Raw genomic sequence first — 60,948 nt, 5'->3', positions numbered from 1 at the left:
ACTATACATATACACTATACTATGCTATACATATATGTACTATGACGTGCTATGACTACATACAATGCAATTATACTGCTGTCTACATAACATGCTATAAGTCTGTATCAAATGCTACCTAAGTCTACAGAAACGTAACAGGTGACATACTGTAATCAAGGTGTTAAGCAATCTATCAGGCTATGCTTAATCAGTCACCCATTTAAACAGGAACTTTAATTAGTTTTACTTTACTAGGTTAGGGTTACGGTTGGGTTAGGTATAGTTTTACTGCGGTAAGGCTAGGTTTAGGCATAGTTTAACTGAGGTTAGCGTTAGCTTTAGGCACAGTTGCAAAAACAAAAACTGTCAATCACAGGGACTATGGTCAATAACAGCCGGTTTGCCTAGAACTGAGGTGGGAATAATGCATCATTCAGGTATTAAAAGGTATTAAAAGGAAAACCGGAGAGACTCGTTTAAGTTATCTTTTTTTATTAAGGTGCAAAGTATGATTGCAGACAAATGTCAATGTGGATTTCATCTTCATCATCAAAACAGGCCAGGGTAGCATTTAAAATGGCTTCCCAGTGCCCCCTGATGAGTAGCGTGGTCTGTGCTATCAATAATCAATTATGCCAATGTCTGACATCCACCATGTGAGGTGGATCAATCTGCACAAGGTGTCCTCACATTATTACACAAGTAGAGGTACAATCAGTGGTACAATGCAACAATCACCATAAAGATCCATGAAAACAAGCACAACACAGTGTAATAGTATATAGGATTTAGAACAGCAGTTGTAACAGACATTAGTTAGTAGCAGGACTTGCACGCTCTGCTTGCCCACAAGCTGGTCATGAATGGCCTACTTGTCAACCTACATTATGGTTACTATTATAATGCTGAGGAGTCGGACCCCTGGAGCCCCCTCAAGGAGCCCTGGGGGTCCACAGGCCCCACTTTGACAGCCCCTACAGTATGTTTCCAAACTTTCCAGACTGCTGACCAGACTGATGAGGCAAGCAGGATGCGACAGCCAGACTGTGGGCACTGCCCTCGATAGAAGACGATTCTTTAAACGCCGAACTTGAAGAGACGCTGCATCAGACCGCCACATCACACGATTACGTCAGATGTCGTCACATACAACCTTATGTAAAGTGTAACCGTGAGGCGAACCGCAGGATATCTTCTCATGCGGGTTTTCCCAGCTTTCATGCTCCAGTTGACTGCACCCAACCTGACCAGAGTTCCGCGGTCACCAGAACCATCGTCCTGACCAGACAGACACTGAAGTGTTTGCCGTCAGCCTATCGGTCTCGGGCGCATTCTCTCCCACAGCCCACATCACTCTTTATACTCCAAACCATGTCTGACACCAAGGAATCCAAGATAGACCTCGTGAAGAGGTTCCTGAGGTCGTACGACTGGCCGGCCAAGGGCATCGTCTTCAGAGACATCTGTCCCCTGCTGAAGGAGCCCGCCGCTCTGGCGGCGGTGATCGACCTGTTCGAGGAGTACGTGAACCGGCACCACCGGGAGGTGGAGCTGATCGCGGGCGTGGACGCGCGCGGCTTCGTGTTCGGCGCCGTGCTGGCCCAGCGGCTGGGCAAAGGCTTCCTGATGCTCCGGAAGAAGGGCAAGCTGCCCGGGCCCACCATGTCCGTGTCCTACACGCTGGAGTACGGCCAGGCCGAGCTGGAGGTCCAGGCGGATGCCGTGGACCACCCCGGGCAGAAGGTTCTGATCATCGACGACATCCTGGCCACCGGAGGGACCATGGCGGCCGCCTGCGAGCTGATGGCAAAGCAGCAGGCCGAGGTTCTGGCCTGCCTGTTCGTCGTGGAGCTCAAGGATCTGAACGGGGCGCAGAAGGTGCCGCACACCGTCTACTCGCTCATCCAGTACGATTAAGGGGGTGCCGTGTTTGCACTTTGTTTGGACACATCTTGGCCTTTAAATGCGTGAATGTCCGCTGTGAAAGTCCAGGAGGAGCGGTCTCTCTCTCTCGTTTTCGCATTAATGGCTCCCTCCCTCCCAATCATAGCCAATTGATTGAATTGAATGGAACATGAAGAATCTGAATCACACGTTTATCCCATGAGACGTGACCATAGTTATTGTAATATTAAGAAGTTCTGTTTTTGTTTTGAGAAATCAAAAGTCATGACAGAATGCATGACATTGTGATATTGGTGGTCAATGAAGATTCATTTGTTAGTTTTATATTGTTCAAGTTATTTTAAGTTTCACTATATAATAGTCACATGACTTGAAAAGAATTGGGATGGAGTGTCTTTGGCCTACTGGGAGTGGGGGCATGCAAAGCTGTGGACACATTTAACATCTTTATTTGCATTCACATTTTACAAGGAACTTCTTGAACACAAACAATAGTGGATGACTGGATGTGAAAGCTTGAAAGAAACTCTGCAACAAGTGCTTCAGGATACAGATCACGGGTACAGAAAGCATCGCCTTCTCCATATATGGCGACTGCCAATTATTGCAGACACTGAACAGAATTTTGCCGATGCCTTTATATATAGCTCTCGGCTTGGGCATGCCTGCAATCTGCAGGCCCCTCACGACTGATTTATGGACATTACCGAGGCTTCCAAATATGAACACAAGTAGTTTACATTTGTAGCCAAGCTGTACATATACACACACACACACACACACACACGCTCTCATAGTTAGTGCTCACTGCGTTCGCAAATATATAGGGGCCTTGAACGTTTTTCAGACCAAGGACCCCTTAGCCGTGAGATGAAGCTATAGGGACCCCCACTACATATGGGGTTCATGCTAAATGAGTGTTTTCAGACATTTAACAACTTCCTAAACCCTCAATACTTTGTAAACTTCACCTTTGGCTTGGTTCTGTCAATTGAATAAAGTCTAGTCTATTAAATTAGGCCCATATTAGCCAAGCTGTAAAGCAGGAGTCCTATAAGTTTCACTCTGTTTTTTAGGCATGCACCCGGCACCCGCCATTTAAAGCAATTAAGCATAAATCAACATCATTTTTGGTAACATACCTGTTCGCCACCATGGATTCCAGGTGTTTGAATCCATCGGCTTGGCCCAGTGACTGCATACCAACACGCTTGGCCATGTTTGGGAGAGATCTGTGTTGGTGCACTGATAACTGGGGGGTTGTCCGTCAGTGCAGGGGTGTTGAACGGGAAGAATAGGACAGAAGATCCATTTCCCCCTGCTGGGGGCTCCTCACTGGCAGGTGAGCTAGCACTGTAGCAGGGTACAATAGAGCAACACAGACATGTCTGGGGATGATTAGTGGCAATTTTGGCAAAATTACTAAAGTCTGAGAAAAGGATGAAATAAATATGCTACAAGATATAACCTACTTGTTTTCTCCTCTCCTCCTCCTACCTCTTTAGAAATGTTGGAACAGACGGGCGGATCTCTCCAGCCTTCCTGTTAACCTGCACGTCGTTAATGCGCTCGTGTTTATTGACGAAGGCCTTGCTGTTCACGTCCTTCTGAAAGCCGAGCTCTGGTCTTTCTTCTCCTTTGTTCACGTAACTATTCACAAGTGCCGTAGTGACTGTAGCGCACGCTGAGGCCACGCCGGAAACATGCTACACTTTCAACAGGAACACTGTTAAGGCTCATCCATAGTCTGGATTTTCGGTGGTTAGGTGACCACTGAACTACAATATGACGTCACAAGCCGCGGTGAAGAGCAAACCACCGCCACCGCTCCAGCCCTTCTCTCTGTTTTTACTCACCACCGCTCAGCGTTATTTCAGCTCCGGTGGTCAGCTTATCACCGGAGCGGTGGTCACCTCACCACCGAAAATCCAGACTATGAATAGGCCTTTAAGGCTCAAGGCTCGTTCATAGTCTGGATTTTCCGTGTTGAGGTGACCACTGCTCCGGCGGTGAGGTGACCACCGGAGCTGAAATAACGTTGAGCGGTGGTGAGTAAAAACAGAGAGAAGGGCTGGGGCGCGGCTCGTGACGTCATGTTGTAGTTCGGTGGTCACCTCACCACCGAAAATCCAGACTATGAATGAGCCTTTAGGATTAATTAGACGTTGGCGCTACAGGTCTTTTTAACAGCTACACTCTGCAGGGCAGACACATTCTTTTATATTATTGGGGAATTAATTTCGGACATCACGGTTGTAGAGATCTTATGAAAAAAAACATTCTCGAATTGACTAGCTGAGAGATGAAGCAGGGACCCCCTCACTACATATTGGACTAGCTGAGAGATGAAGCAGGGACCCCCTCACTACATATTGGACTAGCTGAGAGACGAAGCAGGGACCCCCTCACTACATATTGGACTAGCTGAGAGACGAAGCAGGGACCCCCTCACTACATATTGGACTAGCTGAGAGATGAAGCAGGGACCCCTCAGGGACCCCCTCACTACATATTGGACTAGCTGAGAGATGAAGCAGGGACCCCCTCACTACATATTGGACTAGCTGAGAGATGAAGCAGGGACCCCTCAGGGACCCCCTCACTACATATTGGATTAATGTTACAAAAAAAAAATCACACCTGTGATTTTGAGGGGGAAGAAATTGCTCTTTGCTGGAAAATGTTTAACTTTTTCACCGTCAGTTGATGCTTCATATCCATATGAGTAAAACTTCCGGATAACATAACAGTATTTCATCTTGTGGACAGGCTGAGTTTATTATGCGTTTGTAACAATAACCAGATTTGCTCATCATAAAACGTATTGCGGTTTTCTACATTTCCATGACACTGAAATGTCTGACTTGGCTTCTTAAATCATAAAGGTTTACAAAGTTAGCCTGTAAATGGGATCCAGCATACATACAGTACTGTATGTGTGCTTTACCGTAAACCATGTGTGCTTTACTGTAAACTTTACAGTAAAGTTTAGCCTGTAAATGGGATCCAGCATACATACAGTACTGTATGTGTGCTTTCCTTAAAGTAACATGAAAGCGCCACGCGCATACAGATTCAAAAGAAAACTAAACGAAAAAACATTTTAGTGCATAATAAGAAAGAATTAGCTCTGTACCTGAAATGACAAAATGAATCAACAAATGTAGAACTTATTAATGTTACCTACACATATTTCTATATTTATATCTATGTTCCGTTTAGCGCTATTCAATAAGTTATCTATATATTTCCGCATAACAGCGCCTTTTTAAACAATAGTGTTTAGTGCAATATGTACATGTCAAAACATTCATTCAGGACCAAATATGAAACAGTCACTGGGTCAGTGACCAATATGAAACAGAACATTCACTGGGTCAGGACCAATATGAAACAGCACATTGACTGGGTCAGTGACCAATATGAAACAGCACATTCACTGGGTCAGTGACCAATATGAAACGGCACATTGACTGGGTCAGTGACCAATATGAAACAGCACATTCACTGGGTCAGTGACCAATATGAAACATCACATTCACTGGGTCAGTGACCAATATGAAACAGTACATTCACTGGGTCAGTGACCAATATGAAACAGCACATTGACTGGGTCATTGACCAATATGAAACGGCACATTCACTGGGTCAGTTTGACAAGCTATAGATCTGCTATTTCCGCTATTTACAAATTACTTTTTTTATTTTGTAATTTCTTTGGGGGGGGGGGGGGGGGGGGGGCAAATAAACAGTTTGCCTAAAATATGGACACCAGGGTTACTCTTTTTAAAACGTAAACATAAGAGGTTATTCGGCTTCTTCCACAACGAGACTTCAACTGAAAAAGTATGGAACTATCTAAAGGTTTTAATTAGAATAAGAAAATAATCATGGATCCTCCTGGGAACATCATTTTAAATTAAATTTGTTTTATATTAGTCTATAGCTTAGTTAATCGGTAAATTACAGCCACCTGGGCTTCTCTGTTCTTTTAAATTCTAATGGGAAACAAAAGGAGAAAGCCTATACCTACTGACTATTCAAACTGTAGTGGAAATCGACAACATTGAAGGCTGTGGGTGAAACGTTCCTTTTTTAGAGCAACCTAAACGTTTTCCACGTATAAGGTGATAGTATGTTAATACAATACTACAAACTGTGGTGGTTGCCTTGTCTACATGCTCTACTCTTCTATCAAGACCTTGTTGTGGATGCGGTAGGACATCTACTGGCTGAAAAGAGGTATCGCATGAAGGTAAAATGCATAGGTTGACACTTGACAGTAGAAATGTTGGCAGTCACAAGAAAAAGGGGACCCAGGTTTTAAATCCTGGGTAGGATATTAAAGGAGAACATTAGCCACTTTTTCCAGCATGTATTCATATAATTGGCCCTGATACTAATGCTAATTACAAAGAAAAAAGTCTACTCACTCTTGTGTTCTCTTCCCAGGAGTTGGCATGCTGAAACAGAAGCGATTGTTCTTCAATTAATAAAACATATTTAGATAAAACTCTGACTACCGATGAGCTCACTGGTAGGCAGGTTTCAGAACTGCCCACAGGCCTCCTCTGAGACATAGCGCGAGTAGAAAGAAATGTTAGCCATTTTCATAATGACAAAATGGCTGAGGAACCAATTATGTGAACACAGGTTGAAAATTAGCTTTAAAGGGGAAACGGTTGAAGTGTCTTTGATGTTTTGTGGGACGGCCATTGTTAGATGCAGTTGAAAAGACTGAACATTACGACGTGAATAAATTATATTATACTAAGACTTTTCTTTCCGACATCTTCATCATCTCTCTCGCTCCCATCAACGACTTCACCAAACCTTTCTCAGAAAAAAAAACCCCTTCCCTCCGGTACGGTAGGATATGCGCTTGGTGTTTAGAAATGTACAGGCGAGGCACACGGAAGACCACCGAGAACCCAAAGAAGAATTGAAACGTCGCCAGAACTTGAAAAAAAAGGTTTAAGACAAACTGAGAAAACCCACACTTGAGAATGTGCGTAACAGGAAATAAGAGTAAAACTTGAGAGGTTCTCAATTTCTTTCAATTTCAAGGACCCCCATAACTCTGAGAGTGTGCAAATGGAAACCATTGGTTCCTTTTCAACACTCTCAGAGTTACTCACCAGACCAGTAAGGGTCCATTTGGTTACTAACTATCAATCATTTTGCTGGGGAAACCCCTGGCCCAGACCTGTAAGGGTCCATTCGGAACCCACTGAACAAACTGAAGATGCATTTTAAGACCAGCAAAATTCAAATAAAAAAAGGCAGGGATGTATGTAGAGATGGAAACAAGTAATGTGTGTTGTGTGTGTGTGTGTGTGGGGTCCACAATGTCAACAGTTCCATCACCCCTTCTCTCTCCCCCTTTAGCCAAATTCCAATACCCCCTAAATCTCGGCCACTCGCTCACTCACTCCAGCATGGCGGTGAAATTGGTGACCTCCTGAAATATGTGACCTTCTTGTGGACTTCACATAACTTACATGGACGTCTTTAAATACGTGGCCTAAATACCGCTAGGTTGAACTCCGCTAAACGATTTGCGTTGGCGTGATGTTACTCTACACTACAGTGAACGGTTGTGCACATATTATTTCAGCAGGTCACCAGCTTCACCACAAAACACCGCCATGCCCGGAGTGACCGGAGTGTGAGCGAGTGAGCGGCAGAGATTTTTCTTGGGGGATTGGTATTCATCTTCTGTCTTCCTCAAACCGCTTTCTTTCGCTGCGTTCCGTCCGTCTGTCCGTCAGCCACGTCCTCTCTCCTTCCTCCTCTTCCCTCCTCCTTCCTCCGTCGCCGCCACCCCAAACCTCCGCATCACTTCGTCCTCGAAGCCGTCCATCTCCTGCTCCAGGGCAGAATCCTCCTCCTCCTCCTCCCCTTCCTCCTCCTCTTCCTCCACCATGTCCTCCAGGATGTCTGAGACGTCCTCGGCGAAGTCCTTGAAGCTCATCAGGTGGTGAGCGAAGACGCCGTCGGGGAAGAATTCCGACGCCAGCTTCCGGAGCTCCTCCGTCACGGAGGCCTCCACCGCGCCCGCCGCCTCCGCCTTGGCCAGGTAGCCCTGCAGGTGGAGGAGGAGGAGGAGGTCACTACGAGGCCTGATACAATTATTACAGAATTAATCACCTAATGTTTGAGCTCCCTAACATCGTTGCGTTGTTCAATTCAGTGAAGTGAAGTGAGGGGCTCTCTTATCATCATACGTCATCTCATTCCGGGCCAATCACAATTTCCGTCCTCACTTTTGTCTTCAATGTTTGTGTTTACACAATGTTTGTGTTACGACAAACACTCAAAACTGGCCATTCATTGTCATTCAATGTTCGTGTTAGGACAAACACTCAAAGTCAAAGTCGTACGATTTGTCACACACGTTACCACAGTGAAAATAATTTGTTCTCCGCATTTGACCCATCTCTTGGAGCGGTGAGCCGCAGCCAAGGAGCGGTGAGCTGCAGCCGTGCCGCGCTCGGGAATCATTTGATTAGTAGATTTGACCCCCCCAAACCAACCCTTTGATGCTGAGTGCCAAGCAGGGAGGCATTGGGTCCCATATTTACAGTCTTTGGTATGACCCGGCCGGGGATCGAATCCCCACCTCCCAGTTTCAGGGCCGACACTCTAACCACAAGGCCACTGAGCTGGTAGGTAAAACTAGCCATTCATTGTCAATGGCATTCAATGTTCGTGTTAGGACAATGTTTCACAAACGCCCCAAAAACAGGTTATAAAACCCGTAAAACCCGTAAAACAGCTATACCTGCAGGACGGCCTGAAAGTGGTCGTGGTGGACGGGCTGCAGGCCCTGGGCCCGGGCGCACGTCTCCACAGAGTCACAGCGGGCCTGGACCTGGGCGTTCCTCTGGAGCTTGTGTTTCTGGTGGATCCAGTAGTCAGGGTGCTCCACGGAGGGTGGGGGGGAGCGGGCCGGCCCACCTGGGGGGAGGGAAGGGGAGCAGTTAGTTAATGCACTAGTTAAGAATGAGATTTAGATAGCATGTTGTTTAGACCGGTGAATTTCAACCTATTTCATATCAAGGCCCACTATTCTTTCAGCATCTGAGCCATGGAGACTTGCTGACCCAAAACCTTTTTTTTTTTTTTTATATATTTTTTATCCCACGATTTTGTAACCCATTTTTCACCCCTGTGTCAATCATCTACTGTGATCCTGGGCTCTACACACCCTCCGCCAACCTGGGGAGAGCAACGGACTTAACTCATGCTTCCTTCATGCTTGAGTGTCCAAGTTGCTCCTTTACACCTGACAGGGGGGAGTTTCCCTGGTTGGACGCCGTAGCGCGTGGAAGGAACACGTTATTCCAACCAGTTCCTTTCCCCTCCATCAGGCGCCCCGGCCGGCCAGGGGGAGGCAGTTTAGAGACCAGGATTACTGCATGTTTTTGTGAGGGTACCTACCCAAAACGAAATAATTTTGTTATCGTTGGATAGGATTTTGTCCACAATTCCTTTCTCTAATTATGTAGACTTATAAGTAATGCAGAAGATTAACAATGATTTAACTTTTGAGAGCGTAAAATGAAACCAAATGTATGTATGTATGGGTCCATTTGATTTAATTTTACTTACACTGGGGGGCAAAGGTAATTTCTTAGTAGCGAGTTTGGACATGTAAAGGTTTCTGTCCACCTGACAGAGACGATATCAAACTGGGAGTTACTGGAATATAATAACCTTTGCCAGCGTGCCACACTTTGTCATCGCGGTGACGGTGGTGGTGGTCATGGTGGTGGCGATGGTCATGTTGGCCGTCAACGTGATCGTGGCGATCGTCGCGGTGACGTTTGTCGTGTTTGTCAGAGCGTCCTTCGTCTTTCCTCCACTCCTCTTTCTTCCACTCTCTCTTTCCTCCTCCATGTTTCTTGTCGTTTTTCTCCTTCCACTCTCCCTCTTGGTCCCGGTCGTTTCTGTAGTGTTTCTTCTCCTCCTTTCCTTCCTTCCAACCCCTCTCTTCCTTGCCTTTCCACTCCTCCTTCCTCTCCTCCTTGCTCCATTTCTCCGGCTTGTCCTTCCAGACTTTCCTCTCGTCCTTCCGCTCTTTTCTCCTCTCGTCGGTCATTCTCTCCCCGTGCTCTTTCCTTCCCTCCCTGCCCTTCCACGGCTTCCCCTCGCCGTCTCCTTTCTTCCACTCCTCTTTCTCCTTCCACTCCTTGTTCTCCTTCTTGTGTTTCCAGTCTTTCCCTTCCTTTCCTCCCTCCTCCTCGTGCTCATATTTTCTCTTCTCCTTCTCCTTCCACTCCTTCTTCTCCGCCTTCTCTCGTTCCTTCCGTTCCCTCTTCTCTCTGTCCTTCCACTCTTTCTCCCCCGCGTCGTATTTGTCTTTTTGTTTCTTCTCTCTCTTCTCTGCTTTCTTGTCGTGTGCTTCCTGGCCGCCGTCTCCCGTGTGGCCAGTAGGGGTCTCTGCAGCACCACCAGTGTCGGGTAGAGGAGGCGCTCCATCGGCTACTGAAGGAGAGGAGAATCAGAAATACAGTGTGAATTAGCACGATAAAAAGACACTCCCCCCCTCTCCCTCAAAAGGAAAAGTAGAAACACAATGTGTAAAGTGAAGGGAAGGACAAGCACCACATGGGGCCAAATTCCAATACCCAAAATGTCAGTGGTTTACTGTAGGTTTACTGTACTGTGGTCTAGGTTTTTAATCTGACCAAAGAACTGTCATCGGCCAGGCTCCATAGTTCACACCTCGTCATGTATGTATTCATTCAAGTTTTATTTATTCTCGAAATTACACTGAGTAATTAAACTCATTTTCAGTGTCGTCGAGTAATTTGTTTATTGTAATTCTTTATTTTGATGTTTGTAGGATAGGCATTTATAAGCTTTCAGCTTCAGCCTACATCACCTCCAGTTCCTTTTTTTTATATGTAACCCGTGTGTTAACAAATAATCTGTTTTGTAACTGTGAAGATGATCAAATAAACTAAACTAAACTAAAAACAATATCATATAGAAAAGCATCACAGACAAAATGTAAACATGTGAAATTACATACAGTAGGTTTACAAATAAAAAGTGAAAACAGATTTTAAAACGATCTATAAAACAGTTACATATCGTGTGGGTCTGTATGTATGCTCACCGAGGTTTTAAAACTACTCAAGGGTACCAATGTGTTAAATGTTAATGTCGTTTTCAGGTCATTCCATGTATTATAGGGCCACAGAAGCTAAAAGCAGATCTACCAAGTTCAGAGTTAACTTTTGGTACCTTGAATTTGGGGAAATTACTTGATCTGGTGTGGTATAGGGTTCAGAGTCCCATTTCAGAACAGAGGAGATGTATTTAGGACAATCTCCAAGCATGGCTTTATACAAGAACAGGTGCCAAGTGTCAAGTGTGTACCTCCTCTATGGGGTCATATTAATGCCCTGTCCCTGTCTCTCCTCCTGTATACATGCAGAGTGTGTGTGTTGGGTCAGAACGGCTCAGAGTGTCTAGCTCTTTGTGGAGGCCGGGGGGGGGGGACAGACCCCAGCTCTGAGAGTGTCTAGCTCAGGGGTGCCCACACTTTGACTTGAGCGCTACTTTGAAAATGACCAGCACAACAAGATCTACCTACCGGAAAAAAATAGAATTCCATGGCTTTGGAATAGCGGCGGTGGCGTTACGTATACAGTGTAATGCACTTGGAATGGTATTGCATTATGGGTTTGAGCTGACAGGCCCTTTTCGATGTCAATCAATCAAGTCGACTTAATTCAAGTGGCAGATGCAATGCCTTTGCGATCTACTGGTAGATCGCGATCTGCCTTTTGGTTTTGGGCACTCCTGGTCTAGCTCTTTGTGGAGGCCGGGGACAGACTCCAGCTCTCTCCTCAGCCTCTCGTTCTCTCTCTTCAGCCTACCGTTTTCCTCCTCCTCCTCCTCCACCTCCACCTCCTCCACCTCCTCCACCTCCTCCGCTGCCCTCTGCAGACGCCCTCTGCTAAATGCCTCCTTCATGGCTCCCTCCATCGCCTGGCCCTGGGGTACCTTTAGCTCCTCCCGCTGCGCCTGAGGGGAGAGAGAGACACACACACAGACACACATATACATGCAGTGACGCACATAAATTCACACAGACAGAGAGAGAGAGCTCTATTAGAGAAAGGTTAACTCCATAGACACATACAAAACAGAAAAAGTACAAAAATCACGGCACTCCATCTTTAAGATTTTATGCAATAACGGAAAACAGCCCATATAGATACAGTAGGTAGATGTTTTCGCTGTGCAACATGCTTCCATATAGAAGACACGTGGCTTCTATGGAATCCAAATGACAAATCAGTTGTAGCGACTGAGATCTTGAATCCACGGGTCCTCATGTGAGACCGAGCAGAGCATACTGTTCATGCACCTGTACCTGAGCTTGGAGGTCAGCTATCTGCTCAGTTCCTTTGTCCAACTTATTGAGAAGATCTGCATCATCTGCAAGTGACGGAGGTCCCTCTGTGTTCGACCACTCCTACACACGCACATTGTGTCAAGTACAAATGTATAGAATATATTTGGCCACAGACCCGTATCTGAAAATGTTTTTCTTCGCTCTTGTATATGCGTCTGAAAACACTGCATTTTCACTGAAACGTTAATCTTTACAAAGTATAGCGACAATAATACCACGACTGGATACAAGACACTGGGATTATACTGTGAGAGTTGTGTGAGAGTTTAGGAACAGATGTTTTGGTTGTGCCGTTTGGTTGTGCCTTTGGTTCATCAAGCATTTTTGGTATTCTTCATTTGCCATGAAGGAATATGACAAACTAAATGTGTCCATGAATTCATGCCTTGAATCCATTAAAACCGGGAAAAGATCTGTGTATTTTTTATTTTAGCGTTGTCTATTAAAAAATAACAGAGATCTACTTCGTGGCGTGCTGCAAACTTGTACATTAGTTCTAGTATTTTTAACATTTTTGAAAAATCTTGAAAGTGTTTGAAAAACTTGAATTATTTAAGACTCTCTTCTCTTCTGGGGGTCTCTGGCACAAAACATATTTTCAGATGGGGGTCCGTGGCCAAATACATGTCATTTTGGAGGTCCTTGGCAAGAAAACGTTTGAGAGCTATTGATTTAGAAGAATCGGTCTCAGGTCTTAATGGGGTAACATCCCACCACCATGTTCAACAACTTCCCATTTAGACCCGAGAACTGATTCTACAAATGTTTCTATGTCAGACAGTGGCAGATGCCATCAATGCAATTTCACACGCAAAGCAAAGTCATTCAACCACCCACACACGGGGAAGAAGTATGACATCAAAAGGTATCATAACGTGCTCTACAGCCAATGTGATTTATATGCTGAAGTGTCCGTGTGGTCTTGCCTATATCGGTAAAACATCAAGACCTTTAAAAAACACGCATATCAGGAACACCGGAGCACCATCCGCAACAACGTTATCACTAGCCCTGTAGCTGTACATTTCTGCAAAGCGGGCCATAATGTCTCCACACTCAGATGTACAGGGATTAAATTGATCCAACCCCCACGTAGAGGGGTGGACGACGACGACATTAATAACATCCTGTTAAAACGTGAGCTCTTTTGGATACACACATTGCAAGACTCTGGCTCCAAAAGGTCTAAATTAATATTATGATATCGGACCATTTCTGTAATTGGCATCCTGTGTTTGGGGGTATACTGTATATATTTATATTTTTGTTTATTTATATGCATTTGAGTCTCTGTGCCTTACATGCCCATAGATGAACATGGACTTGTTCTCACTTCCACGGTCATGTGATTGACACTTTATCTTCTCCTCGATGGGTCTTTTCCTGGTCGTTTCTGGTCCATATTTGTAACTGACTCTCCTTTATAAAATAAGGTATTTTGTTGTCCCTATTTTTTACTTACATTTCGAGTAGACAAGAGGCGCCTCTTAGGTAGCAGTACGATGGCCTGATCAGCGTATGAATACAATGTCTGTAAATATTTAGGACAAATATGAATGTATTGTATTTTGTATATGGGTGTTTAACCCATTCTGACCGGGCACCCATTTTGGTGTTAGCATCATGTTATGCTTTACCTATTGAAAAATAGCAGATCTACAAGCTCATATCGCGCCACCGAGTGGCGCGATACGAGCTTGTAGGTCTGCTATTTTTGAAAAATTCGAAGAACGACTGACATTTTTAGAATCTGATCTCAGGTCAGAATGGGTTCATCAGACCAGTGTGTGTCCAGTGGAAACCTCGTATGAATCTGATCTCAGGTCAGAATGGGTTAATATATCTTATACAAAGGTATATATATATATACATGTATTGTCTACTCATTCCTTGGAGGTCTGAGGAAGGGCTGCGCCCCGAAACGTTACCGAATTAAAGTTAAGATACTTGGGAGCCTGAATTGGTGTGCCGATTTTTTCATTTTCTCTACGTCAGTGGTGCTCAACCCTTTTCATGTCAAGGACCCCCAGAATTGTCTGAATTTGACCGCGGACCCCCATCTAAAAAATATGTTGTTCCAGCGACCACAAGAAGCAAATATTTGAGTTAAAAACGTTCACTGTGAAAGAATATAGATTCAAAGAATGTGCACACATTTTCACGCTTTTTCAAAAATGGAAGATCTACATACAAGGTCGAGCTATGAGCTTGTAGATCTGCTATTCTTCAACAGGTGAAGTTTAAAATAATGGTAAAAAGCAATGAGGCGACGACACCGATGCGGCCTCAGGTCTAAATGGGTTTGGACCTTTCCCCTGAGACGTTGCTCTATCCACTCCTCCATTAGTCAAGTCTCCACAGAGATTGAAGTTCATCTTAGATTTGATTGTTGGATTAATTTCACTGTGACCTACAGTTAGCGGTCTAATGTTTTTTCTTAGCCGAGGAGTGATACAGAAGTGTACAGACATTAAAACTGACCTGTTTTACTGGGATCTCTGCATCTCTCAGGTCCATGTAAGCTTCATATTCACTGTCTGGAAACAAACATTCACATGATTAGTCAATCGATCAACCAAACTTTATATTAATAGTACATGTTGTACATTTAAAAAAAAGGACCATACCGTTTTGCAGTGTCAATAGTAATACATGCCATTGTCTATTCACAGAGTCATCCGTATCGTACGTAAACAGACAATTATTTTCCAGTAATGTCTTCATTTTTAGATGTTATGTTTGTTTTGATTTAAAGGTCATTGAAATATTACAGAAGTCATCTGAATAACTACTCCAGTGTTGGCTGAACATTACAGCACAGGTTAATAAGTGCTCTTTGAAATCGAAAAAAACAATGCAAATAATAACCACAATTAGTGTGTGTTGGATGAAGCTCTCACGAGAGTTTCAAGTAAGCAAGTCTAATGTTTGTTTAGGCTTTAGGGCACTATAGTTAAACAAACATTGACGATGTGAGTTATGTTATGTGGCCAACATAAATACATCTTGTGACTGATTTTGTTTTATTATTTATACAGTAACAAACTGCACAACTCACAAGTGAAGCAAATACAAGTAAAAACACGCACACGTGCATAGTTGCATAGACACGCACACCTGACTGTTGTTTTAACAAAGATATGTGAGGATTGGGAGCATGCATGCATCAACATCACCACATCACCATGTGCTTACAAATCTAATATCCACTAAATTATAGTGAATTTCTGTCGTGCAAAGCATTCAAGGAAATGTGTCAAATGTATCCACAATAAAAACAACATCTTTGTTATTTTCATGGATAGCCGCACAGCCGAACACACACACACAACCTACCGTCGTCTACGTCAATGAAGATACCTGTAGATAAAAACACACCTCAGTCTCAGAGTCCTTCAAGTAGTAATTTACGATGCCAACCAGAACCCATCCACAATCCAACATTAGCTCACAAATAGTTTTGTAATTTTGTTGATACACATGGTCTTTAGGCTATAGAGCAGGGGTCCTCAACTAGAAATGCTGAAGGTCCACAAATACTTTTTGAACAAGACCATGGTCCAGTCTCATGCGCATGCAAATAAAATTGCTGCCCCCCCCCCTCACCTAGAAACAACTATGCCTGTTTAGTACAGTCAAACCAAGCTAAACCGGGTTTGTATAGCTCTTTCACTTTGACAAAATATTTATTATTCACACCTCCAAAAATCCAATTTTGTTCATTCAACTGAATGTGTGAAGGTGTCACTGCTAGTGAGCCAGTCAGCGCAACATTGTCATCATGACATGCCGGCCCACAATACACACATTCAGAGTGTTGATTGAGTTTCTCAGCATTGATCGAATACAACAGAGAATTCAACTCTCGGTTGCGGTTACTTTTCTTCTTCTCTTTCTTCTTTTTTTTTAAATGTTTTTTTGTGGCTTTCGCCTTAATTTTATATGTTTTTTATGGAGGGACAGACAGTAGGCTGACAGGAAATGGGGAGAGAGTTGGGGGGAGTCGAACCCGCGGCACACTGCCAGACTGGATTACCAGCCAAGGTGCCTGGACCGCTGAGCCATGGCCCAGGCCTCTTCTCTTTATTCTATCATTTCTCCAGGGTCCGCAGAGAGGTGTGCCGCGGTCCGGTCGTGGACCGCGGTCCGCCTGTTGAGGACCACTGCTATAGAGGGTTTGTTAGCCCCCAGGCTATGGGATACACATGGTCTTTAGGCTATAGAGGGTTTGTTAGCCCCCAGGCTATGGGATACACATGGTCTTTAGGCTATAGACAGAGGGTATGCACATGCATAAAGTGACTGGCAAAGTGAGTTTAACATCGTTTAATGCAATCAGACAGGACTTCCCACAATCCCATGCTGTATTGATGATGTTGGTACCAACAAAAACGATCAAAAACGTTGATCAAAATAACTATTCTTCTGCTACATTCTCCATTTTGTGTAGACGTCTTGTAAAATAAATAATGCAGATGTTTAACAATAATGTTAACTCTTGAGAGTGTAAAATGAAACCAAATGGAGTTAAAGATCTATAAGGGTCCATTTTGGTTACCAACTCTCCTTCACTTAGCTGGGGACCACCTGGACTCCCTCCCTTCAAGGACCACTGGTGGTCCCGGGGGCCACTGGTGGTCCCCGGGCCACTGGTGGTCCCCGGGGCCACTGGTGGTCCCCGGGGCCACTGGTTGAAAACCACTGCCGTTTGGGACACAGAAGGTCACCGGTTTGAAGTGTCCCTGAGCAACCCATACTCACACCCACCCAGGTCGTACTATGGACAGGTTGGCCAACATGTGAACCAAGTGACAGATATTTGACGTGGCAGGCTCCCCCCTGACGTGTCACATTTTGCCAAGGATGGTGAAAATAGTGTTGCCCCAACTGGACACCAATAATGACGTGCGAGTGAGAATGTGTAGCCCCGAGCAGGACACTTGACCCCTCGCTGCTCCCCACACGTATTAATAGCTCTGTGCTTAGAAAGGAGTAGTTGAGGCCTGAGCCGTGACTCAGCAGGTCCAGGCACCCTGGCTGGTAATCCAGTCTGGCAGTGTGCCGCGGGTTCGACTCCAGATCCCGAAGGCCTTTACTGCACAGTAAAGGCCGTCGGCCTTCGGCTCTCTCCCCATTTCCTGTGAGCCTACTGTCTGTTCCTCCATAAAAAATATAAAATAAAAAGGTGAAAGCCAAGTTCACCAAAACAGTAGTTCACCCAAACAAAATGACTGATTTTCTATCAATTACACACCCCATGAAGACTTGAATTCATCAAGTTTTTTAAGAGACAAAGCCCGAAGAGAAAAATTAAGGTTTTATGAGCCAATGATTTGAAAGTTGCAGTTTTATGAAAAGTCTTCTTCTGCCCCTATATACATGCAGTCACACGTTTATGAAACTTTACGGGGTTTTTTTGGGTGAAAAGTCACGATGAAATATTAAAGAAGAGTACCTCAAGTTGCCATGTATTGCTGTACTTCAATTGAACATAAATTTTCTTATGGAATATTTTTCTCCATTGGCCAAAGACGCGGGTGGGTCATCTTGCCTTTATAGGTCTATGGTTTTAACACTCTAATCTTAGTAAAACTGACCTGTGTTGGCTCTGTTTTTTTGGGGGGGTTTTTTACGCCTACACCAAATCTCTTCCATCGAAAATAGTCGATCTACAAGCCCTGCTTTGACGCATTGTGAGCTTGTAGATCTGTGATGTTCCCACCAGACGCTAGGCTAGGGCACCAAGTGGTCAACGCCTACCTGAGAACAAGACGGTGCCGATGCCCAGCAGGATGACGGCTCCCAGAATGCACTTGTTCAGAGAGAAGCTGAACTCCTCCCCCCGGCTGGGCGGCTGGAACTCCTCTTCCTCCTCCTCTTCCTCATCCTCCCTCACGATCTGCTCCAGGGTGGACAGGAGAGTCCTCCTCCTCCTCAGCCCTGTGTCCCCTTCCTCCTTCTCCTCCTCGCCTACCTTCTCCTCCCAGCCCTCTGGTGAGTCTGGGGGGGAGAGCAGCCATTTTGCACAATTATACAAAACACAAGTAGGGCTGAATGTCCTGAAACTATCAAAAATATCATTGGCGATTATTAGGGCTGTCACGGTTACAAATATATAAGTTGACGATTAACGATTTAATTGTGTGTTTTATTTCATTGAACATTGGAAAGTTACAATTTGTGTTTGGCACAAATAACTTCAATATTCAAAGACGCATTTAATATTTTTTTCTTTCCAAAAAAATGTATGAAATAGTTGATCTAACAGCTTACAGCACGTCACAAAGTAAGCTGATAGATCTGCTATTCATGCTATTTTTGAAAAATACTTGAAAATGTATGTACAAATTACAACATGGAAATGATTAACTACTCAAAACTAACACAATATAATAATTTGATTTCATCAAAATTCGTTTGGATTGGACCCTGTCATACAGTACCTGTTTTGGTATCACATCAAACAAGGCGATCGCCAAAAAATCTCCACTTTGCGTCATTACATCACGACAAACTCCCCTATATACACTGCCAGGAAACATTAGCTTGAGCTTCAGCATTTTGAACACGCATACAGGCCAGGAGATTGACATTGCTACTGTATGACAGCCAGCTACAGTCACAGAGGAGATCCTCCTATAAACAGTGCTACTGTATGACAGCCAGCTACAGTCACAGAGGAGATCCTCCTATCCACAGTGCTACTGTATGACAGCCAGCTACAGTCACAGAGGAGATCCTCCTATAAACAGTGCTACTGTATGACAGCCAGCTACAGTCACAGAGGAGATCCTCCTATAAACAGTGCTACTGTATGACAGCCAGCTACAGTCACAGAGGAGATCCTCCTATCCACAGTGCTACTGTATGACAGCCAGCTACAGTCACAGAGGAGATCCTCCTATAAACAGTGCTACTGTATGACAGCCAGCTACAGTCACAGAGGAGATCCTCCTATCCGCAGTGGAAAACTAAGTAAAGCCAGTTGAGCTGAGCTGAGCCGGTACCATGCAGAAGAAAAGCACCGTACCAGGAGCCAGGAGCAGGAGGTTAAAGCTGGGGGTTCCCAAACATTTGCATGGCATGGACCCCCAAATAGCCGTAGCCTCTGGCTGTATCCCCCCCCCATAGACCATATTCACACGGCGGCCATTTTGGATTTTTGCATTGAAAAAGCAGGGTGGCAACGCTGTGTGAATCTGGTCTATTTCAAAATAAATGGCTTAAAAGAAAAAGCTTCATTTTGCATTTAAAAAAACTACACACCACCTACTAGGACAGGTGCGTCGGAGACGGCAACCAAATGCGAGTCATGAGAAGAAAATGGTCCCACACACTGTGGGACCAGATGAACATTGAAATATGTGCACAATAGTCTAATGAACTGAACCTGAATTAAATTTAAAAGTGGCACCTCCCACTTTGAAAACCACTTGCTTAGAGTTTCCAGCAGTGTTGATTTCATTGACTAAAACTAAGGCGATTTTATTTTCACTGACGAAAACTAAAAACTAAATAAAAGGTTATGCTGACTAAATAATATATTGACAATTTAGTCAACTACACCAAACCAAAAACTACACTAAATATGTTCGGGAGGGACTAGTCGAGACGAGATCCAGTAGAACTAAAACAGGTCTTCATGGGGCATTGCTGAAAATGAGCACTTGTGCTCAGCTACTTCTACCCTGGGTAAATAAGCGAGAGAGATGGGTGTAACGGACAGAAAACAGCTGATCTACAAGCTCACGATTGAAATCAGCTCACAATGCGTTACGCTGCGAGTGAGTTGAGTGAGTTTGTAGATCAGCTATTTCTGGCATGCAGCCAAGTGAAAAACCAGCCATTTCAATGGCATCACTGCCCGCCAAAAAATCTACATATTTTAGTCGGGCTAAATCAACTTCAGATTTAGTCGACTAAAATCTTTTAGACAAGTAAAACATTTCAGGTGACCAAGATAAACTAAATCAAAATGTGCTGTCAAGGTCAACATTGGGTTCCAGAGCTCATGCAGCTTTACAGTACTGTACCAGCATCATACCGACCCCAGTGTCCAGTCCCTGCTCCAGATAGGACTGTATAAGTCCAGAACCAGCTGGTCCAGTAAGTACACTTCACACATAAACACAATCGCCCACACAGAGTGCATCAGTGATATTACATAAAATGTTACTTTCTTTTTTTTTTATCCCACGATTTTGCAACCTATTTTTTCACCACAGTGTCAATTATGTGTCAATGGTTTACCTGATGCCTCACTTTTTAAATCCATTTCAGATTAGTTTTATAAATATTAATTTGAATCAACACACCAATTAGAATATAATAAACTTTACATTAAAATATCAACACCAATAAACAAAATCTACTCTTTCAGAAATAGTTTTATAGAATATAATAGAATTTTCCAAAGAATCCATTCAAATATATAAACTCACCTGCTTGTTTCCCTGAGTCAGTCACCCTCTGAGACAGCTCTGACTCCTCCGCTTCCTGCCCTAGCCCCTCCCCCTCTGTGGCTCCTCCTCCTGCCTGCATAAGCCCCTCCCCTCCCAGAGTCTCGGGTGTCAGCATGGAGGCGGGGGGCTCCTCGGGGGAGGGGCTTATGTGGGTGTACGAGTCGGAGAAGGTGTCGGCCTCTGGGCTGGGCGGCACCGTGCCCTCAGGGAGGCCCTCCGATTGGCTGTGTGCGTCGTCATCGAAGGAGGAGGTGGGGGCGTAGACGCGCAGGGAGGAGGGGGGACGGGGGTCATCGGGGACAAGGGTGTTCAGGGGGTCAGGGGTCGCAGGGGCGGGGTCGACAGATACAGGGGTGGGGTCGACAGTAGGTTTTTCGGTAATAGGGGTGGGGTCCTCATTGATAGGGGTGGAGTCTACAGTGCTAGGGCTAGGAGCTTCAGTGCTAGGGCTAGGGTCTTCAGTGCTGGGGCTAGGGTCTTCAGTGCTATGGCTGGGGGTGAGGATGGTGTCTGGACTAGGATTTTCACCTAGGTCCGTCCGGTCTTCTACGCCCTGTAAGGAGGAATCGTTCAGTCAACCAACTAGCAGGTGTTAAGCCTACTTCACCCTGGTGACGGAGGTGTTGCCTAGCAACTGGACCAATGTTAAAAGCTGATTTTCGACTATATTGATCTGAATAGAAATATGTTTCCAAATGTATGAAGTGTCTTAGTCAACATATATTATTGTAAAGGCTACAAGACATCAGAGACACATACTTCCCACAATCACCAAAGGACAGTTTGAAAACATGACCAATGACAACAAATTCCCATAATATCTGTTGCGGTGAAGTACAACAACGTGCAAACACAGCAGCAAGATTCATGAGCTGCTGTGACAGGAGAAGGATGTCAAATGGAACACAACCACCTTAAAGACTATACTACTAACCACTGTGTATTCCTGCACTATCCGCATCGAGTGACCCTGGCACATAATATATAAATCGATCTATTGGATACACCGACTTCCAAATGTACATACAACTTTGTCTTGATTGTATATTGTTCCACTTTTTGCTTTGGCAATGTAAACGTATGTTTTCTCACGCCAATAAAGCCCTTTGAATGTAAATGAATGGTGTGTTATGAGGTCAGTATACCTGCCGTTCATCCACAGGGATCTCTGACGTCGTCACTGACCCCTCCACAGGCGATGGACAGCCTGCTGACACACGCCCAAAGGTGGGAGGGCATCGAGAAGAGTTTAGATAGATACAGTACTTATTTTCAGAACCGTGTGTGTAAAGCATGCATTGCACGCACAGTGTGTTGCCGTCATAGGCCACATTTGGGCACAAAATGAGTGTTTATCCAAAATTCAAAGGACTGTTGTTAGAGTTGGGGTTAGTGCAATGACCCAAAAAGTTAAGTCGACATGAGTGTGATTGTGTGTGTGTGTGTGTGTGTGTGTGTACCTGCTGTAGATGTATTACTGCCTTCATGTTGCTCTGCCCTCAGTGTCTCAACTCCAGTCTCCTGAGACAGACAGACAGACAGACACTTAACACCAATTATGTGCTACTGTAGTTCCGCACATAGATTCCAGACTAATAACGCATACTAACGCAGTGATATTATTCTGGCCAAGTCAGGCTAGTCTCCACTAGCAGCTCCCACCTCGTTGGCACACGAGCACTGCGTGGTTAATTATGGAATGCTTGTAGAACCGATTCATTTTCTAAGTCCAGTCCGAGAACCGCCAACAGTCACTTTGAATAATACAACGAGCATGCCAACAGTCTCTCGAAGTACTGTACTACACAATTGGAATTATTTATTTCATATACAGTACGTAACATTAAAATGTTCTGTTAATTAGGCCTAAACGGATCTTGGCACACATTTCGTTACAGACAGACAGACAGACATGGCAGGCACACAGACAGACAGACAGACAGACAGACAGACAGACAGACAGACAGACAGACAGACAGACAGACAGACAGACAGACAGACAGACCTCTGGGGTGCCACTGCTGTCAGACATCGCCCTCTAGTGGAGACGTCCAGACTCCTGCAACACAATGACATAGTCTTATTGAACGCCAGTCTTCAGTTCGGGTGACAATGAATACAATTATTATTACGAAATAGGACTGCCTCCTCTCCGTTCTCTCGACTAAAAACCTAAATCAGAAAATCAGTGGATGACAATGCAAGCCAGTTCTTACAATTTAGGCATTTAGAGCAGACGCTCTTTTGTCTTATCCAAGAGCGACTTTGAATAAGTAAGATAAACACACACATAAAATGCAGAGAGAACAGTGTAGTAGTGCCTCAGTAAACTAGGATCACAGGAAAACCAATAACCTAGCATCATCAGTCTCAAACCTTTTAATTTCAAGGACCCGCATAACTCTTCAGCGTACACAAATGCAACGTGTACACTCTCAGAAGTTACAGAACTGTAAGGTCCATTTGGAACCCCCTCAAGGAACCCTGAGGGTCCCTGGATGGACCCCACTTTTGAGAACCACTGCCTTTTATGTTTTGGACATATAAGGCTTGCGCTTGTTCATAATAAATGCCACAAATACTTGGTGAAAAGGGAGTGTGGAGCTCTGTTTTGTAGCCGTAGGTGTTTCATGATATATTGTGTGGTAATGTGGACAATAAGTGTTTAATTCATTATCCCGACATGGAACTAGCAGGACACACAAACACACATGTTCCTGAGCTGTCACGATGACCAGTGGTGGAAAAAGCACTCACATTTTTAAAAAGTACCAATACTGCAATGTAGAATTCAAAATGTACTTCAGTAAAAGTACAAAAGTATTGGCCTCAAAATGTACTTAAAAGTACCAAAAGTAAAAGTAAACCTTCTAAATAATTAAATTATACAGAAGGTCCCATTTCAAGTTTTCAAATGTATAAAAAAAACGATTTTGAAAAATAGCTGATCTACAAGCTCACAATGCGTCGCAACGCAGTGTAAGCTCGAGTCGTAGATCGGCTATTTTCAAATGGCCGAAATGCATATAGTGTTGAAGTGGTTAGTGTATGTCTTGTAAGAATAATCCAAATCTACAAAAAGTAACTAAAGTTTTTAAATAATTGTTGTTGGAGTAAAAGCACAATAATTGCCTCTGAGATGTAGTGGAGTAGTATTGGAAATATTCAAATAAAGTACAAATGCCTCAACATTGTACTGAAGTACAGCACTGGAGTACATCATTAGTTACTTTACTTTCCACCACTGACAATGACACAGGCAAAACTAAACGGACATCGTCTATTTACACGAGGACAGTATTTGAATAGAGGCCCAATGCTTTCAGCCTTAACACACCCTGCTTTACTGTCTATGTGTGTCTATGTGTGTGTGTGTGTGTGTGTGTGTGTGTTTAGATTGCATGGATGCGTGTGTGATTGCCTGCCGTGCCTGTGCTTAGTTGGCACGTCATCGTGTTAATGTATCTGTGGGTGCACTCGCACGCACGTCGCACATGTACAGTAAATGTTGACACGTGGATGCACAATTATGCGTGTGCGCCATGTGTGGTATCCACATGCACGCATGCGGATACACTCGTTGTGCATGTGATATTATGCAAATGTATGCGAGCTCGTCGTTAGTGTGTGTATGTATGTACACTTAATTACTATACTTGTGAGGGCCAAGTGTCCCCACAAGTATAGTAGAATATGAGAAATAGACTGATTGGTGAGGACCGTTTTTTTCATGCTTCTTATGGTGAAGAAATGTTTTAGAATGAATTAGGACATTACAATTAGGACAAGGTTCAGGTTGGGGTTAGGATTAGACATGTAGAGGTCAGGTTTAGGGTTTGGAGTTACAGCATGCCTGATTTATACTTCAGTTACGTACAGAAAACATGGCAGATCTACAAGCTCACAATGTCATCGTGCTGCGACACATTGTGAGCGTATAGATCATTGATTTTCCGCTTTAAATGTTAAAAATGGCAATATCTAAATATATTTTCGTATTCATGAACCTATTTAGAAATGTATATCGTCTCGGTCGGGTGGATCAAACCCATAAACTGTTAAACTGATTAAAATTCAATCTACAAGCGCTGCTACTTTTGGGCACCACTGTGACTGTAGTATGATCAAGTATAGCATTAAAAACACCACAAAAAGTTTAAATATGCAGATAAGAGAGGTACTGTGGTGTACTGTAGGCTACATGGCAAAAATAAAAAAATGACGCAGATGCTTTCCTGGATTGAACGGGCTAAAAATGTCGACGTCCTCGCAAGTATAGAACCACGACCGTGACTGTGTGTGTGTGTTTACATGTAAATGTTCACAGGGCTTGCATGCATGTGAACATTGGGTTCTTCATTAGTAGTGGCTGTGTGTTGCTCTGCCTGGCGGTCTGACTCCTAGCTGAGGGGAAATATTTCAGCCCGTCCCTCTGGTAACTAAGGCTGGATCTATTCTAGACATACAAGCAACGGACACTTTGCTACACAGTAAAGACTCCGTGTTAATTTAAAGGGGAATACGAGCCTCCTTCTCTCTCTCTCTCTCTCTCTCTCACATGTGGGTCCCCTTGGAATACATCCTTGGAACACATCCCTTATTATTTATTTTATTGTACACTTATACAATATTGATTGACGCAATGACTTGTATGGTGTGTCCTATAAGTCCATGTGGGCTGGGCACCTCTGGTGCATGAAACACAAATAAAGAATCTATCTATCCTATAGGCCTAGTTCACTCAGTGTGAATGGAAACACGGGTTCAAATCATGGGAAGAAGAGGTGAGTTTACCACACTGAATTAGAAAAAAAGCAATGCCTTTATTCCAAAAACTAGGGATGCACCGTTGTTGAAATGTTATTCCGACAAACGGAAAAAAACGTTCCAACTTGTTGACTTTTTGAAAGCTTCCCCAGAAAACACTGACATAATCTGCAGCCTTCATCATCACAATCATATTAATTTTGATATCGTTTCGATACCGATATTGCATTTTAAGGCCAACACCGATTATGATGCCATGTGTACAAGCCTACATGACATTTGTATTCAAGTTACAAAAATAAAACAACTTGTTTGTTTTATATTTTCTCCCACAACTCTCTTCCACCCCTCCGTTACATAATTGTGGGATTCAAGTATGTAATTGGTTACTGGGAACAGTACTGATTCAGCTCTCAGCATCCATATTCTGGGAGGAACATTAGCCAAAAAGTTCTTGTTTTCTTTGTATAGATGGACAAAAAGTGGTCCAATTACATTATCTATAACTCGGGCCCACTTCTAGAGGGGCCCAAGTCTAAAGGGTTTAAAGGACAACTTTAGTTTTTTTCAACCACGGTTCATGTTTTAGGTTGTTATTAGAGAAAGTAAAAGATGAGTTTTCATTTGCTGCTTTCTTTCGTTTTAGGGATTTTAGCTGTTTTTGACAGGGGGCGGGGGCAATCGAGCATGGGGCAAAATATGTATTTTTTTACAAAACATTGCGATGTATAGTTGCTGTAGTATGATCAATTAGGGCGTTCATTTAGGATAAAACACAAAGCGTTAGAATATTATGCAGATAAGAGGTTGGTTTCTGCCCGACAGCAACGATACATCCGCCTATTCGAGACAGTTACTGAAGACTGACACCTCTCAGTCTGAAAACATAACACCAAAACACGCCACACCAAAACACATCTATACTACTTAGTATAGATCTGATATTTTCCGCTATCACAGACACACGCACAACGACATATATAGGGTTTTTAAGCGGTTAACCATGGTTAATGACATACTTCAAAGTCCCTTAAAAACTTAATTCCCTGTCAGTAATTTAGGTCTTGTGCTGCTAATCACGGTCTGGTCCCGAGAGAGAGAGAGAGAGAGAGAGAGAGAGAGAGAGAGAGACACTGAGCAGAGCCCTGGGGGCCTGGTGCCAGTGTTGCCAGATTCTGAGAGAAATAAGCAACAAGATCTACGAAAACAAGCCCAGAAGAACCACTTTGAACTGATAAATCGGCTATTTGACAATAGTCGACCTATAAGCTCACAGCGCATTGCGATGTGATGCAGTGAGCTTGTTACGGCAAAAAAAAACAAAAAAAAAACACAGCTTATCTGTCAGTAGATTTGGGCTATTTTCAAATAAACCTTGAAAATATTTGGAATATTTTTGTCCCTGGCAGTTGGCACAGAGATAGATAGTTTCAGATGGGGGTCAAGTCAACGGACACCTGGGGGGGTCCTTGACATGAAAAGTGTTTCACGACCCAGACCACTGGACTGACTGGGTTAAACAACATTTAGTAAGCGAAAACATACAAGCAAGCAACTACTGTACACTTTAGAAACAAGCCTGAAACTAGCAAGAGATCATTTCGGGGCTCTCTGCAGATTAGCAGAGGGAGAGTTGCATCCAGGATGACAGTTTATAGGCAATTGCCACCGGATGAAGACCTTCTTCAACCAACAGTAAACCATTTTCCATCAGCATTCAGCACCCTGTCGGTTAACAGCACTGAAGGCGGACGTTGTTAACCTGGGCCTCGACCGATCCGATATGGAAGTTACTGAGTTGATTCGCATATTCGATTTGGCTTAAGGTTTTACGTCGGATTCCCTTCCTGACACAACCCTCTGCATTTACCGAGGCTTGGGACCGGCACAAGTAGGAAAGGAAAGGAAAGGAAAGGTACTACGTTTACCCAGGGTAAATGGACTAAGCTCAAGAACTTGTTTACAGCCAGGCCCTGCTCATAGAACATTTCATGGTAGGGGTTCAATGCCTTGTCCAAGGGCACTTCAGCGGTGGTAATTTTAACGTGCCGGTCCGGGGATACGAACTATAGCGACCTTCCGATATCAAGACAGCTCCGCAAACCGTTTCGGCCACCGCTGCCACACTGGCTTGTGCCCCGTTGACGCTGCACCGAATGAAGACAGTAAAGAAACAAGTCCCATAAAACAATATTTACAAGCAATTTGCCAAGTCCGCTTATTATAAGCGACTTTGGTATTGTGTGTTCTGTGACAAACAATCCCAAAGCCACTTATAATAAGCGGACTTGGCAACGCCGCTTGGTGGAGCGTCACATATACAGTGGAGTGGCTCGAATAGATTAGCTCAGCTAAATATAACCTCCATGACACAGGGAAGTGAAGAAAGGAAACCAGAGAGGAGGGATGGATGGATGGAGGGAGGGATGGATGGATGAGGGAGAAAGAGAGCCAGAGGGAGAGTGCAACATTACACAGCCTTGAGGACTAAAATAGACAGCCATGTAACGCTCATGATTCACAGGGTATTCTTGAAGATATGCACAGACTTACAGTATAAATGAACAAGAGCTGTGTCTATCAATTCATTTCTTAGTCCAATTGATTGGATTGGAATTTGCCAGAAGGCTTTTATAAGTGGCCATGAGCCCATGACCCCAACGCAATATCATAATAATGTTAATTTAACGATTTCTGAGTCAAAAAAATAATAACATTTTGTAAAACTCTGAGTTGAATAAGCCCACTGTAAAGTGGGAGTATCAGCCATGCAGGCTGGTAGGCTACTCTCTTGGGAGAAGTAAATATCCATCACAGAACGAACGAGCTAAGGACTACTTCCACATGTCAGAACTGTTTAGTTCTTCTGAATGATGCTTTTTCTTTTCTTTTTTCTGGTCTTGGTCTTCCACAGCAGGGAGAAGAAATGACCAAACATGGTCACATGCAGTGGTAAAAGTCCAGTGCAGGAACAGCAGCACCAGATTGATTAGATTAAACGCCCACCCCAACTTCATTAAGAAAACATGAGAGTCGTCTATAATCAAAATCAAATGTTAACAGCTTTCAAAATCAACTGGTTTTTACATCGAAGCGAAGCTTTAATTTGAGAGGCGTTTGACAGCTGTCAATTATGGTAGTCATCAAATAAATCTCTTTAAATTAATTGTCATCAAAAGTCAGAAACAACAGGACACGAATCGTTATTTATTTCTTCTTCCCTTTTTTGTACAATATATTTATACAACTGTGTTTCCTAACTTAGAATTTCTTCTCGTGCAGAATAAAATGCGTGGTTTGTTACAGTAATTCACTTCAGCTTGACAAGAGGACAGCAGCGGAGCAGGAAGCAACGCAAGTGCAACATAATGTAACATAATGGTTGTTTGTTTGTGTTTGTCTTTACCTGTCCGGTCAGTTGTCTTTTGCTTTGATGCCAGTCAGTCCGTCCCGTCAATGAAACGTACCGTCCGTCAATAAATGCAGTAGTTTCTCTTCTCTCCATCAACTTATTCACACAACTAGTAGTTGGAACATTTTGATCAGTGCGTCAAGTACGACGGAGAAGGAGGATCGAGGCTTCCAGTGAAACTTCAAAATAAAACACATGTGAAAGTAATCTTTCAAAATAGATTCCATTTCTGTTTACAGCTGCAATAACGAAATGGTTTCCCAGAGTTTGTGAAAGTAAACTGTACTTAGCCTACCTTTACATTTCTGAAATACTAGTTTAGTAGGTTTTTTGTAGATTTGTGTTAGATTAACAATAATAATAATAATAATAATAATAAATAAATAATACATTATGTACTTGTTTAAGCTACCCAGCTGCCTGCAACCTTAGTTACAATTATACAATTACTTATGAAATGGACCGCATATTCTTCTAACATAAATGAGTAATGCCTTTAAATTTGGTATAGCATACTGTAGGCTAAGTATATTTTGATGCCAATACTTTTATAATTTAAAACTGAGCAGAAAATGTTACGTTACAAATTGTTTTTGAGTCCCTAAAAGTCTATAGTCTAGGGCCTACTATGGGGCCCTTAATCTACGTTTAAGCTTGTAGATTTGCGACTTTTGATGCCTTTGTGTAATGGGGCCCTGACTTTAGGTCAAACAGAGTGGCAAAGCCTTAGCCTGAATTTTCATTTCGTTTCACTTCATCGCCAGAACATATTTTCTTAATGAGCGTGGCTAGTGATTCAGGGCTGGAGTAGTGAAACAAGTATGAACGTTGTAATAATTTATTATAAATGTTTTATAAGAGTCATCATGCATGTGCCATTTTTCCCCCACCAGTATAGTTTCCTGCATCTTGCAGATAAACTAGCCTAGCCTACTAGATAGTCTTGTAAAGACTATCTTTTCATAATTGCGAGAAGCAACAGTCCTATGCAACAGTCTGGCAACGTGAGACTATGTCCACTCTAATCATAGAGGACTCCAATTTACACCACTATTTATTGTAACGGTAAAAAAAGGTTTTATTTTGAGGGCAAAATTGAGTTACTTCCAGTGTTTCTGTGGCTGACTGTGGGTCTTTTGTGCTCTTCTCCGAGTTCTTCTCCATGCTTCACTCTTGTCCAATAACAGTTCAATATTCACTTTAGTTCTGCCCCTCACACCCTGCCTCGACCAATCACAGGACAGCGTCACGATGACTCAAGGGGACATTTCCTATGATTGACAAGCACAGGTGGTAAAAAAAGATAATGACTGATGATGTAAGTAGGCCTATGTTATGACTGTTATGACTGTATTTCTTTCTCTCTCTCTCTCTCTCTCTCTCTCTCTCTCTCTCTCTCTCTCTCTCTCTCTCTCTCTCTCTCTCTCTCTCTCGTATTAACTAAAACATTTTCTCTATGTACAAAAGAGAAACCCCTATTCCAGGGATACTCAAATAGATTTACCTGTGGGCCACATTACAAAAATGGCAAGGGGCCAGAGGCCAGTAGATAAAATTACGACATTAATGATACTTGATAACTTCTCTCTTTCAATTGCTTTATTTTCGCAAAATGTATCAAAGTACAATGTGCATGCACACAATATGTAAATAAATAAATGTGTTACATTTTCTTGCATAAACACAAAGAGCTGTTTCCATAACTGCACAAATTATTGCACATAACATGAGTAGCTGTTATAATAACATAACATGAGTAGCTCTTTGCCTGCCTGCCTGCCTGCCTGCCTGCCTGTCTGTCTGTCTGTCCATGAGTAGTTATTTGTCTGTCTGTCAATGAGTAGCTGTCTTACTGTCTGCCTGTCTATGAGTAGCTGTCTGTCTGCCTGCCTGCCTGTCCAACTGTCCATGAGTAGCTGTCTGTCTGCCTGTCTGAGTAGCTGTCTGCCTGCCTGCCTGTCCAATTGTCCATGAGTAGCTGTCTGTCTGCCTGTCTGAGTAGCTGTCTGCCTGCCTGCCTAATTGTCCATGAGTAGCTGTCTGTCTGCCTGTCTATGAGTAGCTATCTGCCTGCCTGCCTAATTGTCCATGAGTAGCTGTCTGTCTGCCTGTCTATGAGTAGCTGTCTGCCTTCCTGCCTGTCCAATTGTCCATGAGTAGCTGTCTGTCTGTCTATGAGTAGCTGTCTGCCTGCCTGCCCAATTGTCTATGAGTAGCTGTCTGTCTGTCTATGAGTAGCTGTCTGCCTTCCTGCCTGTCCAATTGTCCATGAGTAGCTGTCTGTCTGTCTATGAGTAGCTGTCTGCCTTCCTGCCTGTCCAATTGTCCATGAGTAGCTGTCTGCCTGCCTGTCCAATTGTCCATGAGTAGCTGTCTGTCTGCCTGTCTATGAGTAGCTGTCTGACTGCCTGCCTGTCCAATTCTCCATGAGTAGCTGTCTGTCTGTCTGTCTGCCTGTCTATGAGTAGCTGTCTGCCTGCCTGCCAGCCAGCAAGTTGGTTAACAGAAAATAAATTGTTATGGCTGAGTAAAATAAAATACAATAAACACAATTTGCCTGAAAATAGATTACCCAGCTATGACCTTTTTCATGAAAAAAAATGAGTAGTGATATGGCTGACTGAGTAAAATAAAACAATCTACCTGAAAATAGATAGCTATAAGTGAAGAGCAATTTCCGCAATTACCATTTCCGCAATTTCCATTTCCGCAATTTCCGCAATTTCCATTTCCGCAATTTCCTCAATTTCCATTTCCGCAATTTCCTCAATTTCCGCTATTTCCATTTCCACCATTTCCACCATTTCCGCAATTACCATTTCCGCAATTTCCGCAATTTCCATTTCCGCATTTCCGCAATTTCCGCAATTACAATTTCCGCAATTTCCATTTCCATTTCCAACTATTAATGGCAGCTGGGTTTCATCATTCAAATAAAATAGAATTCTGTCCGTTTAGCTATAAAATTATGTCAGGAAATAGGGATACACAGTATATGTCTTTCATTTGCATTGCATCTCCCCCCCCCCCCCCCAAGCTTTTATTTTCGTTCGAGTAATAGTACAACTCTAATAGTATTACTTATAATAATGTAATTAAAGATAACTTCATTCAGATTTATTTATTTTTATTTCATTTTCCAGATTTTTTTTTTCTTCTTTTTTTTAGATTTTCATTGGTGGGCCAGTCATAATGGTCCCGCGGGCCTGATGTGGCCCGCGGGCCTGAGGTTGAGTATCACTGCCCTATTCTACCTGTTGATGGGAATACAAATAGTTTGTTAGTCCAAATGAAGGACTGTAAGTGATCTCTGTTCAATGAATTCAGGATCTCTTTTCAGCCTCTCAGCTCGGGATCCCTGAGGTCGATCACAAAGTACTGGTACATTACAAAGAGTTCAGACATAATTCAAATTTAATTCTCACTTACAAAATGTCTTTGATCGATCGATCAAAGACAACGATAACAAAACATTCTTTCGTTTTGGGTCTGAGAAGCTAAATGTCATCAAATGGTCTGTGGCTCAAATGCTGAATAAATAATGGACCTTGATATGGAAAAGGTTGAAAAACACTGGTCAGTCCATCTTCTTCCTCGTGGGCGACTAGAATCGTTGAAGGAGACACAAACAGATCACAATGTCTCCATCAGTTGTCAATCTGTCTGTCGACCAGTGTGAGATCTTAAAAATGCAGCACATGCAATTATGTTAACGAACCATTAACCACTTAATAGTTGCCGCTCCATTTTTTCCCTCTGCACCAAATCGTTCACATTTTTGGTGAACACAGCACATCCACAAGCTCAACGAACCGGGTTACAATATGGCACGTTGAGCTTGTAGATCTGCTATATTTATTAAAAACCATCATCACATCTTTTCCAGAAACCTCCTGACACAACAACTTTTAAGTTCACTGGACTTTTTCTTCTTTTTAAGTCCATCAATATTGGTTCAGTGACTGGTCGCCTGGTCGGCAGCTGGTGTTGGTGTTGTACGCGACCGTCCGTACACCCAACACACTGATGAATTGAAAACGGAGGACCCTGATGTAAACAAGTCTTAGTGCTTTTCCTGGTTATATCCTCACAGTTTCTGCATTGACCTGTACTTTCTTTTGAACTGTACAGTACAGTACCCACTACCCATTCTACAAACTGTGAATACAAAATTTCAATCATAAGTTTCAATGGATCAAATCACACGTCAGTCCAGGATCTCCTTGATGCACCAGCAGCACAGCAGGAAGTACAGACACTCCTTGACGGACTGGATGAAGCCGTAGGCGATGTTTCCCCCCAGCAGGTGCTTGTTCCCGCGGCCCAGGCCCATGGCCATGTCGCGCAGGTTCTGCCCTAGGGAGGCTGCAGGCACGGCCTGCATGGGGGGAGGAGTAGGGTTGTCACTTTTTTGTTTTTGTTTACATTTTTATCCCACGATTTTGTAACCCATTTTTCACCCCTGTGTCAATTATCTAATGTGATCCTGGGCTCTACACACACACCCTCTGCCAACCTGGGGAGACCAACGGACTTGAACTCATTGCTTCCTTCATGCATGAGTGTCCAAGTTGCTCCTTTACAACCTGACAGGGGGGGGAGTTTCCCTGGTTGGACGTAGCGCGTGGAAGGAACACGTTATTCCAACCAGTTCCTTTCCCCTCCATCAGGTGCCCCGGCTGGCCAGGGGGAGGCAGTTTTAGAGACCAGGATTGGTTGTCACAATTATTAACATATAATCATCTTATTGCTATGATTTGAGGTAATCACACTTATTTTTGTCATAGTTGTCATAATCGTGTCAATGTTGAAAAAAGCAAAAAATAGCAGATCTACAAGCGTATGCCTACAACGTGATGCGTTGTATGCGTGTATAGACCAGCTATTTCTTCTATTTCTTTAAGTATAAAAGAATGCCAGTAATTTCTTGGTATATTTCTTGGTTATTTGTCATATCTGCCCTGCATTTGCACCTTTTTTTTATCACAAAGCCAGAATTGTCATTTCTAGTCATAACGTTCCAATTTCCAATGCAAAAAACAAAACAAAAACAGAATAACACAATTAAATGGTTAATCACAATCATATTTTGCGTGACAAACGAATTGTCAACTATAAAAACTAAAGTAGTAAATGGTGACAGCCTTGCAGTATACCTGGGGGAGTGGGCGCTGAGGATGCATGGATGCTACTGCTGATAATGGCTCCCTCTCTGGAGCAGAACAAACAGGGAGGAGGTGTAGACTATAGGATGAGCTGTGGTGGTGGGGGAAAAAGTACTCTCATGGTTTACTTCAGTAAAAGTTATCAACACTGCAATGTAGAACTACTCCGTTATGTAAAAGTATACGGAAATTAAACTTTGACTTGAGTAAATGTACAAAAAGCGTTATCAAAATGTACCAAAAGTAGAAAGCACTCATTATGCAGAATGTGCCATTTCAAGTTTTCAAATGTTTAAACATCTTTGGAAATGAATAGCCGATCTACAAGATCACAATGTGTTGGCTATTTTCAAATGACCGAAATGTACTGTACATAGGGCTGAAGTAACTAGTAGGCCTAACTAAAGTTTTCAAATTAATGTAGTGAAGTAAAAGGTACAATATTTGCCTCTTGAAATGTAGTGGAGTAGAAGTAAACGTATAAAACACTCAAGGAAAGTTGCAAACACTTCAAAATTGTACTCTAGGTATACAGTACTTAGTTTCTTTCCACCACTGAGGATGAGGAGGAGTCCGGCAGGAGGAGAGAAGATGGAGCAGACTATAGGAGGGGGAGGAGACGAGGAGTTCAATGTGAACGCAGAGAGAGGAGGAGTGTGTCCGTCTGTGTGATCGATTGCCTCCCGTGCTCGTTCCAAAAAGGTCACCCACGACCTCCCCACTCCGAGTCCTACTTATAACCTTATCTCCATTCATGCATGCGTCCGTCCATCCACGCTCCTCCTGCTGCTTCTGTGCTCTTCCCTGGCACTGTGTGCTTATTCACCGCTGTTGTGTTCCGCTAATCCGCCTCATTCATCTCCTCTATACACGCTTCCAGCACACACACACACACACACACACACACACACACACACACACTTAACGCACACCCACACACAAACTTTCTCCATCGGTCACTGTCCATAACCTTCTCTCTCTTTTGTCTCCATTTTTGGGTCTCTTTTCATCAGTCTCCATTTCTCTCTCTAATTCAACCAGGAGAGTTTTCCAGATCTGTTCCATTTCACTACAGGACTCACAATCTCTCTTCATACAGTACACCGTTTAATTATAATTCATATTATCTCTATTAATGGACTTCATATTATGCTCTGGTCACGTAATTCATATTATCTGTATTTAAAGCAACATTATGTAATTCTTCATGAATAAAATGTATTTTTGTTGAATCCGATTTATACAATGTTAATACAATACAAAGTCTACACTTGGGGTGATTGTATTTTGTCTCTCTGCTCTTCTACTAAGACATTTAGAATAGATCGTGTCAAAGGTCATGTCTCACCTAGTGAATTGCATTTTTATAGCGTAGAAGAGGAAAGTTTCAGTGCAGCTAATAGCGAATAGCTTCATTCATACACATAACTGTTTCTAACTTACCGGTACAATAACTCAATGTCAGTAAAGAGAGAGGACTCTGAGGCTGACATTTCCAGAGTGTATTTAAAACCAAAGCTCACCATGAAAGATGACATGATTTATATACTTATATGCAATCTATATTTTCAGATACAGGTATAAACAGACATTTTTAACCTCGCCCCCCCCCCCCCCCCCCCCCCTCCCCTCAAAAAAGTAAATAAGTATTAAAACACAAGTCAAAGGAAAACAAAATCATTAACCCATTAAGACCAGGAAAGTGTTCCGTGTCCATTTAAAAATGTAGCCATATTATTTTATGCTTTGGCCATTAAAAAACAGTAGATATACAGTACAAGCTCATAGCTCGTCATTTTTGTGTCACGCTAATGGAGGTCCCACCTGGAACAACATTATTGTCAGAGGGCGGTTCGCGGCCAAATATGTATAATTTCTCACGTCAAAAGTTTTGAGCACCACTGATAATAGCGACAACACACGTTCGGGATTTAGAAGACACTTTGTAGAAAACGGCCTCAGGCGGGTCTTAATGGGTTCATCATTTTTTACAGGGTATCTGAAAGAAACCTTTGGCGTCAAAATGAGAACTCATAATAGAAAACAAAAACAAAAACAAAAGTGTACACCAGCATTGATCACAACGTCACCAAGAACCATCAACAAACGACGACAAATCACGAGTTTCATGCAACGAAAAGGCAGCTGTGATGAAGAGCGGTGACGATTCTGGACTGACTCACTGGTGATGCGGACGGACGGACGGACGGAGGGACGGGTGGGTCCTTTTGGTTCGAGCACACGCGTGCACGACAGGGTGTAAAGCACCCACGCTTATTACATTTATTTCATTGACCATGTGATTGGCTGGCGGGCCCAGCTATCCCTCGGATTGGGGAGTGTGTGTGTGTGCGTGCGTGCGTGTGTGTGAGAGATTTCCGTTTAAATCAAAGGAAATCATTGGATATAACCCGCGAGAATGTCAGTCCAGGAACCCAGTACAAAAAGCCCACCGATCGGGACGGACCTCGTATGTCATGTGACGCTCGACCAATCGGTATGGATGCTATATATTTACAGGCGACCAGGAAATACGCCCCCGGGAGGAAGGTGACATCAGGATACCGCGTGAACACGGGCTGAAAGTAAGATATGTGCAGAGATTGCCATCACTGGACTGGACTGATGCGTTTGTGTCTGTGTGTGTGTGTGTGTCACTGTATTAAGTACACCAGGTGACTGCATCCAGTAAAACAAGGCACAAGTAAAAAAAAAAGATATAAAAAACACTTATGAGCAGAAGGTGGCGGAAGAGTGTGTCTCTCCTCGTTTGCGAAGACAACTCTAAAACCTGATTGCTACTCGGTTCTTCGCACGGCAGGGCTTAGCCCATTTAGACCTGAGGACGCGTCTGTGTCACCTCGTAGCTTTCAACCACTTTAACTATTATTTTAAACTTGAGCTGTTGACAAATAGCAGATCTACAAGCTCGTAGATCTGCTATTTTCTTTTTTGCAAAAGCCTGAAAATGTGTGCAATTGTTTGAATATAATATTCTTTCACATGGTGAAAGTTTTAACTCAAATCTTTGCTTATGGGAAAACAACATATTTTCAGATGGGGTTCCGGCGATATATTCGAGTGTCCTCGACATGAAAAAGTGTGAGCACCACTGATATAGAAACATGGGGTTTTTGAGAAAACTGTTACGATAATAGGAGACATTTTGTAGAATCGTGTCCTCAGATCTTAATGGGCTTAAAACTCACGTTTTACCTTCACGCCTTTCCGTCTCAAAACGCTTTAGGAAAACAAATAAAAAAAATCTGTCATTCCCTCGAGTGGCACCCGTGAAAGGCAGGCCGCCTCGTGTGGTGGTGGTGGTCAGTTTCTGGTCACCTCAACTAATATTATTGCCACTAGATGGCGTCACATTACCAGAGGGACGTTGGTTCGTTCGTTGATTGCTTCAACTTGTTGTCGTGCAACGCAGTCTGAAGGAGCGCGATAGCTCGCTTCAACGATATATATCCTTAAATGCTCCAAACACGTGTGTCGGCCATCGATTGTCACTTGCAAACAGTCCTCAAGACAGCGTGTGACGTCTTAACCCATTCTGAACGGGAACCCATTTTGGTGTCAGCATCATGTTATGCTTTAGCTATTGAAAAATAGCAGATCTACAAGCTCATAGCGCGCCACCGAGTGGCGCGCTACGAGCTTGTAGGTCTGCTATTTTTGAAAAATCGAAGAACTACTGACATTTTTAGAATCTGATCTCAGGTCAGAATGGGTTCATCAGACCAGTGTGTTGTCCAGTGGAAACCTCGTATGAATCTGATCTCAGGTCAGAATGGGTTAAAGCACCGTTTTGTTTTTACTGCATCAACGTCAACTCCGCCTTTAGTTTTCAGATGACATCATATTTCAGGCGTCATGCCAATGGGTTTTTTATCCCCACTACAAAAACAGTCTTTTTATATATTCATATATATATATATATATATAGACATGGCTTTCTCTCTGTACAAACGATCTGCCCCCTATGTAAGCACACGCACGTGCGCATGCACGCACACACACACGCGCACAAACACACACACACACACACACAACGTAAAGTTGGCAAATGAGTCTTTGTTGATTAGCTTCATGGCTTCCTCCGCCTTTAGCAAACCAAGTCCGGGTGTTCTTTGGCATGATGGAGGATGTGTGTATACAGTAGGTACCTGTGTGTGTGTGTGTGTGTGTGTGTGTGTGTGTGTGTGTGTGTGTGTGTGTGTGTGTGTATGTGTTCATAGGGAGGACCCAGAGCGTCCAACAATGTTAAACTGGGCGTCCCGTCAGAGAACAGGACGCCCAGTTGAATTCATTCCAAAAAACAAAAAAAGGTAAAAGAATTAAAAACACATGGGACAGGAGCTGATGGCGACCATTGGCATAGCAACGCGACCTCGCCTCGCCTCGCAGAGGGCGAGGGCGCGAGAGTTCAAGAGAGTCGTTTAAAGGGGGGAGTGGCTTGTGGGTGGCGGCGTGGTGACGGCCTCCTGATTCGATTGGTTTAACAAACATAACAAACGTGTTCATTTATGCATAATAAAATCGCCAGGCTGATTGGTTTTCCCCGGGGGAGCTGTTGTGATTGGCTGATGAAGTCTCTCTGAAGCGGGGGAAAAAGAAAAAGCATTCCTGGCTTTTGATTGGACAGGTCCACACAGGCAGGAAGTAGGGTCCACTTCCTCCTCTATGTCCCGCCTCTGTCCAAACGAGCTCCCAACGACAAGCATCACAATATTTTCATACTTTTCTCTGGATTACGATTTTTACTTTTTTTTAACGTTTTTTTAGAATAAGCTTTCAGTGTTTTTTTTTTTTGTTTTTTTTTGCATGTTGTCGCTTTTTCTTTTTTTGTGTCGTTTCTTCGTAGAAAAAGTGTCATGTGTTTTCTTTTTTTTTCGGTTTGCGCTCCTCTCCTCTTCACAGTTAAGCCGCAGTGGAACAAGTGGTTCTCAAAGTGAATCAGGGGTCCAGGTGGGGACCCCCACAGGGGTCCTTGAGGGGGTGGGTCCATAAGGGGACCCCTACAGGGGTCTTGAGGGGTGGGTCCATAAGGGGACCCCCATAGGGGTCCTTGAGGGATGGGTCCATAAGGGGACCCCCACAGGGGTCCTTGAGGGGGTGGGTCCATAAGGGGACCCCCCACAGGGGTCCTTGAGGGGGTGGGTCCAGGCGGACTGCATATCAATCTGGGGAGAGTCCTTGAAGTTCAAACGGTTTGAGAACCACTGCAGTCAATAGAAGGAGAAAAAGCACACGTCCGCGGGGCGAAGGATGGCGCGCCGCGATTGGCTGGGAGGGACGGGGAGGTCAAAGGTCAAAGTTTGGCTTCCAGGAAACGCTGAGGGCTTTGTGGCGACAGCGGCGCACGGGTGATTTTGGCAGAGGAACTGGTAGGAGTCTTTAGATTCAGGTTTTTGGCTGTCGTTGCTGTGTCGTGTGTGTGTGTGTGTGTGTGTGTGTAGTGTTGTTGCTGTGTGTTGTACAGAGCATATAAAAGGGAGTGTGTGTGTGACGTGCGTGCTTGCATGTTTTTGCATCACTGTGTATTTGGGAGCGTTGCATTGGAGTGTGAGTTGCATTGATTGCATTTCAATGGGTCTGTGACATGAGTGTGTGTGTGTGTGTGTGTGTGTGTGTGTGTGTGTGTGTGCAACGCTTGCATATATGCATGTATGATTGTTATGTGCATAATTATCGTTGCATATCGTTGTCGGGCGGAAACCTTGTATCTTATTTTTTTATTTTTTTCCGTATATATAACGCCTTACTTTGTAGTACAAGAATGTCACGGCAAAATGTAGCAACACGTGCCCCAAAATCGCCAACCTACAAGCTGTGAGCTTGTAGACCAGGCATATTTCTGCTATTTTTGAAACATCTTTGTAAAAACGTTCTCAACATCTTTGAGGTGGATATCAGGGGGGGAGAAGATTTCCTACGTAAAATGTACACCCATTATTTCCAACAGAGCCTCGCATAATAACACCTCCCGATACACACACCCTGCCCCGATAAAAAAACATCGTTGGCCCTATAGCTTCCATGAACGGATACTCCACCCCAATACTCCACCCCACCCCTTAACCCATTCTGGGCGGGCACCCATTTTGGTGTTAGCACTATGTTATGCTTTAGCTATTGAAAAATAGCAGATCTACAAGCTCATAGCGCGCCACCGAGTGGCGCGCTACGAGCTTGTAGGTCTGCTATTTTTGAAAAATCGAAGAACGACTGACATTTTTTAGAATCTGATCTCAGGTCAGAATGGGTTCATCAGACCTGTGTGTGTCCGGTGGAAACCTCGTATGAATCTGATCTCAGGTCAGAATGGGTTAACCGCTGAAAGTGGGTAAGTATGCCAGTGGGTTATATACCGTCCATTTTGAACAAAAAGAGCTTGTGACTACATTGGATACATTGGAACACAGGCCATTTTTTTTTTTTTTTTTTTCCATTTCCTGAAAAGTAAAAGGTCTGCTACAAGGTTTCCGCCAGAACGCATGTATGATTGTTATAGCGTGTTTATGTGTGTGTGGTATGTTCAGGCCCTGCGTTCCACTGGCTGCTGCAAGCACACCTCGCTCCCGGCCGAGACGATGGGCAGCCTGTTGTCCATGTGGTAGGAGATCAGGTGACTCACGCTCTCGAAGCGGTGGTCTTTGGTACGAACCTGAGGAGGAGACAATACCAGAGGTGTTTTACTTACAATTCACAATGTAGGCATTTAGCAGACGCTCTTAGTCCAGAGCGACTTACAGAAAGCAAGAACAACGTATGGAAATACATCAAACACACAGAAATAGTCATCAAGAAAAATAAACAAGCTAAGAACCTAAAATCTGCCTAACAGTAGATTATCAGTACAGTGAGGCTATGAGTATACATTATAGACTGCTATGTGCTAATAATTATAAATCTAATAAAATGCCAACTTATAAAATCTAAATTACATAAGTTTCAGCATTATTTGCATACGCCTGTAAAGTCGTCGAGGCTAGTGCAAGTGCTACGGGCCAAGATGGAGTCTGAAGAGGTTTCTGAAGTTTTCAGACTATGGCAGAAGATTGGGAGTGTTGTCCCGTGAATGTTCTGCCAGCCTCCCTGCTTTGGCACAAGGCGGTTTTGTAGGGTCCGATCAGACTTTAACTTAAGTGCAAGTAAAAGTCCTAGAATGGTGGTACATGCCCGTGGTGACAGGCAGGTGTGTGTGTGTGCGTGCTCTCACTCACCACTCCCTCGGGGTCCACCAGCAGCAGGTGTTTGGGCTGTCCCCCCTGCTGCCCCGTGAGGACGTACTGTCCCGGCGTGGTCCCGGACTCGCGCACCAGGAAGTCCCCGTCTCGCGTCAGCAGCCGCTCCGCCTGCCGCCGACTCAGGCTGCCGTGGAACCACAGCTCGCACTGCAGCTGTTCCACCAGAGGGGGCGCCGCCGAGACGGCCGGACCGGAGACGCCCAGCGCGTCGTCAAACGGCTCTGGAGAGGAAACGAGGGGACAGGTGAACGAGGGGACAGGTGAACGAGGGGACAGGTAGGTGAACGAGGGGACAGGTGAACGAGGGGACAGGTGAACCGGGGCGTCACTCCTATGTCTAGTATTATGTCTTGTTGCCTCTCGCAATTTTCAAATAATATGCTTCCGTCATAGAGTCTGGAGAACGGAAGGTCTATCATGAGTATGCGATAAAGCGGAAGTGAAGCCTTCCATTTCTTATTGAGCTCCTAAAACATCGATGTTCTGTATGATCACCTCAATTTGAGCTTCGATTCCGATCGTCACTAAAGCCAGGTTGGACGGAGGGAAATATTCAATGACGTCACCAAACAGGTGACGGAGGCACCAAGAACCGGTAAAAATAATACTAGCGATACTGGATGCAGTATACTGTAAACGAATAACTCATCCAATGTCATTCTAGGCAATCTGTGACTTTTAATATAACTTGTCCAATGCCGTTTTAAACAGAAAATGTGTTAAATTTAACATAAAATGACTTCTTCCACTAGTCCAAGATAGTGAGTGATCTTTGAGCATTACTGGTACATACTGTATAATGAAGAATTTCTTTCATAAAGGCTGTATTTCATAGCTATCATTCTGAGAAGACATTAAGCAATAAATATGTCCTGGAACGACCCATTACATGTGCTTGTGATTGGGAAAGACACACAGACTCGTTGGCATGCCCGCACAAGACTGGAGAAGACACGCTAAACTCACTCATGTCAAAAGCATCTCTGTGAGTGTTCCCATTGGCTGCTGAGGGGCGGGGTTTGTCCACGTTGACATATGATGGGTCATCAAAGAGTTCCCGCGCACCTTCCTTGGCTCCCACTGGGGGAAAAAAACAAAGAACAACTTAATTCATGACATTAATGTGAAGAGAAGGAAAGAAAGAAAGAAAGAAAGAAAGAAAGAAAGGTGAGATAAAGGGAGGGGTATTTCAATGATGTCTTGCATTTTGTTTCTGAGTATCTGTTGTTGTATATTGAAGCAGTAACATTAGAGGACACTAGAGGTCACTAGAGGTCTGTTGTATATCAGTGGCATCAGAACAGCCTAGTGCAGTGATTTTCAACTAAGTCTAAATATTTGTGTGTGTGTGTATGTGTGTGTGTGTGTGTGTGTGTGCATGAAAAGAGTTGAGAAAAAGTGTGCACTATATCAATTAGCCCTTCGCCAAGTCCTCCCCAACCCGTCCTCGTTAGCAGAGAGGAGACCGGGCGAGCTGTCCTTCTCACCCATTGAGATGCATGTTAAATGAATGATTCTCCGTATAAATAATTGATCATTTCAGTAGCAAGAGCATCAAAATGTCTTCGAAATCTAGTCAACCAGGCCTGCCGTAGCACTGCACTGGACAAAAGTGCATGACATTATTTTAATAAACTAGAAATACGAGAAAATGAAGGGAGAAACAGTATCCAACATCAACTTTAACGATCACCCAACAGGAGTTTTCATGTTGCACAGTAAGACTACAGTCATTAGTGTTATTGCCATCAAATTGGGCGGGTCAGTCGTGTAACTTTCCTGACGTTAAGCTGCCTATTATGTGTTCAACAACACAGCCATGCAAAATAACACTGACAGCCATGAGGTGGCGAAAGCTTGCCCTGCATAGCATATAGTTGATAAACTATATGGATTGGCGTTGGACAATCGCTTTTTGGGGCGGTGGTTTAGCGAAGGGCTAATTACGAGCGTATTATACAGTTGTTGTTGACAGACAGACAGACAACTGACCTGGTATTGGAGGGAGGGGCTGCTTGTGAATGTCATTCTGTCCTGGCTGTCCATAGGGCTGCGCACGCACACGCACACGCACACACACACACACACACACACACACACACACACACACACACACACACACACACAGAGAGAGAGAAAGAAAGAGAGACGTAAATTATACATACACTGATACACACACCAGAGTCCTGCAACGGGCCGGGGTACTTTTAGAAGTACTTTTAGAAGTACTTTTAGAAGTACTTTTAGAAGTACTTTTAGAAGTACACAGGGTCGGAGACGGGCAGTACTGAAGTAAACGTGTACTGAAGTAAACGTGGGTGGGGTAATATTTTATTGTGAAGATTAGCATCGTTTCCGCCCAAACAACGGTCACTTATGGAACTCGACAGGGCGCGCCGGTGAACGTGCATTCATACGATGATTTTAATTTGAAGGTTCAACAGGACGTTCTCTTCAACGTGTTTTTGGATGAGTTACGTCAACTGTCCACGTCAAGTTCTTCGCTTGACACGCAGATTTCTGAATGAACCCGACCACTGATCACGGGGTGGGTCTACTGATCTGATTATACCTGGTTATACCTGGTTATACCTGGTTATACCTGGTTATACCTGGTTATACCTGCCTACCTGGTTGATCCTGCCATGCTATGTAAAGCGCCTTGGATAAAGGCGCTATATAAATGCACCATTTACCATTTACAACTAGACTGCTATAGAAGGTTCACACCCTCATTATGAAAATATTTGTCATTATGTTGGAGCTGTTGACTGGGTCAACATGTTGGAGCTGTTGACTGGGTCAACATGTTGGAGCTGTTGACTGGGTCAACATGTTGGAGCTGTTGACTGGGTCAACATGTTGGAGCTGTTGACTGGGTCAACATGTTGGAGCTGTTGACTGGGTCAACATGTTGGAGCTGTTGACTGGGTCAACATGTTGGAGCTGTTGACTGGGTCAACATGTTGGAGCTGTTGACTGGGTCAACATGTTGACCCAGTCAACAGCTCCAACTGTTGACTGGGTCAACATGTTGGAGCTGTTGACTGGGTCAACATGTTGGAGCTGTTGACTGGGTCAACATGTTGGAGCTGTTGACTGGGTCAACAGCTCCAACTGTTGACTGGGTCATTATGTTGGAGATGTTGACTGGGTCAACATGTTGGAGCTGTTGACTGGGTCAACAGTTGGAGCTGTTGACTGGGTCAACAGCTCCAACATGTTGACTGGGTCATTATGTTGGAGATGTTGACTGGGTCAACATGTTGGAGCTGTTGACTGGGTCAACAGTTGGAGCTGTTGACTGGGTCAACAGTTGGAGCTGTTGACTGGGTCAACAGCTCCAACATGTTGACTGGGTCAACATGTTGGAGCTGTTGACTGGGTCAACAGCTCAGTCAGCTCCAAAAAAAGAAAGACGGGCGGGGCGGGTTAAGGTTGTAAAAACTGGACCAGTCCAGGACTCGACACACACACACAAACACACACACACACACACACACACACACACACACACACACACACGGTCAGATATACATCCTCATGGGGGGTACAGACCAGCGTGGCTCCGGGCCGGGCTCCTCTCATGTCCACGAGGCCTCCGGGAGGAGGCTGCTTCCCGGGGAAGTTGTTGTAGTACGGAACCTCCGCGGGCGGGGCGCCTTCGTCCTCCTCTTCCTCCCACGCTGAGCCGTCAAACGGAGCCATTCTGAGAGAGAGAGAGAGAGAGAGAGAGAGAGAGAGAGAGACATTTGACCACTACATGAAAACTCAGCGATGATGACTAAAAAACTATGACTTTAATCTATTGACAATTTTCATTAAAAAAATAAAATGTTCCAGTAGAACGAAGACACGTCATTTTATGCTTAGTTACACATGGGTGTCCTGCTCCGAAAATAGCCGATCTACAAGCTCACAAGAAACAGAAATGTCATATTTCATACAGTATATCATTATGTATACATCGTTGGCCACACTCTTTGAAGTGGCTATTCTGAGAAAACCAGAAGTGAACCGAGATGAACTGGAGTTTCAGATCAACTAAATCTAGAGCCAGAAACCAGAACTAACTCCGTGCTGCAACAGCTGTGCATCTAAATTCCAGGAACCTGTGTGTGTGTGTGTGTGTGTGTGTGTGTGTGTCTGTGTGTGTGCCTGTGTGTGCACATCAGTGAGTTACATGTACATGTACATGTACATACATAAATGTGTACGCATGTCGTATAGACATACTTATACGCATACACTTGTGCACGTGAGAGTATAGGCAAATGTTTGGGAGCTTGTGTTTAGTGCAGGGTAAGGCACCCTTAGGCACCAGTGCCAACATTGGCACAAAGGAGGGTGATCACTGGCACACTGGCAAGTGTGTGAGAGAGTATTTTCGGTTTTAAATAAACTATTCAAAAAAATGCAGTCAAATAAATGTCCCTCACATTTGTGTGTAAATTACATCCTGCATTCTGCATTCATTAAAACTGAACTCTGTTATTGCCCTGAGTCTAATGATCATTATAGCAATGTGAAAGAAAACATTTAAAAAGAAGGAAAAACTTTTTTGTGGACAAGCAAAATATGTTGGAATTTCTCACGTGGTGTCATTAAAATGAATTAATGTTGAAAATAAAAACATGGCACTTAATTAAAAAAAGGTCACAGACCCCTGGTTTAATGTATGTGTGTGTGCGTGCATATTAATTAATGTTGATATGGCACACTGACAATCTAGAAAATAAAAACATGGCACTTAATTAAAAAAAAGGTTGCAGACCCCTGGTTTAGTGCATGTGTGTGTGTGCGTGCATGCAAGCGTCTTTCGATATACCCAAATTAGTAACGCTATACTAAATGATACACTCTTTCTGTGCGGGAGATCACTTTAAAGCTGCATTCCAGGAACCGAGCATTCCTGGAAAGTTAACGCGCTGAAATAGAAGCCGTTGCTCTTCTTGCAACATCAACTCTGAAATGTCCACATCGATGTTGGCTGGTGGCCAGGGGTCACATAGCCATGTTGGCTTGGGGTGGACCTTTTTTATAAACATTCCATTTTTGCCACAGCCATACAAAATATAGTCATCTCATGCTTGCTCGTTTGCACTCAGGTGTAACTCTGTTGTTTGCTATTTGCGGCACGCAGCTAAGTATATAGAGGGATATCAGGCATTTTAATGGCATCACAGCCCACAGTCAACTAAATGAACTGTAGATTTATAGTAGACACAAAACATTTCAGATGGCTAAAATAGGACTTAAACTAAATGGAATGGAAACTAAAACTGCCTCTGAGACAAAGAGCGTGTAGACCAGGGGTAAGTTAGTAAGTAACCAACCGGTGGAACGCGATCGACGGGTTGATCTTAAAAAGCCACCACAGTCGGTTCCCAATAAACAAAAATACATTTAGTCTGCCGTGGCTCGAAGCCTTTGATTGATCAACTCAGGGCCGGGGCGGGAGTCAGGCTTAATTTATGGGTTTTTTCCAGACGTGCCTGAGGCTGGCATTCGCTGGAGGCTCTTTCGAGTCTTTTGTTTGACTGTGTTTAGAGTGTAGACAGAACGGTACCAAATGGACCCACTCAGGCACTCAAGTTAACAGTGTAGATCGGGAGGGGGGGGGGGGGGGGGGGAGGCGGCCTTTTTTCCGACAGCATTCTAGCCGACGGGGCAACGATCCGATCCGCAGCGGGGGGACATTCGCTGCGATGCGAAAAAGCGATTGTCCGACATGCGCTGCTCCCGTGCTTGCGGTTAGGGTTAGGTTAGGATTGAGGTTTCGGATCAATATGCTGTCGGAAAAAAGACCTGCACCCGGGGGGGGGGGGGGGGGTCCCGGAGATTAAACAAAATTGTATCAAATGGGGGTCTGTGGCCTAATATCAAACCCATCAAATGAGAACCCATAATTATATGGAAGTGTGAAATGATGTTGAAATAAGGCCGCATTTTCCTTTAATGTTGTCGAGTCATATTTCCTGAGTACTGATGCTGTTCTGTTGTGTTTGTGCATGGCGGTGTTGTTCTTGTACGTGTGTGTGTGTGTGTGTGTGTGTGTGTGTACCTGTCATGGGGCGTGACCAGTTTGGGAGGGTTCTTCAGGTACTGTTTGAACCTGAGCTCGAAGGCCTGACCGATGGTGCTGATCACCTCCTGTGCCAAACCCTCCGAACACTCCAGGATGTGACACGCTGACACATGGAAAACAGGGAAAAAACAAGACCTCATGACTGAAAATTCAATAATTATGTTTTAGGTATGATCAGTACAGTAGTCTAAACCTATTGTTGCTGCTGTTCCACACAACAGACCACCAAGCTGAGATTTTAGGCAAGATTTGAGGCATCATCAAAACCTATTTTATGGCATTTGTGAGACTATTCTTGTTTACGGAAGATATGCTTCTAAACTTGGATTCTATCGCTAGTTTGATCACTTCAAATACTCTCATACTCTCTCACTTTCTCTCTTTCTCTCTCAAGAGTTATCCTTGACATGAACCCATTCTGGTATTTTAAGAATTACGTCATACTTTAGCTATTGAAAAATAGCAGATCTACAAGCTCATAGAGCGGCACTGAGTGCCGTGCTACGAGCTTGTAGATCTGCTATCTTTTGAAAAATCTTGAAAATGTGTCGCAAATCTTTTTTTAACTCGTTTTTAACTCAAATCTTTGCTTCTGGGGGGTCCCTGGAAAAAAAACCTATTTTCAGATGGGGGTAATTCTGGGGGTACTTGACGTGAAAAAGGTTTAGCACCACTGACATAGAAACTGACATTTTTGTACAGGTCTAAATGGGTTAAAAAAGTTTGAGAGCCACTGTGCTACATTAACAGAGCTTTCATTAGTGTCTTTGGTAACACCTGTGAACTAAGGAAGCTCCTGTGCATATATAGAATAGCCTACCAGGAAGTGGCCCAATTGGCTCCTGTGCATATATCTAGGATAGCCTATGAGGCAGTTTGTAAAAAGCACTATTTCCCACCGTTTGTCGACAGAATGCAACGGATTCCTCTCCAGGACGCCGGAGTCCAATAAGTGCTCTCGCGTTACATATCAATATTTGCCAAGTCTAAAGACAGAACAGCTGAAACAGCTTTCCACTGTGTGACAGACACAGTGCACGTTCGTTCGGTCCATGCCAAGCGCTGTCGTGATGGTCTGTGAATGCTGACGTTTACCGGACGGACGGACGGACGGACGGACGGACGGTAGCTCGTGGGAATCTCCATTCGTTCGTAGCTTTATTCAATCACTCAGTGTCCTAACGTCCTAATGTCCATAGCCAAACAACCTGCATTTGGATATAAGCTAGCTTCAACGTTAGATAGCATTTTATGTAGGCACTCTATAGTGTATGCACATAGTTTCATTATGTAGATATTCCACCGTTCTTAGCTTAGGTATGATTCATGATGACTATTTTTATGTACAGTATGTGATTTATTACCATGTTTTTGTTCTTGCTTGCAACCCGTGCCCTATATACAAAGACACATGAAACTGCTTTCTATAACATGCAAGGACTAAACTGGTGTATTGAAAAACTGTGTTCACTGATTGTTTGCCAATTGTCTCTCATGTACAATTAAAAACGATTCCACCGTTTTCATAAATGAAAAAATAAAACGAATAATGTCGATTAATTAAATAAAAAACCACATTCAAGAAGTAGTGAACATAGCAGAGCTACAAGCTCATAATGCGACACGTTGTGAGCTTTTAGATATGCTATTTTCACTAGTTTGGGTCCCGGGCAGCGTCAAAATTTGCCTTTTAAGGACTTGCGCTAAAAGAGTTTGGGAACCACACTGTTCCTAAACATAATTATAGCTAGCTGGCAAATAGCTTTTAGTGTTGCTCACTTATATCCACACTGAACAACAGCGTTCAGATACATTACGGGTGATATAAGGAAATTAAAAGGTGTGTAATTATTATAGTGTTGTAGAAGTGTTCACCTCTCTGGTTGACGGGGTCTTTAGCCACATATGCTACGTACTCTGCTGTGTCCTGGAGAGACAGAGAGAGAGAGAGAGAGAGAGAGAGAGAGAGAGAGAGAGAGAGAGAGAGGGGGGGGGTCATAAAGGAGGACAGGGAAAATTAATTGGAGTAAACATTGGAGTAAACAAAGATGAAAGACATGTTTATTTAGGACAAGAACTGAGGTGAACAGAAACCAACAAGGAAAGAAGCAAGATAGTTAGTTTACAAGAGGTCTGGACGGACAACACACTGTACAGAGAAAGGTCTGGACAGACAACACACCGTACAGAGACAAGTATTAGGAAGTGAAGGAAGGAAGAAGGAAGGAAGGAAGGAAGGAAGGAAAGGACGAAAGAAAGAAAGGACGAAAGAAAGAAAGAAAGAAAGGATGGCAGTGAAAAAACCATATGAGTTAAAGAAAGAAGGGAGGAAATGCTAAATAGTCGGGTGGAAACCTCATATGACAACATTTAAAAACAGCAAAAGGAGCAGATCTACAAGAACGTCAAGCTTGTAGATCTGCTACTATAGCAGATCTACAAGAACGTCAAGCTTGTAGATCTGCTACTATAGCAGATCTACAAGAACGTCAAGCTTGTGGATCTTCTACTTGTGTTGCTTTTGCGCGACGCCGTAGTGTGATCACGCAGGGACGTTCAACAATCGCGTTTAACAACATTAACCATTGATTTATACTTTAGCGGTTGAAAAATAGCTGATCTACAAGCTCATAGCGCAGCGCCGAGTACGAGTACAGATCATTTCTGCCGTCCTTGACATGAAATAGTTTGAGGAAACAAAAATTGACTAAGTTCTATAAAAAGTGGGAAAAGTGGGATCTCTTCTCTCAGCCTATAGCGATAATGCATGAGGATTTTAAATTAATGTATCTTGTAATATGAAAAATGCAGCCTTGTTTTTGTCTCTCCTTTTTTCTTTTTTCGTAAAAAAAAAAAAAAACGGAAATTGACATTCAAGAAAAATTAGAATATGGAGAGATGAGAGGTTTCTGCCCGACAGAGACGGAGATAAGGATGAGATATTAATTATTAGATGGATGGAAGAACAGCAGAGGACAGAGAAGATGACAGATAGCTAACAGAAGGACGGACGGACGACAGGAACAGAGAGAGAGAGAGAGAGAGAGAGAGAGAGGGCGGAGGTTGAGTGACTCACTGGATCTCCTCCAGACGCAAAGGAGATGGACTGCATGTGATGATTGGCTATTATCTGTTGAGAGAGAGACAGAGAGAGACAGAGAGAGAGATGGGTAGAGAGACATGAGTGAACATGAAGGACTGAATGAGATGAATGAGTGAGGGTCGAGAGGAGAAAAGTGCTTTTTCCTCCATTTCAATCCCATGGTCCTCTCTGCTGCTCGGAGATGTCTTTACCAACCTAATCAATAACAGCATCGGGTCACTAATGGTGTGTGTGTGTGTGTGTGTGTGTGTGTGTGTGTGTGTGTGTGTGTGTGTGTGTGTGTCTGTGTGTGTGTGTCATTAATACGTGTGTGTTTATGCGTGTGGTTTGTGCTAATGTGAGCATTTGTGTGTTAAAAAAAGGTGTGCATTTCTGCGTTAATGGCGTGAGTGCATTCAGCACAGCCATGCATTAAAAGACCACTTCAACCTCATCTCTGTATATAATTGGTCCTCACTTGATGGCACCATCTCTCACTCTGCGTCTCATTGGAGGAGCTGCTGTGGACAGTTCAGAAACCTGCCTACCAACAATCACTATCAGTGGTGGAAAAGGTACTCACATCATCATCATCATCATCATACTGTAATTCACTCAATGTCTGAAACATGTCTGTCTGAATGAATGTCTGAAACACTGTCGTAGCGCCTCACTGGCTGCACAAATCGCTCTCCGACTTTTCACACAGGCATTGACCATAATATTACGGAGGTCTTAACGAAGCCCGTTTTTCACTTGAACAAATTGATTAATAATTAATTTATTAGTGCGTTAAAATGCCCATTTGCGTCAGGATAGATTTTCTGCCATTTTGACTTTTCTTCAAAACACACTTTTTGCTCTTCCTTTTGCACCTACCCTTTTGTGCAAATCTAAAATAAAAAAACTGTACACATGATCTCTGGACCGATCCGATTAAAACACCACAGGCAGAATTTTCATAGTCCGCATCGTTCGGCTGTAAACTGCGTCCAAAGTTAGTGCGAGGGGCCTTTTATACAACAAATTACACAAATCACCAAACGGAATGTCCAAACCGAGGGTGGTTTCATCAACGGAGAGCCCAAAGAAATTCCCTTTTCATCCGACGCAAATGTTAAAACGTTTATTGTAAAAACAGTCTTTTTGGTGGATAAGTCCGCTATGTTTGTGTAGCAGAGTGGCTCAGAGGCTCTGCCTGGTGGCCTCAAAAGTCTAACATCTCCCCAGTGCCCAAAGGGACATCCCTTTAGTCTAGTGGTTGGACTTTCACGCGGGAGACCCGCGTTGGAATCCCAGGCGTTACATTTGCAATAGCGTAGCCTACGTGCGCTATAGCCCCCACCCCCCATCTCTCTCCTCATTTCCTGTCAACCTACTGTAAATCAATCAATAAAAAGGTATAAAAAGTCCCCAAAAATATCAAAAAAATAAAAGTTTATTGTGTTTGCAATGACCAAACCTGCCTATCGATGAGGTAGGCAGGTTTCATAACTTCCCCCGGTCCTCCACTGAGACACATCATACAGTAGAGCCAAGTTTCTGCTGTACGTTGTTTGCCAAGTGAAGTCAGAGTCTCACTGGCGGAGGTTTGAGAGAGAGAGAGAGAGAGAGAGAGAGAGAGGGAACGTGGGAGCGACTCTCTCTCACACTCCAGGAGCAGCACGGTGGTGGTGTCTGATTAATACTTGGCTGCTCGTTGCGCCGCGCACCCAAAACAGCCTCGTGAGCTTCATCTGCTATATTCAGTACACGGCTACGCGCCATCGGCACTGGTGGAAAATGTTCAATTTTTTCTTTGTAAAAGTAAAAGTCCGGAAGTCCTCCCAAATCTCAACTCCACACATGCCGCTGAGTTGGTGGTGGTACACACGATGTACTGCATGAAAAATCACACCCGTGTGAACTGAGTGGTGCAACTCCTCCCCCCCCCCCCCCCCCCCCCCCCCCCACCTCTCCCAACAGGCAACAGTGCAGCACTATCCCTCTCTCTCTTTCTGGCACAACAGTGCCCCTACTGGTACTAATAGTCATATACTCGTGCTCATTAACCAACACATAGGCACATAGGTGAACCAACACAGCACATAGGTGAACACGGACATTGCTGTTCCGTGGAGTGGTTGCACCATTGAAAAACCTATGTTTCTATGTCAGTGGTGCCCAACCATTTCCAAGGGCTCCCGGAATTATCTGAATTTGGCCGCCGACCCCCCATCTGAAAATATGTTGGTCCAGGGACCTCCCAGATGCAAGTGTGTGAGTTAAAAAACACTCGCTCTGAAAAGAATATATATATTCAAAAATGTGCTCCACATCTTCAAAAATAGCATGTGTGTGTGTGTCATACTGTATAATTATCCTGCTCATTACTGTGCACAAATGTATCATATTCATGAATCTTCGTGTTTGGGCACAAAATGCATTTGGAGAAAAAGCATGCGCAGTTCTACAGTTGTGGCCCCTCGCCTAATCTAGTATGAATACCCCTGTTGTGGACACTCAACAAAGCCGGTCAAAGCCGCGTTCGTTCGTAGGGGAGAGTTTTTCTGACCGGATACACCGCCGCGGGGGCGATTCAAGCGCCTAGCCTCCGCCGTGGTGGGCAGCCAGTTTGCCACTGTGTCACCCGAGCGCCTTAATCAACGTTGGCACTGGGCTAAAGCGTGTGCGGCCACTTTGATGTGTCCTTCTTGATCTTTTTTTTTGTGCCGTGGGTCAGCACACCACTAAAAAGCAACGGAGCGGTGTGTGCGTAGCATATATTCCTGTGCACTTTGATGATGTAACAAATAAAGAATGCTTGAAACTTGGAACGTTTATCGAGCGCGTGACACCGGCACGAAAAACCAAGTATGAGAAAAGCCCAACCACATGAACGGCGCTATAGCGTCCCATTTCTGGTTCAAGTCTCAAGGTTCTTTGTCGTTAACCCCATTTTAGGTGGGAACCCTTTGGTGTTTTAAGCATTATGTTTGTACTTTAGCTGTTGAAAAAGAGCAGATCTATGAGCTCATACGAGCTTGTAGATCTGCTATTTTTGAGAAATCGTGAAATGTGCCTGAAATCTTTGAATATATGTTCTCTCAGAGCGAGTTTTTAACTCAAATCTTTGCTACTGGGAGGGTCCCTGGCTGGAACAATGTATTTTCAGATGGGGGTCATATATATTTTGTGTCCTTGACATGAATATGTTTGAGAACCACTGACATAGAAACATCAGAAAACTGAAAACTGTCGGGATTTAGAAGACATTATTTAAATTTCGACGTCAGGCCTAATGTGTTAAGGGTGTCCCAAGTGTCCCATGATGAAGTGCTCGGCTGAGAGGAGAGAAGCGGAGCTCACAGATGAGACTCTTGAGCCGCGGCCAAAAAAGCTAATGAACAATGAACACGACCACAAGTACTGCCACGCGGCAGGCTGTTTATCCACGCTTGGATTTACTGAGAGGGAAGGGGGGGGGGGGTAATCAAAAGCTTTTGATACCCCCCACGATGGTTATTAAAATAGCGCGTGAAGGAACAGAGGGCCAGGGGGAGGCGGTTTAGAGACCAGGATTACTGCATGTTTTTTGTGAGGGAACTTACCCTATAGGGCATGGGTTTTCAACAGGTGGTCCATGGACCACTGGTGGTCCGTGAAGGTATTGCATGTGGTCCCTGACCATGCATGTAGTATGTAGGAAAGTGAAGATTTGTATTTTAATTTATTGTATTGACCACAAGTTGAGAAACAATGCAGTAAATGATGATGATGTGTCGATGTTGTCAGTTACTGGGTCGGACGTAAAGAACTTCCACAGAAAAGGGAGTTAGAATCTCAAGGGAAACTGTACCGGTTTGCCTGGTTGAGTCACCATTATAAGGAAATGTGCCCATAATTAATTGCATGTGTCTGCTCGCTCATACATACAGTAAGTTACAATGAACAGCAACAGGAGTTTAATATGGAAGATGAATTCCCATACGTCACAGAATTCATTCAGGAATGTAACCTGGGCACAGTCGGTGGCTTCAACGTTGGCCCTGACGTTCCGGGAGGGTTTGGCTGTTCTGGAGAACAACTCCAGTTCTGCTCACCTGTTTGCAGTCTGCAGCCAGCAGGTTGAGGCTGGAGGTGGACACCGTCAGGTTGATGGTCATCCCTGCAAACTGGAGGTTGCTCTTCCCCAAGATGGACGACAGGCAGCGCGAAGAAGGCTGGGGGGAGAGAGGAGAGTGTAGAGCGGGGGGAGGAGGAGAGGAGAGAGCAGGGAGGGGAGGAGGAGAGGAGAGGAGAGGAGAGAGGTTCATCAGATTGTCGTGCGTATCATATTCAACGAAATGAAAACACATTTCTTCGCTGGAACGTAATATGAAGTTCAAGTTGGTACTGCACAGCATCTGTCGCACACACACACACACACAAAACAGCTGCAAGGCTGAGAGAGGGAGGCTGTCTGGGCCAAACTACATGTTCCAATGCTACTGTGCCCCCCCACCCCACACACACACACACACACACACACACACAGCAGTATTGTGTGTGTGTGTGCGCGTGCATGTGTGTTTCATAGTCAGAACAGAGGAACATTCTAGTTCTACCACACAACCACCTGTTTTATGGATGTTTGGGTGGATGGTTTTAGTTTTACTGGAATGCTGCGAACACACACACACACTCTCCACCCTGCTGGTTGACTGTGTGCGTGCGTGTGGTACAGTCTTCCAAAAATGAATCAATGAACAGAGACAGGAGAAGGACAATGAAAGAGGGAGGGGTTGATTTGGAGAGAGAGAGAGGGGGGGAGAGAGAGAGAGAGAGACATAAGAGAGAGAGAGAGAGAGAGAGAGAGAGAGAGAGAGAGGGGAGGGGCATTGAAAGAAAGAAAAGTTAAATGAATAGAAATGCAGAGAGAGGAAAGGAATGAGAGAGTGAATGACTGGTAATTACCCGACCACAGTGTGTGTGTGTGTGTGCACGCGCGCTTGGTGTGTCTGTGTGTGTATGTACGTGCATGTGTGCGTGAACACCTGTGTGCATACAGTATAAGTGTGTGCGTGTGTGCGTGCGTGTATTGACCACAGAGTGGACAGGCTATATGCAGCTCTCATCTCTGACCACGGCCACTTAACATGTATAAATAAATTATGTCTGGAAAGAGAGAGACAGAGAGACAGATAGACAGAGAGAGACACAGAGAGCATGTGTAACTCTACATAAAGGATTTGTGCATGTCAGTGGCCATGTTTCCATGAACTGTGAAACAAATTCAGGTTTTGTCGGTGTAATTAAACTAAAATAAAAATAAATGAAAATTAATGTCATGAAACCTTTAAAAGTGAAAACAAAAGAGTATGAAGATTTTTTAACATGGCATGTTTCCGTCCACTACACTTATGCGCAGTTGGTGGCGCCAATTATCCAGATAGGTGAGACGTATACATTATTAGAGCCATCAGCACAAAAAGATTGTGGGTGGTTTCTTTTGTTGCTTTTTCTTTTTACCTATATTTTCTCACCAATTTAGTCGTTAGGCCAATGTATTCTGTGTTATCATCACTGCTGTTGTATCCTACTGCCTCACCTGCCAGTGAGGAGCCCCCACCGAGAGGACGTATAGTACAGCCTTCCTCCTACTCCTCCTCCTCCTCCTCCCGCCCAACGCTCCCCGCTGACAGGTGCCGCCTCCTCATCATCCCGTAGGAGTACGTGCTGTGACTAATTATCGCCCTCTCTCTAGCCCACCTCGAACAACACAGGCCCATTGTTGGTGTGCAGATGCACGACAAAGCCTAGATGGATGCACCACGGTGGATTTGAACCCACAACCTCTGCTGCGGTGGCGGGCGGGCGGAATACTTTCACCACTGCCTCCAGGGAACTTTTCAAGAACATTTTCTTCTCGAATCTTGTCTATTTCCATCTCTTGCAAATATTCGCACTTTCCAATGCTGCCTGCAACGCTTCGAAAATGTGTTCATGGAAATTGCTTATCGTCAACTTGAATGGCGTGTTAAATTGGACAGTGTGTGTGTGTGTGTGTGTGTGTGTGTGCGCGTGCGTGCGTGCGTGTACCTTTCTCCTGCGCTGGGCTCCCTTTGCTCCAGGAACAGCCTCACACACCACAGAGATGGCTTCTCTGAAAAAGCAACACAAAAATGTGACATGCTCTCTCTTACACACATTTTGATTAGCAGAGCTCTGGCGGAGGTTGATAGAGTTTACCCCCCCCCCCCCCCCCCCCCCCCGCCAAGCATCTCTACGCACGCACAGTCGCACACAAACACACACTCACACACACTCACACACACACACGCACACACACACACACCGCACAAAGACGGAGGGCTCGTGGGTGAAATGAGAACGGAACAGAAAATAAAAAGGCGTGAGGAGAATGAATGACATACGAAGGTGGGTGGTGAGAGAGAGCGAGAGAAAGAGGTTGTGTGTGTGTGTGTGTGTGTGTGTGTGTGTGTGTGTGTGTGTGTGTGCATACGCGTGCAGACAACCAACTTCCCTGGTTCCCAACCACACACACCATTCTTCCCCCACATGAACAATCAGTCAGTGAACAAATGTTGTTGGCTTGTATTGTTGTATACAGAGCTGAGAGACAGACAGTAGGACAGCTGAGAGACAGACAGTATAGGACAGCTGAGAGACAGACAGTAGGACAGCTGAGAGACAGACAGTAGGACAGCTATACTATGCTATATAGAGTCTGAAGTCCGAAATGAGGCCAGAACATCTGCGTTCTGACCAAAACCACGGAAAATAGCAAGATTTGTCGGCCCGTAGACAAGAAAGTGAATGGCTGCGCGCAAGCTGGCTCTCACCTGGCGACCTGAGTGCTGCGACCATATATGGAAGTGTGTCACGCCTCCATATGGTCGTGACATCACACCTCCATATATGGTCATGCCATGCCATGTATTAAGTATATTAAGGTATTGAAGTTGGTTCTCACCAGAGTGTAGAGAGTAGGAGAGTAGCGACACACTTTGATCTCGCCACAAAGTGGGTGCCTATGGGCTATAGTTCCAAACATTGGAACTATCCCATTGAGATACTGTGGAACGAGCCCTTACGCATTCCATTGTTACAATGGGAGGCAACACTAGTGTCGCCACTCTCTTACTATATTACTCTGGTTCTCATCTGGTGACCTGAGTTCAGGTACTGAAGTAGTATTAAGTATATTACGGTATTGAAGTTGGTTCTCACCTGGTGACCTGGGTTCTGGTACTGAAGTAGTATTAAGTATATTACGGTATTGAAGTTGGCTCTCACCTGGTGACCTGGGTTCTGGTACTGAAGTAGTATTAAGTATATTACGGTAGTGAAGTTGGCTCTCACCTGGTGACCTGGGTTCTGGTACTGAAGTAGTATTAAGTATATTACGGTAGTGAAGTTGTCTCTCACCTGGTGACCTGGGTTCTGGTACTGAAGTAGTATTAAGTATATTACGGTAGTGAAGTTGGCTCTCACCTGGTGACCTGGGTTCTGGTACTGAAGTCCAGAGCTCTCATGGACTGCAGCACCTCCACACAGCCCATGTACTGCAGACAGGAAACAGTTAGTCACACAGCTTATGTCACTTCCTCCTATGCACACAGCCCATGTACTGCAGACAGGAAACAGTTAGTCACACAGCTTATGTCACTTCCTCCTATCCACACAGCCCATGTACAGGAAACAGTCACACGCGCACAGACGCCGCTTAGGCACATTATGACCTAATTTCTCCTTCCATTGTCAATGGCAAATATGAGACGTGTGGCGACTAAAGCTGTATAGAGGGTATGCGCGTGACATCATCATCAAACCAGGAAGTTATGCAGGAACGCCTACTGAGTGGCAAAAAACGACTTTCTGGCCTTGACAGCCCACACGTCCACACAGAAAAGGAGGAAAGTCATATCTGATTGCATTACACAACATTAAACAATGTTAAACTCACTTTGACCTAATTTCTCCTTTCAATGGCAAATATTGGCAAATATTGAAACGTGTGGGGACAAAAGCTGTATGTAGGAGGGGCTAGCGCCCCTAAAAGAAAGTTCATGTGTATATTTTATTGATTTTCTTTATTCATTTTTTTTCACTTGTCAAATGAAAGTTACTTTCAAATATATAAATACTGGTATTTATATATTTAATTTAATCAAATCAATGTTTCTCAAAACATTAATTTGCACTTTTCTTTTTGCAGAATATCAGTGGTCTAGGTCTAGGACAGCAATAGTAGCAAACATACAGTAGCAAGCAATAGAGTAATTATTTGATCTGCCCAAAACATTGTGTTTATTGGCATGATTTGTCACGAGCAGAGTTGGACTCAGTGCAGCTTGTAGATCTGCAATTATTTCAATATTTAGATTTTTGAAAAATCGTGAAAATGTGGCGCAAATCTTTGAATATAGATTATTTCAGAGGCGAGCAGTTTTTAACTCAAATCTTTGCTTCTGGGAGGGTCCCCTGGAACTACATATTTTGAGCACCGACTGACATAGAAACAGAGGTTTTTCAGAAAAAACTGTTTTAGAATAGTCTCCAGGTCAAAATGTGTTAATAATAATAGTAGTAGTATTAGTAGTATTAGTAGTGGTCGTAGCTCACCCTGACGCTGTAGGACACCCCCTGGCTGCTGACCACCGTGTCCGAGTGTTAGTATATTATATATGTGTGTTATATAGTGTTAGTATATTATATAATAGTAGTAGTATTAGTAGTAATATTAGTAGTATTAGTAGTGGTCGTAGCTCACCCTGACGCTGTAGGACACTCCCTGGCTGCTGACCACCGTGTCCGAGTGTTAGTATATTATATATGTGTAAGTATATTATATAATAGTAGTAGTATTAGTAGTATTAGTAGTAATATTAGTAGTATTAGTAGTAGTCATAGCTCACCCTGACGCTGTAGGACACTCCCTGGCTGCTGACCACCGTGTCCGAGTGCAGCCACCCCCTGGTGGGCTTGTTGACGAAGGAGCCGTGCCGCGTCCACTCGTCTCCTCCCAGCTGCCCGCCCTCCACCCGCGCCCTCCGGGACGCTCCGCCGCCCAGCCGGTTCATATCCTGCAGGGAAGGGGGGGGAGGGGGAGGGCGAGAGGGAGCCGTTAGAGCGGGGCGCCACGGCGACGCCAGAGTCGTCGTTGTCGGCAACGAGGGCGGTGGTTCGGCGAGCGATGCGGTGGTGGTGGTGGCGACGGCGGTGGCCTGTTGTTGTTGTTGTTGCCTGGAGGAGGAGGAGGCCCAGGAGGAGGCCCGCAGGCCTGGGAGCAGGACGGCGGGCATGCCCAGGCGCAGAGCCCCCATCCTGGGGAAGAAGGAGCACAGTGTGGTGGGGCTGCTGCTGTTCTCGGGCGAGGCGGGGGGCAGGATGGGGGCGAGGGAGGAGGAGGAGAGAGAGGAGGGCAGGAGGCCCGGGTGGGAGGAGGGGGAGGGGGGCGTGTCCTCCTCGGCCGAGCTCAGGGACTCGCTGCGGATGTGCGCGTACTTGGCTTTGGGCGCGAGCGCCATGCCCGGTGGGTCGGTTCAAAGTTTCTCTCTGCACTCTCGCGTCGTTTCTTCTTTCAGAGTCTCGCTAACCCTTTCCTCAACGTGAACGGATCGTCCGTCCGTCTGCTTCCGCCGGCCCGGCGTCCGTCCTCTATTGGCGACACGTCGTTAAAAACACGAACGGGCGAGCAGGGGAAAGAGGAGAGGAAACGAGGGAACGCCGGAGAGGAAGAGGAGCATGATGACATCGGAGGAGAGAGATAGAGTTCTTCTTCTTCTTCTCTTGCCGGAGTGTTTGAGGGTTACATGGCGTTCATCTATTGGCTGTTGTTTTGTGTATTTAGCAGAACCGTGAACAACCAACGCAAGTGATTGTCTGTGTGTGTGTGTTTGTGTGTGTGTGTGTGTGTGCGTGTCAGTGCACCGAGTTGATATGTTCCGTGTGCATTTGCATGTGTCTTGAGTAGAAGCCTCTTCCCTGACTGCATTGGTTCCTAGATTGCGTGCGTGTGTATGTTCTACAGCCAGTCCCTCTGGAGGCTCTACCCTGCCTAACACCAGCTCATAAAAAAGCTATTAGCTACCGACAAGGATGGTATATCACACAGACAGACAGACAGAGGTCAATAACACAAGACAGACAGACAGACAGACAGCGGTCAACACCACACTGGTCACATGCAGACCTGAAAGAATCCCTTTTGAGAAAGGGGATAAAAACTGAGGAGGTTCTGGTGACTCTGTACTGTCCCAAATTCAAGTTTAGTGATCTGTCTAGGAAATTAAACGACACTAGGCCAGTTAACACTCCATCAGGTTAACGCTAGCCACGTACCACACAAACACTAGCCCCCGGGTAGGCTACCACTATAGCCACCAGGAAACACAAGCCACAAGGTACGCCAA

At 44.3% G+C, this 60,948-nt stretch overlaps 4 protein-coding genes and 1 long non-coding RNA gene across 5 annotated transcripts; 1 reads left to right on the top strand and 4 right to left on the bottom strand.

Moving 5' to 3' along the window:
• Positions 1-457: 457 nt before the first annotated feature.
• Positions 458-1,182, bottom strand: LOC308318293. The gene is made up of 2 exons (XR_013964342.1): positions 1,083-1,182; positions 458-986 (listed from the first exon to the last, which is right to left on the bottom strand). It is a non-coding gene; the product is annotated as an uncharacterized lncRNA (long non-coding RNA).
• Positions 1,183-1,352: 170 nt separating this feature from the next.
• Positions 1,353-2,174, top strand: LOC308318069 (adenine phosphoribosyltransferase-like). Its single transcript, XM_080767446.1, has one exon. It carries the CDS (start codon positions 1,354-1,356, stop codon positions 1,897-1,899), a length of 546 nt encoding a protein of 181 aa, XP_080623572.1. The 5' UTR covers position 1,353; the 3' UTR covers positions 1,900-2,174.
• A 2,472-nt stretch (positions 2,175-4,646) lies between these two features.
• Positions 4,647-29,093, bottom strand: pbxip1b (pre-B-cell leukemia homeobox interacting protein 1b). The gene is made up of 14 exons (XM_080767337.1): positions 28,958-29,093; positions 22,790-22,843; positions 22,245-22,305; positions 21,930-21,994; positions 20,764-21,337; positions 18,083-18,322; positions 15,659-15,682; positions 14,804-14,859; positions 13,785-13,853; positions 12,281-12,382; positions 11,821-11,928; positions 9,607-10,393; positions 8,672-8,847; positions 4,647-7,972 (listed from the first exon to the last, which is right to left on the bottom strand). Exons 2-14 carry the CDS (start codon positions 22,814-22,816, stop codon positions 7,655-7,657), a joined length of 2,607 nt encoding a protein of 868 aa, XP_080623463.1. The 5' UTR covers positions 22,817-22,843; positions 28,958-29,093; the 3' UTR covers positions 4,647-7,654.
• Positions 29,094-33,170: 4,077 nt separating this feature from the next.
• Positions 33,171-34,174, bottom strand: lenep (lens epithelial protein; the record flags this gene model as incomplete). Its single annotated transcript, XM_080767786.1, has 2 exons — positions 34,120-34,174; positions 33,171-33,341 (listed from the first exon to the last, which is right to left on the bottom strand). Exons 1-2 carry the CDS (start codon positions 34,144-34,146, stop codon positions 33,171-33,173), a joined length of 198 nt encoding a protein of 65 aa, XP_080623912.1. The 5' UTR covers positions 34,147-34,174.
• Positions 34,175-38,055: 3,881 nt separating this feature from the next.
• Positions 38,056-60,147, bottom strand: shc1 (SHC (Src homology 2 domain containing) transforming protein 1). Its single transcript, XM_080768755.1, is given in 14 exon segments — positions 38,056-40,798; positions 41,358-41,602; positions 42,348-42,461; positions 43,374-43,431; positions 44,940-45,090; positions 47,446-47,572; positions 49,345-49,396; positions 50,546-50,599; positions 54,634-54,753; positions 56,612-56,675; positions 58,028-58,098; positions 59,452-59,718; positions 59,721-59,756; positions 59,758-60,147. Coding segments are annotated over 14 exon segments (1,794 nt in total). The 5' UTR covers positions 60,064-60,147; the 3' UTR covers positions 38,056-40,669.
• Positions 60,148-60,948: the final 801 nt, after the last annotated feature.

This window comes from Protomyctophum bolini, assembly GCF_963924005.1.
Source record: "Protomyctophum bolini genome assembly, chromosome: 7".
NCBI classification, from domain to species: Eukaryota; Metazoa; Chordata; class Actinopteri; order Myctophiformes; family Myctophidae; genus Protomyctophum; species Protomyctophum bolini.
The sequence above is the reverse complement of the archived record's forward strand: the minus strand, read 5'-3'. Positions and strand labels throughout refer to the sequence as shown.

Coding starts and splice junctions, on each gene's coding strand:
- LOC308318069 (XM_080767446.1), top strand. CDS start 1,354: ATGTCTGACACCAAGGAATCCAAGATAGACCTCGTGAAGAGGTTCCTG.
- pbxip1b (XM_080767337.1), bottom strand. CDS start 22,816: ATGTCTGACAGCAGTGGCACCCCAGAG. Junction 11,929..12,280: donor TAGCTGACCTCCAAGCTCAG/GTACAGGTGCAT, acceptor CTCTCCCCTCAG/GCGCAGCGGGAGGAGCTAAA. Junction 8,848..9,606: donor AGTGTGGCACGCTGGCAAAG/GTTATTATATTC, acceptor CCCTCCCCCCAG/GTGGGCCGGCCCGCTCCCCC.